The sequence below is a fragment of the Pinus tabuliformis genome, chromosome 8, assembly GCF_031772625.1.
Source record: "Pinus tabuliformis cultivar Carrire ecotype Pingquan chromosome 8, CPIR1, whole genome shotgun sequence".
NCBI classification, from domain to species: Eukaryota; Viridiplantae; Streptophyta; class Pinopsida; order Pinales; family Pinaceae; genus Pinus; species Pinus tabuliformis.
The window spans coordinates 768130269-768202357 of record NC_142294.1 but is presented as its reverse complement, the minus strand read 5'-3'; the positions used below and the strand labels follow the sequence as shown (position 1 = coordinate 768202357).

The 72089-nt window shown below is 36.3% G+C and overlaps 1 long non-coding RNA gene across 1 annotated transcript; it reads left to right on the top strand.

The window, feature by feature from the left end:
- The first annotated feature begins 16065 nt into the window (after window positions 1-16065).
- Window positions 16066-62164, top strand: LOC149237847 (uncharacterized). The gene is made up of 4 exons (XR_016246353.1): window positions 16066-17302; window positions 20366-20418; window positions 53069-53157; window positions 61134-62164. It is a non-coding gene; the product is annotated as an uncharacterized LOC149237847 (long non-coding RNA).
- The last annotated feature ends 9925 nt before the right edge of the window (window positions 62165-72089 follow it).

The following is a 72089-nucleotide window of genomic DNA, read 5'->3' as shown; positions in this document are numbered from 1 at the left end:
ATCCCGTATAACAATTACATTATTTAAAGATTGCAAGATTTCTTTTTTTTAAGAAAAATGAATTTGCAAAAGGGCTTTTAGTGAGGGTAAATGATGCACATAAAATGGAAGGATGCAAGAGTTCTTGAGTTACATGTTCTTCATTAAGTCAACCCCAATTGGTGTTCCTAATGGAGCTCTCAAGAACAATAAAATGATGATATATAAAGAGAATCTTCTAATGACTATTGGAGTACAAGGAAATAGAGTATCGTTATGTATAATTACATTTTCATGTGTCACTATAAAAATTCAAATAGAGATATGAAACCATCGATTCAGATGAGCACCAAGCAACTTATGTGTTAGAAAATAAATTATTCAAAGACAAAAATATAAGTGCACATTGTTAGGATGGGAATTTAACCGGTGGTGGTTTGCTATTAAGAAATAGAAGTGAAGATCTCCACCTCAACTCTATCTACAAAATCACAATTCTCGTATTCACCCTTGACCTTGGCCTCTTGCCCCTCATCTCCATAACTTGCATAAATATAAACCCATAAATAACCAAATTGAGGCTTCAAACTTTTGATGCTTCTATTTGTTTTAAATGGGGATTCCTATCTCGCTAATAGTCACATGTGTGTTGTTTTTGTTGATGCTACTCCAATGGGTGGCTTTGTTGGTGATGTCTTCTTACTTCCAACTTACAAATTGCAATCCCCAACCATGTCAGGTAGGTTGTAGATAAATAGGTCACACTGAATCCACATTAACTATTTGGATAAACAAGTGTCTACGTAAAGCCCTTGATTTGTGAAATCTGATCCATCCATTTCTATTCAATGCTCCATGGTGTGCCAAACATAAAATGGCCATGACAATGAATGATTACTTCAACATGCAAATAAAGAGTAGACTAATGAAATAATATTCGCCATAGATGTTTCTCACTCTAGTAAATGATTATTGAACTACCAAAGATTCAAAAAGAGAGGTAGACAACTTCCTTGCTTACAAAGGCACACTATAGAGTGGTGCAAAGGCATTCATGGGGGAATTTGCAACATATATTCATCTTGAAAAAAGTGTGGATATGGTTTGGAATGTTTGATACAATAGAAGAAGTGGCTTTGGTTTATGACAAAACCACTCTAAAGATGAGGGGAGCCTTTATCTTTCTCAACTTTTTTTTGCACATGGTGGTGAAGACCCTCTCATAGGAACTCAAAACCATGTCAGCCTCCTTGCTTTCAACTTTCAAAACCCATTAACAGGTCAAACGATGGTACATCAATGTATAGGAAAAGGTCCAACAAATTGCTTTTAGAAACATTTTAGCTATCTCCAGAACAAATTAATTTGCAAAGGTGTGGATTAGATGAGTACATAATAAATGTGTGAACTTGTTTTACCCATGAATGGTAAGAAGATAGGTGGATGGTTTGATAAATGGTGGTTGGACAAAAAGTGGATTCCAATTAGTTATAGATAGATGACAAAGCTTTGAATAAAATTGTACCCCTTAGAAAATGCATCTAACATAATTAGTTTTGCTCATTTAATTTTGTTGATGTTCTTTAGAAGTAATAATAAAATTTCCAACATCCAAAGTACTTTTATATATTTTATTTACAATAAAAGAATTCATATAACTCCCATGTAACTTTTCTTAAATTTTATTTTCCAAAATTGAAATGGAAGTGGTCCACTAAAGACATAAACATAACTCACCATTTTAAATAGATTAATCATGACATGTCTTTGAAATATTTTCTTTATTTAACTAAAAATCCATTACTATATCAAATAAAAAAGGCATAATTATAGCAATCATTTCAATTACATATAACAAATGTATATATATAATTCCTTAACTTAAAATGTAATTTCTACATTTAATGATGGATGAAATGTTTAATCATGACATCTCAGTAAGTATTGTCTTTACTTTCTTTACTTAATTAAAGAAATGTTGGTGATATCAAATGGGAAAGGAAAAATGACACAATTCATTTCAAATGCATATACATGATCGGTAAAGCTAAAATCTAATTTGTACAATGATTAATTGATTAAATAAAGATTATTCCATTCCAAAATGAGTTTGAAGTCGAAATTCTTTCCATGTATTTCAGCTTGATATCCATTTATTATCATGGCACAACATAATACATATCTCACGAATTGTAAGAATACAAGTGCATGTTTAACAGATTGTGGAGACACGTGACAAATTCCAAGTGGATATGGACAAGCGACGAAGGCTCGAATGATCCAAGTGGATATTGGTGGCCACCCGCCAATTCCACTTGGACCCCCACCATTGCTTCTTTCAATTTTTCAATTTCCTTAATTGTAGCATAGTTTACTATTTTTAACAGTTTTTTGGGTCCTAAACTTCAAGAGTCGTTTTGAGGCCCTAAACAACGTTTTTTTGGAAATCTACCACCAGTGATTTAGTCCCTAAAGTTGTCTTTTGCATCGTAGTCCTCGGAGAGATCTTTCCAACCGGTTATCATGCACGTCAAACGGAGATAATATGACCAAGTCACGACCCCGAGAAGTTGGCTGTCCAACTCACCCCAACGGGGCCCATAAACTCTTGGTGTCACATCTCCTCGGGTTAGGATTTTAGTTGTTTAGGGTTTGCTCTTATTGTTCAATAATAAAAAGGCCCTTGAGCCTCATTGTAAGGCAGTTTAGAGGTGCCACATCTCTTCTCAGAGATAAGCTACAATCGCCCTAGCTAGTTTCTTTCCATTTCTGTTTGTAAGCATATTTTAGTATTTTACATTAATGAAATGAAGTATTATTTTTGTTGCATCTCTGTGTCTATGGTTATTTCTGTAACTCGTTGCATTCCTATTTAAATATAGATTAGTGGTATCAGAGTGGTTTTCTTTTTTGTTTCTCTATTTTTCTTTGCATGTCCCCAACGAGGTCGGGATATAAGGAGTTAGGGCTTGAACTGGTCGAACCATTGCAAGACCAGCCTCGCAAATCCCGACGGCCTCCCATGGCGGATGAAAAGAAAGACGAGGGGGCAGGAGATCCTATCAAAATCTTGCTAGAAGAAGCCCTCAAGCGACAAAGGAATGCGATGATGGACAACTTTGCCCAAATCCTTTAGCGGCTGCCCAGGGGCGACGCATCAACTTCCAACAGCTACTCTGGAAACGCCACACCGTTTAAGGTACAAGTTAATTTTGAAATCCCCATATTAGAGGGTCAAATAGACACAGATGTCGTCAATAAATGGTTAAATCTTCTAGAGGGTTATTTTTCTATTCATGAATTTTCAAGTCGGGAAAATATTATTTTCGCTCTTCTCAAAGTAACCCCCCACATCAAGGACTGGTGGGAAACCTACTGCGACCATAAGGATGAAAGTATAGACTAACTGTTTTCAGCCACATCCACTTGGAATTCATTCCAAGATTCCATCAAGGAGCAGTACTACCCTGTCGGAAGCTATGAAGATCAATACATAAAGTGGACCATGCTGTGGCAGGGAAGGGACTAAGATGTACCAAAGTTTACCAATATTTTCCATACCCTTCACACAAAGTTGGGTATCAAGGATTCAAAGCAGCATTTGGTACTCAAATACCGCGGCTGTCTGCACAAGTACATCCAGGAAGAAATAGAATTTCTGAACATCTCCTTGCTCGGCACAGCATACCGATATGCCGTCAAGGTCGAGCAAAAGTTTAAACAGAAGAAGCGAGACTTTGGATCTACGAATCCGAAGCAAGGGAAAGGTGCCCCCAAACCACAGAACAAAGGGCAAAGCCAAGGCGGGGCGGCCCAAGACAACCCGCCAAAGCTACAAGCAAAGAACAACGCCGCGAAGCTGAAAAAGGACACGGGAAAGTGGTGTGAGTTCCATAAGAGCTCCACTCACAACATAAGTGAGTGTCGGGCCAAGCAGTCACTGGTGGCTGAGCTAAAGGTTTTAGAATCAGATGCATGTTCCGACTCTAAGTCAGAACCCAACAAGGGGAATGACAAAGGGAAGCAGATTATCGATGCGGAGCCCAATGCCACCGTTGCCACCACGAAGATCCAGAAGGAGGAACCCAAAGATCCAGAGGAGGAGGAGCGTCTCTTCCACTCCTAGATGTGGGTAAAGGGCTCCCCGCTACAGTTCATTGTCGACAGTGGGAGCCAAAAGAACCTCATTTCAGCAGAGGTCGTGAAGCGGCTGGGCTTACCAACCACAACACATCCACAACCGTACACCATCGGGTGGCTTCACCAAGGATGGGATCTTCGCGTGAACCAGCAGTGTCACCTTCCATACAACATCAACCCCTTTGCGAATGAGGTATTGTGTGACATTGCTCCCCTTGAAGTTTGTGATGTATTATTAGGACAACCATACTTGTGGAAGTGACATGATGTGTATGAATCAAGGCCCCTTGCTGTTATTGTTATATTGGGAAATAAGTTGTATAGGATACTAGAGGTAGCACCACCTAACGACATCTCTTTGGTTACTGTAAAACAATGCAGAAAGCTCATTTCCAAAATTGGGAAATTTGTTTTCATGATGATACGCCCTCAAGGAAAGAAGAAGATGGTGGCCACGACCTCCAGACAGGGACCCTCCACACGAAAACTATAGATGGACAAGGTCATGGAGGAGTATGAGGACATCTTCACCTCCCCCATAGGGGTTCCTTTGCACTGTCAGGTCAGGCACTCCATCGATCTGACCCCAGGTGCGCCGCTGCCCAATGGACCAATATATCGGTGCTCCGTTCTGGAGAACGATGAAATCAAGAAGCAGATTCAGGAGCTGCTGCAGAAAGGTCACATCCGTCCAAGTTCATCACCCTGTGGGAGACCGTTCATGTTGGTACAGAAGAAGGATGGGACTTGGAGACTCTGTATTGACTATCGGGCACTGAATAAGATCACTATTTGTAATAGTACCTAATCCCACGGATTGATGACCTCCTGGACCAACTAAAGGGGGCAAAATATTCTAGTAATATCAATTTGAAGTCAGGATATCACCAGGTACCAATTCAACCCTCTGATGTGTGGAAGACTGCCTTCAAAGCCAAAGAGGGCCTTTACGAATGGTTGGTTATGCATTTCGGATTGATGAATGCTCCCGCAACCTTCATGGGGCTAATGGATGACATCTTGCAGCCATTCACCAACTCATTTGTAGTGGTATACTTGGATGACATCTTGATCTTCAGCCAGAGTTGGGAAGAGCACCTCCACCACATCCGACAGGTTCTCCAAACATTGCGGCAACACAAGTTATGTGCCAATTTGGAGAAATGCACTTTTGGCATGACCCAGGTTCAGTATCTGGGATACATTATTGATGAACAGGGGGTGCATGTGGATCCAGCCAAGATCCAAGTCATTCGGGATTGGCCATCTCCAACCACTCTGATAGAGCTCCGCAACTTTCTAGGTCTTGCCAACTTCTACTGCAGGTTCGTGTTGGGATTTTCTCATATCAATTGGCCCTTGAGTCAAGTCACCAAGGGAGGAATGAAAGCAAAATTCTTTTAGTCTGGATCTCAACAAAAGGCATTCATAGAGTTTAAATATCGCCTCTACTCAGCACCAGTGCTCGCATTACCAGACTTGCAACAACCATTTAAGGTCGAGACAGATGTCTTTGACTATGCTATTGGGGAAATCCTTACTCAACACGGGCATCCAGTGGCATATCACAGTGAGACACTTTCAAACACAGTCCGGAAGTATCCTACTTATGACAAAGAGATGTATTCCATTGTCCAAGCCTGACGATAATGGAAGCATTACATTTTGGGGAAGGAAACGGTCATCAACACAAACCACCGACCCCTGAAGTTCATACATCGACCCCTGCAGTTCATACATCGACCCCTGCAGTTCATACAGACCCAAGGGAAATTGCATAATGATCGGCATCAGAAGTGGTCCACACACCTGCAACAGTTCCATTTGAATATCAAGTATAAGAAGGGCAGCATCAATAATGTTGCAGATTGCCTCAATCGACCATCGATCATGGCGTTAACCACTGTGCTCAACTCTTGTGGGCACGGGACTTCTAATTGGCCACTTCTCTACAAAAGTGACCTAGAATTCGGCCACACATACCAGCCACTCTTGGAGCGTCAGCATGTTCCAAATTTTCACCTCCAGGATGCCCTATTATGCCACTTGGGTCACCTTTGTGTTCCTTCAAGCAAGCGTGCCAAGATGATTTGGAAAGCACACTACTGTCGGGCTGCTGGGCATTTTGGGGTCGAGAAAATGGTGGCAATACTGCAGAAGTATTTATATTGGCCAAATCTTTGACAAGATGTCGGGAATTTCATCAGATCATTCACTGCCTGCACCATTGCCAAACCAACCATCAAGAAGCAAGGCCTCTATACGCTGCTACCTACCCCTAGTCGACCTTGGGAATCCATTTCCATGGTTTACATGTCAGGCCTTCCTTCCACTAAGCATGGAAACGACCATGTTTTTGTGGTCGTCAACAGGTTCTCAAAGATGGCCATTATGGCAGCCTGCAAAAAGAATATCACAGCCGAAGTCACTGTTAAACTCTTCTTTGAACGAGTGTGGGTACACTTTGGGATTCCACAATCTATCATCTCAGATCGGGACAACAAGTTCCTTAGTACATTTTGGTCCAGTCTCTGGTCGATGCTGGACACCAAACTCACTAAGTCCACAACCTTCCATCCTCAAACTGATGGACAGACAGAGGTTGTCAACATGATGATCGTACACATTCTGCACATGTACAACTCAAAGCATCCACGCACATGGGATGAGAGCCTCCCTTATGTTCATCACAACTACAACCGGGCTTTCCACAGCTCGACTAGCCACATCCCTTTTCAGGGTAGGCTTGAGATTCTAGCCACTATGTCCCATTGATGTGGCCATGCCATTTGTAGCTACTCACGCAGATTCGGCTCATGTCCAGTCTGAAACAGATAAGGAAAACGACTTCATTGAGCACATCCAATATATTTGCCAGTAGGTCCATGACATTCTGGAGAAATCAAATACCAAGTACAAGCAGCGACATGATCAACATCGAGTGCCACACAAGTTTTAGGTGGGCGACAAAGTCTGGTTGCATTTGCAAAAGGAACGCCTTACCGGAGCCTATTGGAAACTCAAACCACTCCGATATGGTCCTTACACCATTACCAAGGCTGTGAAAGACAATGCGTTTGAGCTCAACATTCCCCCATTCCTTGGCCTGCACCCAATGTTCAATGTGGACCGCCTTCGGCCATACTTTCCACCATTACTAGACACATCCGACATTGCAGAACAACTCACACCCACAGAGTTAAATCCAGATTGCATGGAACAAGCTGCAACTGATCGGGTCATGGACACACAGATCAAGAACACTCGCCAACAGAATATACAACTATATCGAGTTGTCAAAGTAGGCCAACTCCTTCACCAAGACAAGTGGCTCACCAGGGACCAAGTTCAGCAGAAGTTTCTTCATCTCATGGAGGAACTCAACGCAATGGGGATCATTGCTTCCTAAGGGGGGAGGAATGATCCAGGTGGATATCAGTGGCCATCCACCAATTCCACTTGGACCCCCACCATTGCTTCTTTCAGTTTTTCAATTTCCTTAATTGTAGCACCGTTTACTATTTTTAGCAGTTTTTTGGGTCCTAAACTTCTAGAGTCGTTTTGAGTCCCTAAACAACGTTTTTTTGGAAATCTACCGCCAGTGATGTTTTATCTAAAATTGTATTTTCTGTTGTAGTCCTCAGAGAGATCTTTCCAACGGGTTATCATGCACGTCAAATAGAGATAATATGACCAAGTCACGACCTCGGGAAGTTGGTTGTCCAACTCACCCCAACGGGGCCCATAAACTCTTGGTGTTACATCTCCTCGAGTTAGGGTTTTGGTTGTTTAGGGTTTGCTCTTATTGTTCAATAATAAAAAGGCCCTTGAGCCTCATTGTAAGACAGTTCAGAGGCATGTAGCCGCCACATCTCTTCTTAGAGATAAGCTACCATCGCCCTAGCTGGTTTCTTTCCATTTCTGTTTGTAAGCATATTTCAGTATTTTACATTAATGAAATGAAGTATTATTTTCGCTGCATCTCTGTGTTTATGGTTATCTCTGTAATTTGTTGCGTTCCTGTTTAAATCCAGATCACCGAATAAAACTACTCCCTTAAAAAATCTAACATGTTTAGAATTGTTTGTTGCAATTTGGTACAATCTCCAACATACACATTCTACAACGACATACAATGTTGGATGCATTCCACCTCTTCTAACTCAGAACACCCACTAACAGATAGTCGTTGAAGTTGTGACACCTGCCCCAATCCCTGTATTCTCTTCAACCTCACACACCCACTTGTATTCAAATGCTTGAAAGATAACAATGATTCCATACGTGGAAACTCCTCCAATTTATTGCAGCGAACAGTTGCCAACTTTTGAAGTTTTGGAAGATGGTGTATCATATGTAATTTCGTCAAATTATCATAAACCATAAATCACAAATCTAGAGTGTAGTTGGAAATGTTCCAACCTCCTCCACATTATTACAATAAGGCACTATAAGAATGTGAAGGTTGAAGAAAGCGCCTCTATCAAATGATACTTTTGATAACCTTGTCCCTACAACCTCTAACAGTTGGAGCCGTGGAAGTATTCAATTGTGAACGGAAGAGTCCAAATCCTTCAATATTTCTCTTTCTCCTTTCATCTCCCCAAATGGCAGTATGTGTATCAATGGACAATCAATTACCCTCAACTCAATCAATTGGGCCAACAATGCAAGAGAAGGTGATGAACATTTCAATTCTGTACATTAATGAAGCTGCAATTCCTTTAATTTCTTTAAGTCAATTAGTGAAGCTGACAAACATTTCAATTCCTTACATACATAGAGCTTCAATTTCTTCAAGTTCTATAAGTTACATATGGCATTGTGTCCAACAAAGGGCCCACATCCAAAACTTCCAAATTGCTTAACTTTCCAATTGTACTTGGCAGTTCCTTTAAATTTGTACCTCATATATATAATGTGACCTCTAATGTGCTACCAACGAAGGGAAAACTTCAATTTTCCTACAATAAGAGAGATTTACATACTCAAGTATGCTTATATTTCATAATGTTTCGCTTGACACGGTTAAATTAGTGGAAGAATCCAAATCAAGATGTTGGATTTTTATTAATTTACAAAAGGAATCTTGCAACCTTTCCAAAGCGGGGCACTAAGACAACTTGATCCGTAGGAGGTTGGTTAAATGACAAAATATTTTGGAAGTCTCTTCAAAGTTGGGAAATTAGATAACTGAATCTATTGGAGTTCAGTTAAATTGTAAAAGGAATCTAGAAAGCTCTCAAAAGCTTGGCACAAAATCAATTGAATCTGTTGGAGGTTGTTTAACTTACCAAACGAATTTGTTGGAGATTGTTTAAATAACCGAAAGAATCTGGAGACATATCTAATTTATTGCACTTTTTCAAGACGATGTGTGGAGATTGGTTGACTTACCAAAGCACTCATGCAATGACTTAATTTTTAAGCATTTTCTCAAGTCCAATGCTCCTAACATCAGTATAAGGCAAAATTATTATGGCATTTATGTTAGATTGACCTTGTCCTCCAATGAATATTCAGTAGCAGGGCCAATCACAATCAATTGTAAGTGCTTTAAATTCTCTATAGACTTTGGAATGCTCAAGAGGGGAGCCTAAATCTTGAATTCCTGCAACTTTGAAGGTTCCTACAAAATGTTCGATGAGATTACACTATAAGAGGTCACTCTTTGGAATAGTCTTCTTTCAAGACATACATATTTGAATAGTCATTGAATAGTCTTCTTTGGAAATGTGTAAGGAGTTGTCATATCCTTTTTCATTTCAAGATTTTTTTGTTCTTACACGTTAGTAGTTTACTGATATGGAATAAAGGACACTGACCCAATCCAAAGGCCAAACTATATGCTAATTAAATATTCAACCTGGGTGGCTTTATTTATAAGCTTTAGCATTTATTAAAAATTCAATTTGGTGTAATAATTTCCGAGTAACATGGGTATGCAAGTGAGAGTAAATGAGGTATAATTTATTGTCTCAAATTACGTGAAATAAAAATCTAGTATTATGTTGGAAGAGGCAAATCCTCATTTATATAGATCTCGTCCTTAAAATTCATTGTAATTTATCTTGTGAGGCATGACATTGTTGACCATCATGGGCTGCCACATTTTACAATGGGAGGGAGTATACTTTTAAAACATTCAAATATAATTCTAATAATAATATCCTATATATGGGTATATTGTTATTCAATCACAACATATATATATATATATATATATATATATATATATCTATATATATATCTATATATACTTGACACAATTTTAATAATAATATTCCATATATATATATATAGGATATTATTATTAAAATTGTGCCAGGATTGTTCTCGCTCCTTTGCCTCCTTATGTTGTTTCTCCTTTAACATGTGAATGGAAGATTCAATACTGGTTGGAAATTTGAAATTGAACCCTTGCTCCACTAAAAAATCCTGATGGTGATGGTGATGGTTGTTTAAATATCTCCATAATCACTTATGATGACTACAATACCTCCTCCTTCCTTCTTCAAAAACTAAGAAATGGAAATGAGCAATCAAGAAGCTAAAACTGGTTAAGATCCCATAGGTTCACTGTCATGGCAATTCTTAGGGTTGTGGCACAAAATTTTGGGAAACATCGCAATGTTTTGGAAAAGTGTACATTTTGTTGAAGGAAAAATAATAATATATAACCTTCACCTCGATGTATATAAATCTATGTGAATATCCATGTTGGATTCTCTTACTTGCTTCCTTGCCAAAGTAGGATGAAACCAAGTGAGGTTGACTCCATCCTCAGGTGTATTAACAAAAACTCAGTTGTCCACTCTATTAATGATGTTTCGTGGAGTAGATACCACGTTGCATTTGTTGATATGTTTTCAACAGACGACGAAGGGCACAAGAGAAACCTCTCGTTAAATTTTTATTTCATCATTTAAGATATTAACAATCTCTATCATCTCAAAAAATTGAGGTAATTGAGCAAATTTAAAATTAAAATGACCATATTAATCTTATACATATTTAGAATATTTAATATGATCAGGGGAAGAGAGAAAGCAGATCAAAGACTGAATGGAGAAAGGGAACACCAAAAGGAGGAAAGGAATGGAGAACATGTGTAAATATGTAAGGCAAAGTATGATTAATAATTAATTTGTAATATGTGTTGGTCCAAAATAATATATAAAATAAATAATAGAATAGAATTCAAATTTTAATCACAACACTAATTATTATTAAATATAGAATAATAGACCAAGACAAGCATTCCATGTATACAATTATAATTACAACATAGGAGAATTTAGTATTTTGTGTCCAGGTCTATGGCAACAAGAAATGGTAGGGATGAGCTTGGGTGTTGTAATTATGAGAGCGGCAAAGCATGTTAGCATGCCCATTCTTTCTTTGGTAGTGAGACAAAGGTAGTAAGGCTTCTTTTTTTTCATATTCGAAGGAGAATGATGGTGCTATTTGCATTCCTCGTAGAGTAGTAGTGCATGACATTGCTATGAAGGTAAAGCCTTGATGTTTAGTGTTATCAATGTCAATGGTAGACATTGTTAAGGTCATTCCTTGAGATTTATGTATAATCAATGCCCAACCCATCTTAAGGGGGATTTGTTTCTTGTTAGTTTGTTGTATGAGTGGAATTGGTACATGCTTTGGTTGGGTTTGGTTCCATGGGGGGCCAATGTATTTATCTAATGCCACAACAACATATTTTGGTAAACTTTGAGGGTTATGTCCTAGTGCATATACAATTTTCATGAGTACTCAAAGAGCACCACTGATTAATCTTGCTTGGACCCATAAATTACAAGATGGCATAACTCGTTGGCCTACAAATAACAATATTTGTTTTTCTAGCTAGGCATCATTCTGTTGGTGTGCTTCTAAACCATTTTTTAACTATGCAATACTTCGTGCAATTGGAAAATGCAAGGATTTGAGCATGGACTTGTTATGGTTATAAAAAAGAATGTTTGTTCCAAAGAAGTGGACTGAAGTGTCAAATCTTTGGTGCCCTTCGATGAACAGAAATGTGTTTGTCCTAGAATGAAGGAGGTTCCAGTCATCTATTATTGGTGTAGCATTTTGAATGTTTTTCAATAGCTGTAGAAGCGTGCCTTAGTGCTGAGAATGTCTTGTTGTCGAAACATTGTTTGCAAATTGATTAGGGTGGTAAAGGTTATCCATAAATCCCTCCTTGTAGTTGCACCTACATAAAGAGGTTTTTCCATTATTAGTGGAAGGTGGCCCAAATCCTCTACAAGAATTATTGATTGTTGAACGAATGAGCAATGATTTATTTATGGAAATGCCTCAAGAAAAAGACTCAATATGAATAAACAATTTTGATCCTATAAAACTCATCTCATCGATTAGAATAGACTAAATATGTTTCATCTCTTCTTGAAACACTGTAAGGTATTGACCATTTAAAGGCTTCATGTCTTTGATAGGAATCATAAGCCCTAAATGTATAGTGGTTGCATGTATGTTAAGTGTTGCAACACTAGTAAGGGCAACAACAAGTATTGGGTCGTTGGCCAATGGTTGCTTGAGAAGATAGTGCCTCTTTGATGCAACTTATTAGGTAGGCTTTTCTGGTGCTTGCAGTTCCTTGAATGATAAGCCTCAATGGCTCTTTTGGTTCTATTGCTTGTGAGTGTTGTAGGATTATGTCCAATTCATGCTGTTGGTTTGTAGATAATATATTTTTGGAAGGACATAGGATATTGAGTTCTTGTATGACTTCTCCATTCCTTCGATTGTATTTGATGAAGTTTAGTGCAACTTCTAATACATATTTTGATATTTGCAGTTGATCCCATGGGTGGGAAGTGTTGATTCCTTGGAGGCCCAACATGTCAAGAGAAGTGAATTGGACATTACCTATAGGGACCAATCTTGATAAACATTTCCATGCATTTAACTACATGTATGATTGCATGTTAATATGTGGAGGCTCATCTTTAGATGCTTGGTCATTACACGGTCATTAGTAGTGGGAACAATGATGCAATTAACATGCCATGCATGGTATTTATTTCTTATGCTCTCCCAATTAGCTAAAATGCCTTTTTTTTGAAAGAGATATGTCTTTAGAGAAAGAGAATAAGGGTTTATATATGAGTAGCTCACTCCAACATAACTCAACAAAAGCATTGGAATATTTATTTGGTATTGTAATAAAAAGTGGCCATACATGGACAATTGTGGGGATGTGTCGTATTTTCCACTTTTTCATATTTTTGTGCTTGGTTATGTGTTCAATCTTTTGCAAGGTCAAGAAAATACATAACATCCAAGAAAATAGAACGAGTCAAATACGCATAAATGAAAGTAGATCTAGAAGTAGTCAGACAATTCATGAGAAATTTGGTGAAATATTTGGTGGCCAACATTTAGTTTGGTGAAGGTGTGTCTACATGTGACAAGGAGAAACTTTTAGAGCATATGGAAAGTTTCCTGGGCGCTAATGTCACGATCTACAACTGATTATGAGTGTAACCACCGATAAGCAATTGAGGCAGGGTCATCTGGATGTGATGTTGTTATATTTATAGTTAACATATAGTGATAGGTATCAGATCTCCCCTTTACTTTGGAAATATAGTTGGTAATCTATTTCAAAACTACATGATGAAAGAGCATAGGAGGAAATTTACATTTACTCACCATGTTTAGAGTATGTTAGAATTATGGATGTTCAAGCACTCATCATTGCATGTTGGATGATATGTCTTTTGGGTCGTTTCATCAATGTAGAGTGATGATACCGTTTGCATCTTCCAAGGGATCTTATACCTATATTCAAAGATAGCCCCTTTTTCATAGACATGTTTTCTCAGTGCACTTTAGATGTCTTTGAACATGCTTTATGAGGTACTCATAGTCTTCAAGTGGGTTGGATGTAAATACCTGGATTGATGCACGGATTGATGCACAACCATGTGTGTGTCTTGATAGTAAACTTAAAATTAGTTTAATAATAATAATAATAAAAATATATTAAAAATCTTAATTTTAAATATTTAAATGGAAATTATATAATAGAGATATAATATAAAATAAATAAAATTTAACTTTTTCACTTGCTTATATATGGAATTTATATTTATTAAATAGAAATAAGAATTTTATATATAAAGAGAGCTAATTTTGTAATAAATATATCTTTTTTTTTTTCTTTCTTTCTAATTATAAGTCTCATTAGAGTTATGTACAAATTTTAAATATAAGTAAAGTTTCCTATGATATTACTTCTTACCTAAAGTTGCATAATTTAATATACATATAAACAATATACATGTAGGGTTTAAGATTCTTAGCAAGGACTATGTCTTACAGTTTGGATTTAAGATTCTTAACAATGTTTGTGTCTTACAATTTTCTAAGAAGAAATGATACATATTTACTACATTCTAATTGATGAGAAAAGTTTTATAAAATATAAACCTTTTATGCGTATTGAAAACCATGAAGTATTTTTAAAGAATAACCATTGCTCATTTGCCATCAATCCAAATCTAAACCTTGATAAACATATATATTCAGTAAAAGAAATCTATTATGATTTCTTGGACGTTTCTTGCTTGCATACATACATACTACACAGAGATAGTGAAAAGGTATTGAATTATGATTTTTTGGACGTTTATAGCTTGCATACATACATATTACATGGTGAAAGCGAAAAGGTATTGAAGATGTTATGCATATATATATCTATATCAACTGTTGTGCGTTATTTGATATCGTTTACCCATTATATTTATTGATGCATATATCTATATACATGTATAAATAGGTGGAATTATAGATGCATCACACTTCTGCATGACTACATTGCACATTGTTTGGTGGGGCTCAAGCCAATTGTGGCACGAGTGAGTTTGTTCTAAGGTGTAGGTTTTGAAGATTTGCAACCTTGAAGGCAAGTCACTAGAGAGATTGTTCCGCGAGAGATCAAAGAGCTCTAGATACTTGCATTGCCCAATTTGTGGGGGTATTCTTCCCTAAAATATGTTCACGCCTAAGCTTTGAGATTATTGAGCGTGCCACTGATCTCAGTAACTGATCTAGACAACTTGTTATCAGAGAGATACAAATATGTGAGGCTCTGGTTCATTTGTTGGAATTCCATGGTAACGTTGCCATGTAATCTATTAACGTTTAGATCGAGAACTTGTAGATCAAGGAGGTTTGTGATGGAATAAGGAATGACAACCATGAAGGAATTTCTACCCATGTATAATGTTGTCACGGAAGAGAGATTGCCAATTTCTTGGGGTATGGAGCCATTAATGGCATTTTTCTTTATATTAAGTAATGTTAAAGTATGAGAAAGTTGGCCAATGGCAGGAGGCAAGGTACCTGTAAGGTGGTTGTCAGACAAATCCAATACCTTTAATTTGATGCAATTGGAAAGGGCTCCCAATATAGAGATTTTCCCAGTGACGGAGCTGCTAATGGACATTATGAGGATCCTGAGCTAAACCAACTTGCCCAATTCTCCGTTACACAAACATGTAAGAAGGCTTGAATGTTCGAAACCATGCGTGGAAGCTGAAACTAGGACACCGTCCAGCCACGCCATGTCATAGGAGATGAGGGCCTGCCACAACGGACAGACGACTAACAGTGAAAGATTAGCTAGATTAAAAGACACATAATTAATCATGAATGACGTCGACAAACACAAAAGTCTTTAAACATTCCTCCCCTAAAATAACACTTTTAACGTAAACATATAAAATGTTTAATTATTTCACATCAAAATGACAAAACATTACTGAATAAAAACATGTCCACACAAATGAGAAATATATTTAACCAAAACATATTTGATAGCAAAAGAGAAACGATCGAGTAATTAAATTGCTCCCAACGATGCTACGTTTGGAAGGCTCAACGGTACGAAAGAAAAGCACAAAAGCACGCTACGTTTTTGAAAGAAAGCACAAAAACAAATAAAACAGAAAGTTTTGGTAGATATAGGTATTTTCTGGAAGCCTTTGAAACTTTTTGGCAATGGCACCAGAGTTTGATATTTCAAGTGCGGCAAACAACGAATGCATGTTACAGACAATTGACCGGTGCTTGGCACAGTGGAAGACACAGCATCGAGGCTTGATTGTCAAGCAGTAAACCCTAGCTTTCAACCATAAATTTGGATGTCACATGCATACGAAGAAGAGACTACGCAGGGTTTGATTCCCATGCCGACACAAAGTTTGAGGGAGGGAGGGTACCATTGACATTACTCGTTTTAACAAGCCAGAAAACTACTTTCTGTTCATTTCAAGATGTGGAAATAAAATAGAAATGATCAGAATTAGAGCTTTATGCCCTAGGGCAATGATCTATACGCATATATGGATGCGAGTATCGTGCATCTATTGGATTAAGGGTCGGGGCTCCTTTCCGCCCAGAATAATGGGCAATAACCACTTGGGTAGTTCATCACTGAATCATTATGGCGGGTTTAGGAGAAATTTGGGGTACCACATGTTGTTGTGGAGAAATAAATATGAGCACAGTTCCCGTACCCTTCCTCCAAATGCATATAACGTAAAAAGTAAGCCCAAAATCCTGGTTCTGGCCATTGACTTAGGCAGCCTTACTGGTTTTGCAGGTGCTGGGGTTGTAGCATGTGTTATGATGGCTGCTGTGATATATATCAACACGATGCTTCTGATAAAGGAGTCCAATTCAATTTGATTCTAGGATCGATTCCAAGATGCTATCATATTTAGGGCAAGAGGGTGGCCTAGATGAAGCAGACCTTGCCAGGGTCGGATCGAGTGGAAGGGATTATAAGACCAGACTTGATAATGGAATGATTGTTTCGGCGGAATCCCATGAAATGACGAGTACTTCTATCATGAGACAGATTCAGGATGAGTTTTAGGTTATAGGCACAGTCAGGCATATAAATCTTGAGGTATTGCAAGGTTATATTTTCACAGCACAATGCCCATCTACTAAAATATGATTTCATGACCAATGTGAGTATTGATGGTGCTTTGAAGAAAATCAAGGATACGCAGTTGTAGCGGAGCTCGCCGATGTGGCATAAAGTTGCAGTTGGCACAATCGTCGATCTCGACTATCTTCATTTTCAATGCAATGCCCATGTTGTACTACAGGCAATTGGTTTTGGAATAGCCATTGCTTAGAGGTAAACATGGTCTTCGCCGCCAGCTTTTTCTTTATCAATGAATATTCCTTCGTTGCTTGATTCAAAAGATTCTACAGTCATATAAGTGCGAACGTGTTATGCAAAATTTTGATACAGGAATATCTGTTGTATTAAAATGCATGCTAACGTGGCATTACTCTTGTAAACAAGCGGGCACTCTTTTGCAGCAGCTCTCACACATATTGCTAAGGCTTCTGTCAAACCTTTGCTCTGAAACTGTGATAAAATTAGAAAAAAGCACGATAACAATTTTAATGAGAGTAGCATTTTCATATGAATTTCCCATTATTTCTCATTGAAATAGTTTCCATATCAAAATTGAAATACAGTAAAATACTCCAATCTTCTTTTATATATACAGAAAGAGAGAGAGAATGCTTCCCTCAACCATTAATATATGTTGTACAAGTAATGCTTTAAATTTCTTAATAAAATGTCATCTGCAATAGAAGAACTTGTTACATATTTATTGCCCCAGCTATATGCCTGAAGGGAAATACACAATTAGTCAAAACTAAGAAAAACAAGTATCTTAGTATGCCATACCTTGTCTCAGTTCCCTTGAAAACTCAATGTCATTTGTTTTTTGAAAATCTCCTTTTAATAGTTGTCCAATGATTTTACTTTCTTGGTTGCATTGCTGCTCATCTCTACAGGGTCCAAACTTTTTGATCCCAATGTGAGGATTGTTTATGTCTTATCTGATCTCAATTCCTTTGAAACCACATATCTTTGATATTCTGAATATCTCCTTTTTGGATTTTTCCAATGGTTTACCTTTATTGGTTTCACTACTGATGGATTCTATGGGATCCAAACCCCCTGATCCAAATGGGAAGATTGTTCCATTGGGTGTGAAGCCCTTTTCCCTTTCACTTCTTGACTTGTATTCACCCCCATTCGTGTTCTTTCCTAGGGAATATTAGGTGGGGGGCTAGCATAATCTGCTTCAAGCTAGCAACTTCCGGTTCAGATTTATTTTTGTTGCCAGGGATTCTTTTTCTACTTCTATTTTCTCATTCATGGAGGAGCCATCCACTCCTATAAGTGTTGGTGTTCAACACTTGTCTACCAGGTGGGATTTCTATTCCACTTTCCTATTTTTTTCCTAAGGGATCCTTGGAAGATTTTTCAGCATCCATTCTTTGTGTTGGACATGAAGCCACCATACTCAAAGCATAAGTTTTTTCTTCTAGACCTTGCCAACTATTTCAATCAAGCTATCTTCATCCAAGTATTTAGAGACTGCTAATTTTTAGGACAACATGTTCTTTGCAGAAGACAGAAGTTTCAATTCTCCCATTAGCCCAATTATTAAATCATTAGCAATCACGTGAATCATTATCATGATGACAGTAACCGAGAAAAGAACATGTACAATAAATAACGAAGACAAGCCAAGACAAGAGGACACAATAAATTGGCTCAAGCCAGGGAAAAACCCCAAAATGGCGAAAATCCTTGATCAAATCTTCTTATTATTAATCTCGAAAGTTCAGCAGAGAGAGAAAGTACAATAACTTAAAGTCAAAATGACTTGACAACAATAAGATCCAACCTTAGACAAGAAGATGGCTCAGAAGGCTGTCTTTCCAGCACTTTGTTATCTGTAGATACCCATGGTCTGGTTAAGGCTTCTTACAATACACAGCTGTCTTGCTTAACTGATTCAAAACACCTCCTTCAAGTGCGGTTTATCCAGGCATACTAGGAGCTCCCCTTCGCTGGTTTCTAGGGCTGATCTGAGATAGATTAAGCCCTCAAAACCCTCCTGAAGATAGTGACATATCTGAGCAGTCTTTTGACCTCAGAACAAGCTCATTTAGGCCTGCGTCTTAACCGAACCAAACCTCAGGAGCTGCGGCCTTCCTGCACAAGATCAACCTCATACAAGACAGCCATAAACTGTCTTCCAAACAATCCTCTAATCCACGGCTATCTTCATGACAGATTTTGGTCAGCAAAAGATAGTGAGAACTGCCCAGAATTTCCTTTATCTCCTGCGGCTTACTTGACAGAAGCATCTCGACCTTGATGTAGAAGAGAGAAACCCAAAAACAACTAGCCCTTTATCCTCCAAAATCTCGGCTATTTCAGACAAAAATGAAGTCCTTTCGATGTATGAAATGAGGGAGACGGCACTCCAATATATACAATTCGTTGTGGTCAAGAGATTTGACTATTGGGCTTATTGAGCCAACATATAGGTGAGGCCGACCTTGCTAATTTTACATGGGAGAAACATAAATTCAAAATCATACTTCTCCTTAGCCGAATTTGATGATCTTTATATCGATTTGGTCCTCTCGAAAAGAGGAATTCAATGGAACGATTATCTCTATCAACTGAGCTGGCCAAAGTGGAATTTGGCCCTAGTTGCCAAATTTAACAGAGACATCCACCTTTGCACACAACTTGGCAGAGGTTGTGAATCGTGATATATCTACCGCTAGTTTATGGGAAGAAAAAATGAAATTTGGAATCCTCACAGTAGAGCTCCAATTTCACCTTGATATCACAGATTTTGGGGTCTGTTGGTAGCAGTTTGCTTGTAATAACTAGAAGCCCAAAATTTTGACTTGGTATGGAGTTATAGCCTAATATGACCTCAAACCACTGTTTTTAGATTATTTGTTGCCAGTGGTTCATATTTAGTTGATTTTATGAATTTCTCCAGGCAAGAAGGAATTGGATTTCAAGTATCCCTCTCTAATATGCTTTCACATTCACTCTAGGAAGTGTTTATAGTTACCATATAATTGGGAATTGTTTTAATTTCTTAACTTCTAGTTGCTTTTTTCTATCAAATTTTCTTGTGGGAATTGGAATGTTTGAATCAGTACTAGAAAAGCAAAATGTAGATGCTGTGATTTCATCTATATCATGGAGGATAATGTGCTCATGTGAAGAAAGTGCAGGGCTTTAATATCTAAATTATATTTGATTCAGTATTGAATTGGAAATGGTTTTATGTGCTTCAAAAACCCATCTTTGAATCTTCACAGTGGAGCTCCAATTTCACCTTGATATTGTGGAATACAGGGTTTGGTCACAATTTCGCCTGTGGTAACTAGAATCTCAATCTTTTTGCCCTGGTATGGAGTTATCACCTCCTCGAACTCCTGTTTTTAAAATATTGAATTGATATTTGTGGCCTGTGGTTCATATTTGATTAATTTTATGATTGTTTTTAGGCCAGAAGTTTTTGTATTCAAGTATCCTTCTGTAATATGCTTTATGTTGAGTCTTGACTGTAGGGAATGCTTATAGTTACTATATCGTTGGGAGTTGTTTGAGTGTCTTAAGTTCTGATGACTTTCTTCTGTAATTTTTTTTGTGGTACTGGGTTTGTTGAATCAGAACCAGAAAAACAAAATTTAAGTCTTATGCTTTTATCTATTTCATGGAGAATAAGGTGTTTATGTGAAGAGAGTGTAGGGCTGAGTTGCATGATACAGTGAAATAAGTACGAGTTTCTGAAATGAAAATATGCTGGAAATGTGCCTTCCCAAAAATTTGGAAACAAGGAAATGCTATATACATGTATGTATATATGTGTATGTATATAAAGAGCACATTATATTGAAATCTTGAAAGAAAGAATTATGGATAGATGAGCAAGACCATCCAAATGACAAACATAAAAATGATAAGTAATGTTCCACCATCGTTTATTTTGGGATTTTTATCATTAGTATCACACTTTGCCTCTTGTCTAGCCATTGCATTTACCTCGATCCTCTAGGGAAATCAGTGAACTCTACCCAGCTTTGATGAAACTACCTAATCAAAGCCTTAAAATATGGTATGAAAAGCTTAAGTTTCCTAACCAATGATTTTGATATAAGTGACTGATACCCATGACAGAGGAATTCAACAATCCACAACACCAACATTGGGGAACATAAAGGGCTTGATTCTCTTGATTGAATGCAAATCCCATACCTTCATACATGATAGAATTCAATGAAAATGTTGCAATCCTACCAATCCTGAAATCCTGACAGCTGCTGATTTTTGAATGGGATATGAAATTCTATGTTCTTCATATGAAGTCTGATGAGGTCATAGCCACTAGCAAACATCTTAAAATAATCAATGGTAATGTTAAAAATTCAAGTAAAAAGATAAAGAGAAATGCTAAAAATAATTAATGATAATGTTAAAAATTCTTAAAGGATAAAAAGAAAAGATAAAGGAAATCTCAAAAGAAAGATAAAGAAAATGGAAAGATAAAGGAAGTGCCAACTTTTACTTCAAGAATTTAACATTACCATTAATTGGCAATATTTTATTGCCAAACGTTGTTAAATCAATTCAAGATAGGTTATTTAGTGTTTGAAATGCATCTCATGGATGCTGTATGGCTCGAAAATGTGTTTCCTTCCTTGCATACTACAAAGCATATTTCACACAAGTGGGACATATTCATATGGTCGGAAACATGTTTCAAGGCTGTACCACATTGATTTCTATAAATAAATGCACTTGGTTTTGCACCTCAAGTGGTGTTTACTGCGACATACCTGCAGGGTTTTCATATCAGCAATACTTTTAATATGAATATTGAATTGGAAACATTTTTATGTGCCTTAAAAACCCATATGCCAGGTGTTCAACACCCATCTACGAGGTGGGATTTCTATTCCACTTTCCTATCTTTTTTCCTAAAAGATTCTCGGAAGATTTTAGCATCCATTCTTTGTGTTGGACATGAAGCCACCATACTCCATGCATCTTCTATATTTCAAGGCTACTTGTTCATAATTAAGTTTTTTCTTCTATACCTTGCCGACTATTTCAATCAATATATCTTCACCCGAGTCTTTAGATACATCCACTTTTACACTCTACCGGAGATAGGTTATGATATATCTATCAATAGTTTATGGGAAGAAAAAATGATGCTTCCCCATAGTACTTTGAATCCTCACAGTAGAGTTTTGATTTTGCCTTGATATGATGGATTTCAAGGTTTATTGGTCGTAGTTTTTCCTGTAATAATTAGAAGCCCATAATTTTTACTTGGTATGGAATTACAACCTAATATGAACTCAAACCACTTTTTAGATTATCTGTGGCCAACGGTTCATATATAGTTGATTTTATGGATTTCTTTAGGCAAGAAGGTTTTGTTTTGTCAATATCCCTCTCTAATATGCTGATGTTCACTTTAGAAAGTGTTCACAGTAACTAGATAATTGGGAATTGTTTTACTTTCTTAACTTTTGTTGACATTCTACAAGGTTTGCAGTAGAGTACAATTTTCTGCCAGATAATTATTTCCTAATGATTTTTCACAGTGTATTTTATGCCACTGCTATCATTGAATATTTACACTCAGGAAATCTCAACAGTAAATGCAGCAAAAACAATAAAGATTTTATAGAAAGACAACCATGCACAATAGAGACAATATTTTTATCCCGGGAAACCCAAACTTGGGAGAAAGCCTGACATCATTTCTTAGGAGAAATTATTCTTCAGCAAAGTTTACAAATCAACATTTTGTCTAGACATTTGTGCCAATAATCGAATTCAAATACTAGTCAAACCTGGTCAAATTATCTGTTGGTAAATGTTGGTCAAACCAGCCAAAATACACAGAAGTCAAAGCTAGGGAATCACATGGCCAAAACTAGATTGCAGTGAACTTTGGCCCCGTGGTCAAACTTTAGTACTGCGGTCAAATCCTATGGTCAACATTTAGCACGTGTGGCCAATCTGCAGCCAAATTCAGATAATGCCATGCGGTCAAATCTAGTCTAATCTCTGAGATCAAGTGTGGTCAATTCTGGTCAACTCGGTCCAAAAACAGCTAAGTCAATTTTGGTCAAACAGAAAAAACTCGTTGGTCAAACTTGTCCTTACACGTCGGTCTCAAGAGGAGAAATAGAAATGATGAAGAGAGAGAGAAGACTTGCTCTTGCTTGTTCTTCAAATGAGACATCACAATGTCTTATTTATACATGTCAAAGGGGTGTGACAACCCAAGGGACATGTCCCTTCACTAGTTGTCCGACTTGACTTTTTCTTGGGCTGACTTGTCTTAGTAAAATAAAAATTTACGTAATTTATCTAGGGCTGACTTGAAGACCCTTTAGCCATGCAGGAATACCTCCCAATGCTGCACAAAAAATCGACACTCCCTCTTAACGAGGGAGGTATTCTTCTTAGTTGAAAACATATTTCTCCTTACTTGAAATTTCCCCTACACAAGAAAAGTTCATGAACTTGCTATGTTGATGTAATGTCTTCTCACATGCACGTCTATTTATATAGATCACTCCATCCTAGAGTAGGCAATGTGAGTATCATGGGCCATTTTACCCCTAGCCATATTAGCATGGCTCCATGGGTAAATGTATCTCCCCTGGTTAAATTAGCATGACCTAGCCAAATCAACATGGCTTCTTAGGAGAAGGTTTGCCCCTAGGCCCTAGTTTGTATACTATGTATTCTAGCTGTACTAGTGATCGAGGGCCATGATCCTTGGTATGAGAGCCCCTTGATTCTTTTATTGTTGGATTAATAAAATAATCGAGTTTTGGGCTCAAATATATGTGTACTTAATTTGGTTTCACTGCTGAAGATATTTGGTGTGCAAAGTGCTAGAAAGTTGAGGGTTCCTAGTGTGTTTGTGTGCATGATTAACCTCAGACCAGATCTAGGGCTCAAGGAAATTTCAACATGGCATCAGAGCTTCTTTGAAGAGCACGTGGGTCAGAGTGTGCGCAAAAGGTAGAGTGAGTTAGTGGAGGTTATGTAGGCTCAGAGGGAGTCTAGCTTGAGAGGGAGACTGCGAAGGATTGTTAATTGCCTTATGGAAGTCTGAATCTTCAGGTTCTAATGAGATAGAGAGGTTTTCAGCCCATGCAAGGTTGACCACAAACCATGAGAGAACATTCATGGCGGTGCAAGGAAAGTCGTAGATCCTGAGCACAGACATGGATCACACTGGAAAATTCATGTTGCATGCGAGAATATTCATTCACCATGCAAGACAAATCTTGGCCAAGTACAAAGAAGTCGTGACACATACGAGCATGGATATGGTTATGCAAGGAAAGTCATGACTCATGTGAGGATGGTCATGACAATGCAAGGAAAGTCATGGAGTTTGAAGCATGAAGGAAATATCTTCCTCACTAATAGGGAGTGTTAGATTTTGGGTAGCTCGGAAGGTATTTTCGAGGAAGGATAACCCGCTAAAAAGAAGTTTGTTGGGTGATCTAACCAAAGTAGTGGGTTTAGGACTAAAAGAGAAATAATAAGTTATTCTAAAGGGTCCAGAGGCTAAAACCCTAGATCTAGAGGTTTCCTAAGTGACCCAAGGAAAATGATAAATAGAGGAGGCTTAAGATGAGGTCTCACGCATTATGTGCGAGAGAGATGTGATCTCTCTTTTACTAAGAGTGTCTTAGGAAGGCCAAGTTTTGTTGAAGGAGGCCAAGATACCACTATTCTAAGAAGGCCGTCAAGGGAGCAAGGGCAGCGGGGGCTGAAGAGTAAGGTTGAGGATTTGAAGGCCTGATCTAAGGCCAACGTGGAAGTTTATCCCATGTTCTTGCTAGTTGTTGTGAAGAAAATTTGGAGGAAGGGTTGAGGGTTGAGCCAAAACACCATAGTAACTCATCTGAAACAAGCAAATCGAGTTGAAGAAGAAGATAAAGAACCTTAGAGAGTTGCAGTAGGAAATTGTGCAAGTTTATGGTCTATTTTGTGTTGGAAGGAAGGCCGAGTTTGCTCAAGAAAAGGTCGAGATTCATTTGTGTTTTCTATGCCTTAATAGGGCTTTGTCCAAACCAAGTTTAGGAGGAAATATCACCAAGATTATGGGTATAATTTGTGCCCTAATTAGAGTCTGTTCAAGCTGAGTTAAGCCATCTAAATTTCGTGGGAGGTCTTTGTATTGTTCTATGTATAAGGAAGAGGATTGAGCCATTGGAAGAGGTCTTACAAGCCACAAATTAGACTGTTGTGGAGGGATGAAAGGCCACAAGTGTTGCACTGTGTTTTTGTGGTAGGCCAAGCCCCCTAGGGAGGCCGAAACTAGTATTAGAGCCTTGGAACAAGAGTTGCGAGTTAGCTTAGTTGCAGAGAGATGGCTGTAGGGTAGCGAAGGGACTAGCCCCCTAGGGAGGCCGAAACTAGTATTAGAGCCTTGGAACAAGAGTTGCGAGTTAGCTTAGTTGCAGAGAGATGGCTGTAGGGTAGCGAAAGGACTAATGCGTTGGAGTTTTGAATTGCTAAGTATTGTATCTCAGTTTGTTCATAAACGAAGTTATGAACAACGTACTATAAGGGAAAAATGCATAGTGGCTTTGAATGGAAATTCTACTGTGAGTAGTAGACCTACTTGGAAGTTGATATATGCAAGTATTTGGGGCGGCCAATACTCAATGAGAAGCTGGTGGCTAGAGAAGTACAAGGAGGTGCTTCTCTGTAGTCAAAGGAGGCGAAGGACTTGCCAGGTGTTAAGTAAAATGTGGATTGAAAGGGCTGAAGGAGAAGGGCTTCTCCAACAAGTAAGTTGTGTATTTGTTCTTGTATTGTCATTGGGTAGATTGCAGATTTGAAGTAGCAGATTGCAGGCCCTAGTTTGTATACTATGTATACTAGCCGTATTAGTGATCGAGGGCCATGTTCCTTGGTATGGGAGCCCCATGATTTTTTATATTGATGGATTAGTAAAATAATCGAGCTTTGGGCTAAAATATTTGTGTACTTAATTGATTTCAGTGCTGAATATTTCCGCTGTGCTAAAAAGTTGAGGGTTCCTAGTGTGTTTGCATGGGTGACTAGCCTTAGACAAGATCTAAGGCCTAAGGAAAATTCAACACCCTAGTCGTGACATCAAAAGACTATAAGAAAATCTTTTGTACAGACTGAGCCCTAAAAGTTATCTGAAGCAAGCTTGGAGTATTGGCTATCTTATATAGAAATTGTTGTGAAGCTGCCTTATTGACAATTTTGGTAAGATTTCTTAAGCTTATTTCTACCTTCTGTTTGAAGCATTGCTAAACAAATTTTTTGCGGCCTACATTTGAAGAAAAATTATGAACCTGTTCTGTAGCTCTATACGAATTTGACTGAGCCCAAATTCATCCTTGGTTAGGGCAAACTTGAAGCCACTTTCAGAGGTCATCTTGAGATCACTCTATGGGTTATTTTGACCTTGTATGCATAGGACAAATTTAAAGCAGATCTTAAAGTTGTTCATATAGACCTTGACATTATTCTTGTAAAAGATTGGAACAAGATTTTGAAGTTATCTTTATAGAAGTCTTGGGGTAGTCCAAATCACTACAAAAGGAGCACTCGACATGCTCCATTCAATCATCAATTTGGAGGATCATCATCTATTAATATCTTTGTTCACTCAAGTGAAAAGAAAGATTTTTGAGTTAAGAAGGCCAAAATTCTTGTGTCTATCGGAGGGATGAAGCCCTAAAGGAGGTCGAGAGCCTCAATTTGTAAGAAGAAGGGACCTTAACCTAAATTCTGGGCATTCGAGATAAGCAAGAGGAAGATAACAACTTGTTTTGAGGCCGAGCCTCAGGTCTAGAGGGGACCGAGATGCTTCAAACATTTAAGGAGAGAAGATTGAGTTGGCTCAGGTATTTGTAGAGACCAACAAGGTAGAAAAGGAAACTGCTGTTTATGGGAGAAGGGCTTGTCTAGCCCTAGGAGTTTTCAGGTTGTCTTATGAAATTTAGATTGTACTTCTGTTGAATTGAAAAATTTCCCTAAGAAAACATTGTTGGGTTTTTGCCTAGTTAGGGTTTTCCCAGGGTAAAATTGTGTCTCTTGTGTTTGGTTGTCTCTTTGTGATCCTACTTTCATGATTGTTTAACTGTTGAAATTTTTCATTTTTAATTGCTTAATGATGAATGTAACTTGAGATGGATTAATGAAGAAATCATTGGAAAGTAATTATCATATTAGAAGATCATGAAAAATCAACACATTCACTCCTAGCCAAATCAACATGGCTCCATGGGTGAATATATCATTCCCCCACTAATCAAATCAACATGATCCCATGGGAGAATGTCTTCTCGATGCTGTAAAAATACCAACACTCCCTCTTTGGGAGGGAGACATCCCAAATCATGCCAACCTTGTTTTTGAAGTATACAAACTTTGTTCTAGACAGAGGCTTGGTGAGATTGTCCGCAATTTGCTTGTTTGTGGGTATGTACTGGAGCTTCATTGCTCTCTTCTGCACTATGTATCGAATGAAGTGATATTTGATCTCAATGTGCTTCAACTTGTCATGAAAATATGGGGCCTCACGACATATTATACCCCAAGTGGTTGAATAAATGTGGGCCCCACAAGAAAAGCTTACAACTGGAAAATATATGAATTGCCTTGAACTTTGGATTAAAGTTCTTTGTGTCAATGTTGGCAGTCTTGGTTTCTCGCCTCTTTCTTATTGGATGATTCAGATCGTAATTCAAGTTACTCGTCTGGTGCTTATTGCACACTATGCTCTTTTGATGCTACGAATGTACCAAAATGTTAAACACACTTGGTTTGTAATTTTAGTTATTAATTAGTTAGGAGTGAGTCACATACTTGTAACTGAAATAGTTTTTCAAAGGAATGCATAAAAACAATGAATAACCAAGGAAAAGGGGTTTGGAAGATAGGGTCGGGAATGATTTTTGTATCGAGAAGTCTGTGAGACATTTTCACAGCCAATAAAGATTTCAATTCTTGGATGCATTTACAATTTTTTTCTTGCCTTTGTTATTTTCTTTAGCTTTACATCATCTTGTTCCTTCTTATTAGTATTTTTGTGATCTGAATGAGTTTTATTTCTTGAAATACGTAAAGCCGTCTTTGAGTAGGTTTTTATCTGTGTAAGGTAGATAGATTTATGCAAGTCACACCTACACCTAAGTAGTTAAGGAGTTCAAACTTCAGATATCTGACGAGCAATCCAAATATCAAATCTATCCTCCATTAATAACCCAAAAATTTTCATCACAACTTTGTTAATAGTTTTGGTCATGTTACTATCCTTAGATCCCACATTCACTGTGATAGAATGCCTTACATTTCATAGTAGATACAGTGTCATAGTAAACTGTTAAAATTGTCAACTAGGGCCAAACTCCATGTGGGTCATCTTATTTATGGCAGCTGATATTTTTCTTGGATCCCTTTCATTGAGAGATGTAGGATTGATCTAAAGATCATTCGATTCCGATAAGTATTCATGGAGATATGAATTTATTTGTGTTATGGGACAATTCGTGAAGGTCGGCCAACAACCAAATAAACACCTCATGTGCTCAACGTTTTAGTATAAATAGAGGTGACTTGAAAGTCATTTGGACACACTCACAACTCTCTTGTGATCTATTCCTCTCCATTCGTTTGGGTTTTAATGGAAGGAAGAATCCCTAAGAGAATAAGCTAATCTAGGAGGTTTTCCCTAGCCCTAGACGAAGAGATCTATCTTCTTAGAGATGATCTATGCTCTTATCTAGATAAGTGAAAGTGTTGACTTTTGTTGTAAATGTACTATCTCTCTCTCCCTTTGCTGAACTATTGAAGAACATATAAGAAGAATTGATCAAGGGTTTCCCCACATTGGGGTTTGTCCTTGGCTACCGCCACATCTTGTGTCCTCTTGTCTTCTACAATTTATACTTATGTTCTATCTGTAGTTTACTTTAATGCTGATGTGATTGCTAATCTGGAAAATATATTGAGCTAACTGTGAAAATTGAAATAAATCTGTGAACATACCTAAAATTAAAATAATCTCAACTAAACCAAAAGTATGATGCTTGGTTGTGACAGACAAGTGCTCCCACCGTAAGTTTAGATGCCACAGAAGAATGTCAGAGATTCAAACTCTTCTTAGTATTCCTTCATATGGTCTTCTTTTAGTCATTCTTCACTAGGTTTAGAAATCACTCCATAGGAGTACACAAAACTTGTTACTTGGATTTGTCACAATGAATTGGATGTCTTTTGGTCTTCTTTGCACACCAGACTTGATCTTGATTAGGGCTTCTTTAAAGATGCTCTTGCCTTCACCGAAGCTTTGATACCATGTTGAAAAACCAAATATAGTGTATATTAAAGCTTGATTCCTCTTTTTGATAATTACTTGTGAATGTTATCTGCTTTCTTATTATTTATTATGTTCTCTTCATCAAGCAATTATACAAATGTTCAAAACAAAAGGATCACAAATAAACAGAGAACAACAATAATTAGGCTCCAATTTAGGGCAAAACCCCACAAGGGGAAAACCCAACCAATCCTTTTCTTATAGAATCACATCAAAATGAGATATCCAAGACCTAAGACCAAGACCAAAAGTTTCCACAAAGATCCAAGTCAACCCTCCTCCAAGTCTCCTCCAATCAAGTCAAAGTCAGCGCTGGTCAAATCTCTGAAATATGGTCAACTTTTGAAATTTCAGCCCCTGAAATTTCATGCTTACAGTACCTCAGAAAAAATTGCACGTGTGAGCAGAACTAGGGGAGAAAACTCGTCTTCCCTTTCTCCTTTGACTTTACTCTCTCTTCTTTGACTTCGATCGTCTTCTTCTTGTTTGACACAAAAAGTGACGTGACGATGAATGAGTGAATAATCTCCAAAGTGGTCAAGTTGAATTCTATATATACATGTCCAGGAGGGTTGAATAGCTGCCCCTAAGGCCGACTTGTCCAGTGAGGGTTGACCTGGTCTTGTGGTGGACAATTTGACTTTTTGATTCAAGACACCTTTTTTCTTTTCTTTTTGTTTCAAAAGTCCAATGGGACTTGACTCAAGTACATAATTTTCGACTTGAAATAAGTTTTTTTTGACTCTTTTTGACTCTATAACCATGAAGAACATGCTTTGACTAAAATAAATAATAATGATGAATGTAATAAATGAATATTATAGATATATCAATGGTACATTTGAATTACATTATGAAGACTGACACTAGCTACATTTCCAACATTTTCGCCTGGAAGGGTTTCCACCTAAAAATTCTTGTGTACTATTTGATGTCGTGCATCACTGAATGGTGTTGTTTACTGTTCATGTGATGTGATGTTGATTCACATTTGATCTAATGCTAATGTGAATTTAATGCTTTGAAGATTAAAAATTAACTAATTGGAAGGAAACACTGATTCAACCCCTTCAGTATTTCCAATAGAAGTTGGGATTAAATGAATTGAATCCAAACTCTCCACAACCTTCTATTGAAAATTTAGTGGATATTAGTTTGGAATCAACAAGATGATCTACTCATGCTAATGAAAGTTGAAATGAAACCAGGTAACTTTCAGGAGAATGCAAGGTAGAGGGGTAGTTTGGTAACTTACAAGTTGTAGGTGTTTAGCTAAGTAGTAAATCTTCTAAGAGAAAGTAAGGAACTAAGGATCAATCCAATTATGATTGCTTCTGTAGAAAGAGATTCCCAAAATGAAAAGGGCTTGGAAGTTGCTGGGGTTGAAGATGAAGAAAACCTTCATGAGTCTGATGTTGTGGGTCCCAAAGGAGAATAAAGGGCTTAAGGCTACGAAGGATCCCAATAGGCCAAAGAAAACTTGCTCAAAATTGTAAAGGTCATAAATGGTCACACAACTGAAGAGGGAAGATGGGTATATGTTTCATTCTTTAGGAGCCAAGGGAGACAAAATGGACAAGAGAAATGCCTGGTTGCAAATTTGAGCATGAAGCACATGACACAATTGTGAGTAGACAAATGTTACTATAGAGTACAGTTGCTAGGGTTTGAGGCTATGTAGGAGAGAAATGGGTGTGAGATTGGATGGGGCACCTAACGCAGTCATTTCCTGCGCATGCATAGAAAACAATTGACAAGCTTGTTGGTGAATGGTTATTGGCAGAGTGTGAGCAAAAATGATGGGAAAAGAGACAAGCCAAACATCAGATTGACAAAAAGGAGTTACAACGAGATAGGCAACGTTGATGTAATACCATGTCAGTGGTAGTTCACAAAGGGATTGATTTTATATTAGATCTCAATCAAATTTATACAAATCATTTGACTCATTAGTTTACTATCCAAGAGTCTATTCATCTTCATCTTCTTTAATATTTACAACTTTTATTATTTACATGGACACAAGTCTCGAAGGATTATGTCCAACAAGTACAACACTATTATAAATGTGTTGGATTGCTGGTGGGTGTCCTCAACCAATTTTCTATGTTGATTTAGTTGCTTGTACCTTGCATGGAACCATCACTATGGTGGTTGTCACCGCAAAATTTCGCAGCTTAGTGCAAAGCCTCACTAAGTACTCTAGGTCTAGGGCAATATTGAGATTAGATATGACTATCACACATCCTTTGTAAAAGTGGTTTAAGGTGCATGAAAACAACACAACTTTCCATATGTTATGCTCATTTCAATCAACAGGTTGGAGTTCTAAGACATTTTGGAGTGCCATCGAGGGTTATTGTCCATTGTTAAAGGGATTCAGAGTGCTAGGCAACTAGATTTTTCCACTAGTCTTAAAGTGTTTTTCTACATCAATTTATCTTCTTCCTCTTCCCACAAAAATCATGGCTCAATCATCAAGGGAAGTTGGAAAAGGACAAAGAAAGTAAGGAATGAACCCACTAATGTTATTCCCTCTCCTCCATTTGCTTTGGGCTTTGCTAGTGTTCCGTATGCTAGAAGTGGGGTTGCAACAACAATCTCAAATGCTAAAGACACTCTGTTTTAGCAAGGCAATAGGCTCAAGAGAACAAGTGTCCCTTGTGGAAGCATGTTAATGTAAATGAAGGGCTTGGTGCCAAGTTAGATGGGGGAGGGAATATTCTTTGGACATGTGGTTTTTGCCATAATCAATTTAAGAGCACTTACTTTCAAGTTAAGGGCCATTTGTTGGGAACACCTTGTGGGCTTGGAGCATGTTCAAGAGTGAGTGCACTGAAACAAAGACAATTGGAAAGAGAGGCCAATGCTAGCTCAATGATGATGGCAACAACATGTAGGAAAGCAAAGAAAGAGGATTCTCATCCATTCTTAAGAAAATCATTTAGTAATTATTCATCTGGGAGTGCGAGTGTAGTTCAAGCAACAAAAAGGGGGCATTTGGTCCAATGGAAAAGATATTTCAACAAGAGGGTCCAAATGAGATTGATCTTACCATTGTGCATCTCTTCTTTCTCAACTCCATCTCGTTTAATGTTGCATAATCACCATTGTTTATTGAGATATGTTGAGCTCTAGTTCAAGGGGTTACAATAGGATATGTGCCTCTTGGTTTAGACTCTAGAGAGGCTTAGAATTACATTGTTGGTTAAGTTAAAGGAGGTGGATAAAATGCTAGAGTCTATTGAGCCGTCATGGCCTTCATCTAGATTAATTATTGTTTTTAATGGATGACTAGATGCAACACGCCATCCTCCACTTCGTGGTGTTTTCCTTGAATGGACTAGTGTTGTTGAAAGAAGTGGATTCTATTGGAAAATACAAGTATGCACAATATATTTGAGAGTTGTTTATTAAATTTACTGATGATGTAGGTGTTGATTCTTGTGTGTAAATTATTACAAATAATACACTTCCTTGGAAGGATGTTAGCATGATTGTGGAAGCTAAATATCCACAAATATTTTGGACACCTTTCATTGTTCATTCTTTGCATTTAGCACTTAATTCTATTGCTTCAGATGTTACATGGATCAAAACTCTTATTGAGGATGCATGCCATATTCACAAATTTGTATAAAACTATACAAATGCCCTTGAAATCCTATAAAGAGTACACACTTCTATCATGGTTGAAGATTGCAAATAAGCGGTTTGCTTCCTCATTCATCATGCTTAAGAGGTTGAGGGAGGTTAAGACTGCTCTTGGGTCCACAATTATTTCAAAGTTTTGGTCTTTTTGGAGAAAGAAAGATCAAATTTACTCCAAAAAGGTTAGGGATGCACTGTTAAATGATGGTTGGAGGGGGTAGATCTTACCATTAAGATCATGGACCCTATCATCTCTTTGTTTTAGTTTGCAGTCAATGACCAACCCATTCTAGGAGGAATTTATGAGGGATGGCATTTCATGATTGAGCCCATGAAGACCTTTATTTTACAAAGTTAATGCCCTAAGAAAAGGACATCAACAAAGAGTCAAAGACCTTTTTCACCAACATACATGATATTCTTGACACTTGTCAGTAGGTGGGATAAGAATTCTAGACCTTTGCATTGCTTGGTTCAGTCATTGGATCACAAATACTTAAACAATGATTGGCTCAACGATGGGCCTTTATGTAGATTCCCTCCACACATGGATAGTGAGATTTCATAAGGGAGGAAGGATGTGTTTAGATGGTTACCTTAGGATAGAACATCCCTTGATGATGTTGGTTTTCTAAAGAGAAATTGATTTTCTAATCTGATAATTAATTTCTATTGATTTCTTAACCAATTCATCTTATGTCACACATATCATTAATCAATTATACATAGAAATTCAATAATGATAGTAGGATCATGATGAGACAACCAAACACGAGAGACACAAATTTTACCCTAGGAAAACCCTAACCAGGGAAAAACCCAACAATCTTAAGAGAAATTATTCAATTCAACAAAAGTACAAATTGAGATGTATAGGACAACCTAAAAACTCCTAGGGCTAGACCAACCCTTCTTCCATGAATAGTAGACCCTAAACCATCTTTCCTAGCCTCATACAAGGTCTAAGACACCTCGAAATTGTTCTTCAAGCTTTTGAGGCCTCTTGGCCTCCTTGCTCCCATCCTACAACCCTCATGCAACTCGGCCAAAGGCCCTCCAACTCAGCCTTATCTGTGTTAGATTGAGATTTCGACCCTCTTCTAGGGTTGCGACTTCCTATTCTTAGAACATAATAGAACTCTTCTTCTGACTCGTTTTCTTTGATGATCTGCAACTTACTTGGGTTTGTTCTTCTTCTCAAGAGATGATCTGAATTGGTGTCTAAGAGAGGAGGTTGAGTGCCAATATATAGTGATCTTATGGTGCCCAAGGGGCATGTCCCTTTGGTTGGGCCGACCTGAACTTTTTGGGCTGATTTGAGGACTTTTAATTCAAATTTAAAATTGTAATTTTCCTTCTTTTAATTGGGCCGACGTTTAGTTGGGGAATACCTCCCGCAAAAATCAACAGATGAGTTGGAGCAGGTCTTTGTAGATTTTTCCACTAGCACTGGGAGATTTAGAGGCTACGATTTGCTTAGAGACAGGGGGAATCCTTATGCTTGGTGGAAAACTCATGGGGCAACATGCCCTCTTTTACAAAAGTTAGCCATGAGGATCCTCTCTTAGGTTACTCTCCTCTTATTACAAGAGGAATTGGAGCACATATGGGAATTTGTACAGTTTGAAGGAGAGGAGGCTTTAATAGTCCAAGGTAGAGACAATAGTGTGTGTGCACACCAACTTCTGTCCTATTTACAAGCAGAGGGAGGAGTGCTTCTTGATGATATGGGTTTCGACAATTGTGTTGAGTTGGCATTAGCCAACTTGGATGTTAATGAACTAGAGCTAGGGCTGGTCAATTTTGATGATGGTGATCCTCTTGAGGGGTTATCGTCCACATCAATCAATGTAGAGATTGGATTGGATGTAGAGGAGATGGAGGAGAGAGTAATGGTAGTGATTCTAATTTCGATGATGGTGACATGGAGGACTATTGATAGTCATAAGCTATGGGATTCCTCCATCTATGATTCTATTATCTATTGTATTGTGTGTTTCCCATTGGCATTCCTGCCTATAGTAACAGTGACTTGGTATCTATGTAATGCATTTTGATTTTGGTAACTTAGTGGGAAAACTACAATTTAAGGTTCTAATTTCTTGTGAGTTTGTCCTTTTATCATCATCATTGATGTAGTACTAGTTGTATGAGTGAATTTGTATCATCTTGTAAATGTTTTAGTTTCTAAATTAAAAAAATATATTGATTCGTTGTCTTTATTTCATTTTTATATGTGTAATTCACTAATTTGTTGTGTGTGTGTATATATATATATATATAACGTGTCCTCCATGTCCTGTTTCTAGGGTTGTTGTGTCTCGTGTTTGACACTTGTATTTCCATTTCCTCCATGTCTTTTGTCATCATGACAGGTGACTAGTCATTGGATGGCATCAATTCCCTTTTATTAATTTGTTGATGATGAATTGGGTGATTCTTTGTTCAAATGTCACCCCTTATAACTTACATTCCTCTTGATCAAGCTATGGGTGGAATCCACAATCCAATGAGCCTCTTGTTTGATTGTTGGCATTGGAAATGCAATGGTGCTTTGTATAAATCAAAGAGTAATATACACCTACGACTGTTCCTTGGATTTTGTGACAGCTAATAAACATCAATAGACATTGTTTGGGATTATTACCTATAGCCATACACCTCAACCTATGTGACGATCAAAAACTTTGTGTTTTGTGTTTCCCATTGGCATTCCTGCCTATAGTAACAGTGACTTAGTATCTATGTAATGCATTTTGATTTTGGTAACTTAGTGGGAAAATTATAGTTTAAGGTTCTAATTTCTTGTGAGTTTGTCCTTTTATCATCATCATTGATGTAGTACTAGTTGTATGAGTGAATTTGTATCATCTTATAAATGTTTTAGTTTCTAAATTAAAAAAAATATATTGATTCGTTGTCTTTATTTCATTTTTATATGTGTAATTCACTAATTTGTTGTGTGTGTGTGTATATATATATATATAATGTGTCCTCCATGTCCTGTTTCTAGGGTTGTTGTGTCTCGTGTTTGACACTTGTATTTCCATTTCCTCCATGTCTTTTGTCATCATGACAGATGACTAGTCATTGGATGGCATCAATTCCCTTTTATTAATTTGTTGATGATGAATTGGGTGATTCTTTGTTCAAACGTCACCCCTTATAACTTAAATTCCTCTTGATCAAGCTATGTGTGGAACCCACAATCCAATGAGCCTCTTGTTTGATTGTTGGCATTGGAAATGCAATGGTGCTTTGTATAAAACAAATAGTAATATACACCTACGACTGTTCCTTGGATTTTGTGACAGCTAATAAACATCAATAGACATTGTTTGGGATTATTACCTATAGCCATACACTTCAACCTATGTGATGATCAACAACTTTAGTTGTCATTTTGCAAACATAGGTTTAGACCAATGTTATTAGAATTGAATTGGTTTCTACAAAACTAGTTGGTCTGACTGGTTCATTGGCCATGCCAATGTGATTGAAGGTTTCAAATTAGAAAAGATTGGTTCCATACAAAATTGGCTAGTCTGATTGGTTTTGGGGCCATACTAGACTCTAGTGTGCTTGAATTTTTAGGGTTGGAAAAGGTTGATTCATACAAAACCGAGTACAAATGTCAAAATTGCCTAATTTTATATAGAACCATATTGCTGTTGATGGGGACCACTTGAACTTAATTTTTATTTTTTAAATATTAAAAAAATATAAAAGGTGAAACACTAAACCTAAACATAGGTTCCCTGTAATGCTATTTAAAGAGGTCCTCATCCTCCATTTTATGCACACATCTCATTTGAGCAATTTGGACCTTTCGAGTTGAGATTCCTAGTTTGATTTGGAGAATTGAGGGCTGATTTAAAGGATCTGTTGGGATGATTTAGAGAGTTTGTGAGCCAAGTTTCTTGGGCTGATTAGCCATTGATTCAAGGATTTGAACATTGTCGTTGGATGGATATCTTTACGCCCAGGGGAATCAAGCTAGAATCATATCTTTGAGTCTAGTTATGTTAAGGATGTAGATGATGAGAATTTGGATGATTCTCTCATATGATTAGCATAGTTTTAAAACTATGACTCAGATTCGGAACTGGCCGAGGGTCGACGTTGACTCCGACTTTGAATCGGTATTGACTCGGCCTAGTTGATTTCAGTGACTCGGTCGTTGTAAAAAATACATTAAATATTTTTTTTTTATGAAAAAAACATATTTTTAAAGATTTTCATTCATGTTTCCAAACTCAAAGCATTAGAATATAGAGGGAAGACAACATATGATCAAAGTATGCTCATGAATATATCTATTATATCAAAATGACACTAAGTGCACTGTCCAATACATGTAATATATACAGATCAGAACAAAAACACATTACCAAGGAGGCTCTAAATGGCCTCTATAACAAAATATCACTAGTCACTACTGCTAAACAAGGTAAGATCATCTCGCTTAGACTTTGAATCAAAGTTAGATGGCGAAACCCAAGGATCCTCCTCACTACTGCTCCAAAAACCAACTCCAAGTCTTCACAAACTCCTCACAAATGCTCACACAAATGCAATGAGATAGATGTGTGTAAATCATTGTTTTAAGAATCGGCCGGCTAGGAACTGATTCGTCCGAGTTGGTACGAGTCAAGCCCTCACCCGGTCGACTCGGCCATCGAACCGGTTCGGCCAGCCGAGTTATTACCGAGCTGACCGAGTTGTCTAACAACTCGACCGGCTCAGTGACAGTGGCCCGAAAACTAAAAAAAACAATGATTTTTTTTTTTTTTTACTTTCTTTTTGGTGAAGAGATTTGTGTTAAAAGCTGGTGGACACATGAGTTGACTGTTTTCATAGGTTGTTTACTTGTTCACACGGTTTCCTGTGGCATGAATCGTTTAGTGCTTGAAAATAGAAAGTGATGAGTTTGGCGCTAACAATTTGATAGGATCTAATGTTGTGAACTTTTTGCCAAGAACATGAAATCTCCGGTAAGAATGGAGCAAGACATTTGTTGCCTTCATTGTATAAAATTCCTCAAGGAACAATGTGAATTTCTAATTAAACAATGATACTATCTGAGAACCATGTAATAAAGAGGGCACATGAAACTGAAATGCTGATCAGACATGTGATCCTAGTTAGAATGTTTATAGGTGCAATTCTCTCTTGGAAGATGGCAGTTTATCTTTATACATATTACAAAGTTGATAGGAACAAACTTGAAGTTGCCCCAAGGGATCCTAAAACTAGAGAATAGCCACAAAATATTCTATGGGGTGTAGATGGGTTTGTCATGACTGCATGTAGATGTGAATGTAGAAGTTTTGGCGTTAGGGATCCTATATCTTGATCTGTGTCACATACAAATTGCTTTTGTAGTTCTTCTCATGAATACATCTATTAACATCCATCTTGGTGAGATGGTCTAAGATGATTGATGAGGGTACATGATTAAAAATGAGTTACAAACTATGAAGCATGTAGATATGCTACCAGTGGTTGATCTAGATGATCTTGGCTCCTCTAGCAGTAGCCACTAGCCAGTAGTACTGGTCACAGTTTACTTTTGTTGTAGAGGCCATTTCTAGCCTCCTTGGTTATGTGTTTTTGTTTTGATCTCTATATCATCATCATGTATGTATTGGATAGTGCACTGGGTGCCATTTTGATTTAATGGATATATTCATGAGCCTACTTTGATCATATGTTGTCCTCTATCTATATTCTAATGCTGTGTGTTTGGAAACATGAATGAAAATCTTCAAAATTATGTTTTTTATAAAAAAAAAAAATATTTAATGTGTTTTTTACAACGACCGAGTCATTGAAATCAAGCTCGACCGAGTCGATACCGAGTCGGAGTTGGAGTTTTAAAACATTGGTGTAAATGTGAGGGGGTTGGGTCACTTTTATAGGCTTGGGAGAGGGGTAGAGGCATTAAGGAAAAAAATAAAACCAAAAGAAATTGAGTTTGAAGTCCGAGTTGCCGCCTTTTTCCCCCGGTGACTAGCTTAGCCAGCATAAGACGAGCTTAGCAGAACCAGTTTTTCTACCTAGCCGACCTAGGTAGGGGTCTGGCTCAGTCTACCAGGTCGAATCCGATACGGACCGGCCTAGTTTTAAAACACTGTTGATTAGATTGTATAGTCCAACGTTTAGACTATAGTTATTAATCAACACTATCTTAGTTTTGGACACTAGAGGCCATTTAGAGCCTCTTCGATGATGTATTTTGGTTTAGATATGAATTGCAATTTGCATTATTTTGGTTATTGCACCCTTGCTTGTTATATTTTTTAAACAGTTTTGAATACATTGCACTAGGCACAATCAGTTACTTCGTAGAAATGTCTGCCACTATTTGTAAAGTTTTGTAGATGTTCTATGCTAAGAGCAATTTCACTTTTCTCACAGCAATCATACAAGTAGTTAAGCAAAATGCAGATAGAACATATAAGCAGATTTTACAGAAGACAAATCAGAAACAAGAAAAATGTGTGTGTTCGTTTCGGCGGTCAACAGGATGCTTCAACCAGCAAAGTCTCCTTTGGTCAGCCAGCCCAGATGTGTCACAAGATCCCTCCAACTAGTAGATGAGTCAACCCAAGTCAATTCTACAAAAAGTCAATGCTGTCCTGAAAAGTCAACGCAGGGGCAGCAAGCTAAAAGTCAACGCAGCAGCAAAACGGTCAACCCTTTGACCTCGATTTTTGTGCCAGATAGTACGGCCTTCAAAAATTGAACTTTCCACCAATTTTCAGCTTGATTGGACCAAGCGTTGACCAAAGTCAACACTGGTCAAACTTTCTGCGAAACCCTAGCAGCAGAAAATCCGTACGGTCTGTCCTCTTCGTCCTTCCCACGTGAGGCTGAAATTCGTCCTCCAGGTAGCGTACCCTCTAAGATGAGAGAGGAAGATGTGAGTTGAGTTGTGTTAAAATTCTCTCCAACTTTTCCTGTATATATATCCATCAATGAGGGTGTGTGACACATCTGTTGGGCATGTGAGCCTACATTACAAAACTGGCTGACCTTGCACATATAATTTATTAAGAATAATAAATTCACAATATAAGTTCTGCTCATCGGATTAAGACTATTTTTATATGGATTTTACACCTCTCAGAAAGAGGAATCCAACAAAAATATTAGCCTCTTAATCTGAGCATCAGAACATGGAGTTTGGACCTAGTTGTCCAAATTTAACACTCCCTCTCAACTAGGGAGAACTCCATTTATTAGTGCAATCAACATCGTGAGTCATCCCGCCGAAACTTGCTTTGCTGGCTTCTTTATTTCAGAACAGAAGTGGGTCAGTCACAAAGACATCATTCCCCGACTGACATAATCAGTCCAGAGGTCCCAGACCTCACAAATCTTGATCCCAGATCAAGAGGTTGGACCATGCCATCCTAGATAGAGAGTACGGCAATCTCTGATGCGTCCATCAGTCTTTGCTAATAGTCTCTAGCTTTTCCACACCTCATTGGCCAAATGAGAGGTACTTCCCATGAGCCCTGAACTCAATGGGTAGGATGCATACGGGGCACAGATTAAATGAGTGGCGAACCAGCTCAATAATCACAAGGGTGGGGCAGAAGCATTATGAGTGCTTATAGCTTCGAGAAGCTATCCCCAAAGCCCCCCAGAGCTCCCAGAGCTCATCGTCCAACAGGACCCACATCATAGGGTCTTTCCACGACACCAAGACTCTCACGGAAGGTTAGGAACTTGACCTTCCCCAGGGGCTTAGTGAGAATATCCGCGACCTGCTCATCAGTTCCTATATGATCGAGCCTTACGGCGCCTCGCTGTACCATATCCCAGATAAAGTGGTACCTGATATCAATATGCTTGGATCGGTCGTGGAACACAGGATTCTCAGTCATACGAATCCCACTCTGATTATCACAGAGTATTACAGTGGTATCTAGCACATGTTGGAACAGCTCACTAAAGAGCTTCCTCAACCAAACTGCTTCACAACAGGCCATACTAGCAGCAATGTATTCGGCCTCCGCGGTGCTCAAAGCCACCGACTTCTGCTTCCTGCTCATCCATGAGATTGAAGCAGAACCAAGATTGAAACAGCATCCAGATGTGCTCTTACGATCCACCACACTGCCAGCCCAATCGGCATCAGTATATCCCGGAGTATCACACTCTCGGCAGTGTATCTCAGCCCATGGTTCATCGTGCCCTGAAGATATCTCAAAAGATTCTTGGCACCAACCCAGTGAAAATGATGAGGCTCAACCATCTGTTGGCTCAAAGTATTCACTGCAAAACATATGTCCGGACGGGTGTTCACTAAGAACATCAAAGCTCCTATGAGTTGACGATACTCAGTAGGATTGGCCAAGATAGGCCCTGCAGTACTGCCACTCAACTTCTTAAAGTTGAGTTCCATTGGTGTCGACACGGACTTACAGTCCACCATCCCAAATCTTTCCAGAAGCTTCACAATATACTTTCCTTGAGAAAGGAAAATCTCTCCAGGTCTCTGCCAGACCTCTAGGCCTAGGAAATAGTGCATCAGTCCTAGGTCTTTCATCTCGAACTCAGCAGCAAGCTCCCTCTTACATTGATGAATGAGAGGGTCACCACCTGTCAGGAAGAGGTCGTCCACATACAACACTAGAATGAGAGGCTTTCCTTCCACAACCTTAAAGTAAAGGTTTGGATCAGCATTGCTTCGAGTGAAGCCCAGCTTCATCAAGTAACAATCCATCCTCTCATACCAAGCTCTGGGTGCTTGCTTTAACCCATAGAGGGCTTTCTTTAACCTGCAGACATAAGTGTCTCGATCTTGAACTTCAAATCCCAGAGGTTGTTCTACATACACCTCTTCCTTTATAGCACCAAGCAGAAAAGCGGTCTTGACATCCATCTGATGAAGACTCCATCCTTGCGTAACAGCAAGGGTTATGATGGATCGGATGGTGGTATATCGAGCCACAGGTGCAAATATATCGTCATAGTCAATTCTCAATCATCATGGATCTGCACCTCAATGACTGTAATGTTGCTCTCATTATACAGCATCACATTGCTACCCCAAATCAACAAGAATGACAGATCTGGTCTTTTCATTGTAATATACTCCTAGTGGAGATTCATATCTTCTTTGCTGTCTATGCATCATCACGCTGCATGCTACCCATGCTGCCTTTGCATCATCACGTTGTAACACTACAACACAGTCAGATCTGCACTAATTGAGGCTTACGATCACCCAATCAAGCCTCCAAATTAGCTCCCACAGGTTGCCCAACCATCTGATCCAAAACTGATCAAATTCCTTGACCCAACACAAGGCATAAATTGTCGTTCCAATCTGTTTTCGCTGCTGCTCCTAATTGTGACTGGTTAGGGCATCCATATGCTGTAACAGCCCTTAACCAAGTCACCAAACAGTCTTCAAAAACTACGTGCTACCCTTGTATAAGTCCTCTGCATCCACGCTGTTGATTAGGGCTCAATCTAGCCCCAAAACAGTCCCACGCAATGCCTTTTCAGTGGGGTAAGGGCCTGCGGCCTACCACAGGTTGCTTCCTGTACCCACGGCCTGCTGAAGAGTTTCCAGTCCGCACATAATATTCAAATCAACCCAGAATTTTGTCTCCTTTATTGAGGCCTTTCTGCTGGTTAATTTTCACTCCAAAACAGTCATAGGAGTGACCTAAACGTCCCCTCTTCCTTCACTGGAAATGCCCTTACCTGCACCCAATAAAACAGAGATTTAGGGCCCAATATACTGCAGATTTAGGGCTCCTATTCTTAGCGTGTAAGGGCCTATTGGGACAGCGTATGAGGGCTCTTTAGAACTGCGGATTCTCCTCTAGATCTCTCTGTCCACAAAACCCAAACACGTGGAGAGAGTGCAGTGGTAGTCTCCCTCTTAATGCCAGCTTCTCTGCAGAAGTCTTTGAACTCATTTGACTCATATTCAGTGCCATTGTCAGTCCTCAAAATCTTGATCTTCTTTCCGGTCATATTTTCCACCAAGGCTTTGAAGGTACGGAACCACATGAAGGCCTCATCCTTCTTTTTCAAGAAGTATATCCAGGTTTTGCGAGAGAAGTCATCAGTAAATGTCATATAGTAAGAACATCCCCCCAGGGATGTTACAGGCAACATACCAGAAAGATCAGAATGGACCAGTTGCAATATCTCAGATGTCTTTGTGACACTTGAGGGGAAAGGTCCCCTTGTATGTTTTCCTTCAGCCCTTACATACACCTTTATGATTATTTCCAAAATCAGGCAGCCCTTCATGTTCATGATCTTATAATGCTGCCTATGCATCATCATCATGCTGTCCTATATATCATTGTCACATCACAGCCATATAAATCACTGTCATACAAGAATCACTTCCATACATCAAGAAACATTGTCCAAATATCACTAAAGTCGCTGTCCAAACATTATTGTCATAGGAACAAATATCTCTTCCATATATCATCTCCATTTGTCAAGAAAACAATATCACTGCTATGCATAACTGTTGTAAGAGTAAGTGACACTACAATGAGTGCAGAAGATCACTGTCAAAAACTCTGTCATATTGTCATATTTCACTGTCATACGTACAGAAGATGGGGTCTGATAATAAGCCCACTTGACTACCCTTAAGCTCTTCCATATATCCATTTTTAAGACTCTAAATCATCTACCTTCTAACAGCCCTTGTTGTCCTTCTCAAGGGACTATACTTGGAGCTTTACCAAGCATCTTCTTACAGCCCATTATACCAGAATTGCAAACTGTCTAATCTGGACCATAGTATCTGGCAAATTCATCATTATAAAAGACAAGCACATACCTGTGATAGACGTCATATTTCTGTCCACAACTACATTTTGACCAATGCACAGGACCCTGAAATTTCGGCCCTGGTTAGGGCTTTCTGTGGCTTCTACGACAGCCCACTATACAACCTTCAAACCTCTTTAATTCCTACGTTGATGGTCAAGGGTACTGCGGCCTTCTTCCTGCTCCTTGCTGGGCCTCTCGGCCCTCTCAAAACAGACTTTTGTCCCATTGTAAAACTCAAAATCACTCAACGGCCTGTGCATAGAGAATAACCCTTGCATTTATGCTCAGAACTCCTCTTTACAAGCTCAGCTAGCCTCCTTCCTTACTTGGCCAATCAGATCATAAACAAAAGACACAGAAATACTCCTCTTCGCACTTTGGCCAGAGCCTTAAGCCTGCAGATACCTCTTCATCACTACGACTTGACTCTTCATGACTGCAGCCTCATGTCCTTATGACTGCGGCTTCCTTTACTGCCTAAACATATCCTCTACAGCTGCGCTGTATATCTTTCCGTTACAACGTATATCATTGATAGCGTATATAATCCTCTATGTACAGTGACACAAAGGCCTCCATTGACTTCGATTAGGGCATGATTATTTCGATGATGATTGCTATAGATAGAGTTTGTCTTCACCTCAGCTCTGATGCCATGTAAAGTTTTGTAGATGTTCTATGCTAAGAGCAATTTCACTTTTCTCACAGCAATCATACAAGTAGTTAAGCAAAATGCAGATAGAACATATAAGCAGATCTTACAGAAGACAAATCAGAAACAAGAAAAATGTGTGTGTTCGTTTCGGCGGTCAACAGGATGCTTCAACCAGCAAAGTCTCCTTTGGTCAGCCAGCCCAGATGTGTCACAAGATCCCTCCAACTAGTAGATGAGTCAACCCAAGTCAATTCTACAAAAAGTCAACGCTGTCCTGAAAAGTCAACGCAGGGGCAGCAAGCTAAAAGTCAACGCAGCAGCAAAACGGTCAACCCTTTGACCTCGATTTTTGTGCCAGATAGTACGGCCTTCAAAAATCGAACTTTCCACCAATTTTCAGCGTGATTGGACCAAGCGTTGACCAAAGTCAACGCTGGTCAAACTTTCTGCGAAACCCTAGCAGCAGAAAATCCGTACGGTCTGTCCTCTTCGTCCTTCCCACGTGAGGCTGAAATTCGTCCTCCAGGTAGCGTACCCTCTAAGATGAGAGAGGAAGATGTGAGTTGAGTTGTGTTAAAATTCTCTCCAACTTTTCCTGTATATATATCCATCAATGAGGGTGTGTGACACATCTGTTGGGCATGTGAGCCTACATTACAAAACTGGCTGACCTTGCACATATAATTTATTAAGAATAATAAATTCACAATATAAGTTCTGCTCATCGGATTAAGACTATTTTTATATGGATTTTACACCTCTCAGAAAGAGGAATCCAACAAAAATATTAGCCTCTTAATCTGAGCATCAGAACATGGAGTTTGGACCTAGTTGTCCAAATTTAACACTATTCCACCTGGTAGAACCAATATTTCATAAATGCCACAAGGGCCAACATGTCTCCGAAGACTTGAACCTACACTACTTGGGACACAAATCGTGAACCATACCACTTGAGCTAAGTTCCTTTGACCCTTGCTTGCTATATAAATGAGAGAATTTGCATATTTTTGTATAATGGTTTGGATTCACATAGATGCACATGAATATATATAAATATTTTTCAGAACTTGAATATTTTATTTATTTATTTTTTTTCTGCTTTCGTTTATTGTTTTTGTGTGGTTTTGGTCTGGGTTCTAGTGTTTGTGGTCAACAGGTCCAATTCTAATAACATTGGCTTAGACTAAGCTATCAAATCCCTGTGTGGTTTGGGTCCCTTGTTCCACAAACAAGGGTGTCTCATACACCAATTTGATGTCTAGCTAACTTGTTACCTTAAAATTAGACAATTAAATATTATTAGGTAATGGCTCGGTGTTGTGGTGAACATTGACAATAAGAGAGTAAGAATAAATCACTTTGCTTATTGCTTGCCAATAACAAACATGGAGTTTGGTGAATCTATTCATTAATTGTTTACCATGTGAATCGGTAGATTTACAATTTGTTTAAGTGTTTTGTAGGCACAATCAAATAGCAGATTATAGAGTCAGCTAGTAAATAGGTTTGGAGTGATTAGTTGAAACTTGAATTTATATAAACAGAGTTATGTTTATTTAATTGGCTTTGCAAACCAGTAAACCAAGCATTGAACCAAATCAGAAGCATATTCTTTCTTTTGTGTCTACGAATTCACATTATGAAGTTTGAAGCCTTGATTGTAGAGACAAAAAAATATTTTAATTCCACAGAAGATCTCTGTTGTCTAGATAGAAGAGCCATAGGCCTACCATTTATGTATCAAAAATTCCCTCAGAGGCATGCTTGTCTTAGTGCACGAGGGAATAGGGTTTTATGATTGTGTATGACACACAAGAAGAGATACATGAGTTATTGAAATATCTTCGCTCTACACTGAAGCATGATGTGGACGACATTTTAATAGGTTGTCAAATGAGCTTGGAGGTGAGGAAAGCCAATAGGGCTAAAAGAAAAGGGCAGCAGGGAAGGTGATGAAAGAGGTAAACAATTATATTTTACAAGCAATAAAATATTTAATTTCTTTTTTAAAAGACTTTGCTACATTCTTGCCATAATAATTGATTTGCAACCTCAGTTGTTGAGTGATGATAGTAATGGATGAGGTAATTACATTTATTCTCTTGGTAGTTATATAATAAATTGCCCCATATTTAATATTAGTTGAGGGAATTGGATTTTCATTGTATGATGCACATATATATATATTTTCCTTTTCATTTCTTGGCTCCCAGGTTGGGTAAGATCTTGCTTCGAGACATGGGTTCCTTGGATATTCGACTATATCTATGAAGTCTAATAAATGGCTACTTGCATTAATTATATCATATGATGCCCGTAGATTATCTCAACACAGTACAATTGCCAACGTTTCTTGTAAGCATGCTTTGAAAGTTGGTGATCAATTTCTTAGTATTTCATAAAATAATCATGATATCTCTTATGTAGTCAAAGAATGTAGTACATTTATAAACGTCATGTTCCAGTGACTGTGTCCTATTATTGTTCTCAAGTTATATGTGATAAGTATCACACAGTAGGAAAGAGTGTATTGACATCAAGGTAATTAGAATATGATTGGTGTTGATTTTTCAAGTACAATAGATACTAGCGCTTATTTTCAAAACTGATAATTACTTCCAATGATATGGTGATTATCTTTGGCACTTCTAGTTAATCATTAAGCAATTATACTTGAGAAACTCAACCATAAAACCAGTGGGATAGTAGAGATACAATGAAACAATAATAGACAGACAACACAAGATTTACCCTGGGAAAACCCACTTGGGGGAAAAACCCAAGAACCTTTTCCTTAGAGAAATTATTGATTTCAACAAGAGACACAACTGATCTTTTCCAATCAAACTAAAGTCAAACGGACCAGCAAGAGCACCCTGGTCAAACCTGTTCAAACTATTTTCTTATTAACTCAATAGACTTGACCTGGTCTTCTCTGCTAGGGCTGAATTTTGGCCTCCTGCACCTAGAAAAAACTCAGACTTGCTAACCAGATATGTCCAAAAACTCAGTCACACGTGCGAGGTCAACAGAGAGGTAAAGTCCACACGCGCGAGGTCAATTTGAGAGAGAAGATGCTGGATTAGTCTTCGCCTTTCTTGTCCTTTTCTTATTTGCTCTGGTCAAATTATGTTATGTCTTGTAAGGTCGAAGGGTGCCAAAAGGAGGAGGTTGAATGTCATATATATAGACTTCTTGGGAGGCCGAATGGGTGCCACAACAAGTTGGGCCAACTTGATCATGTGGAGGGCCGATTTGACTTTCTTGGTGCCAAAATATTCAAATTTAAAATTTTTGAAAATGACATGAAGAACATGTCTTGTATTTATTATTGCATTTATATTTGAAGGGATAAATTATTAAATATGAAGACCGACCATAGCTACAAAAATCCAACTCTCGCTCTTAGCGAGGGAGGTATTCATAATGACTTCATGTGTTCTTCTTGTTGAAAAATATCTCTAAGGATAGGTTGAATGAGTTGGCTATATTGATGTGTCAATCCATTATCCGTGGAAAGCATCTTGCATCAACATCATTCTCAACAAGTCGTCACTTGGAGCAATTCACTAATTATCCAAGTCGTCACTTGGAAATTGGTCAACACTTGTGACCTATGGAGAAACCTTGGGCTATTGCCATTCTTGCATGCTGATTGAATCGTAACTCTCTCGTTCGATATTAAAGGCACTCACTCGACCACTTGGGGAGCACTCTAGGCCTTGATGCTCCCTAGACCATTTCAGCACTCCAACCACTAGCCAAGTACCTCTTGGCAATATGGAGCACGCTAGGCCTTGATGATCTCGGGACCATTCTCCCTTAACCACATTACAATGCAACTTGGCCAATACCTTTGACCCAAGGAGATGTTTGTCCTTGATGCAACAATATCAACACTCCCTCTAACTAAGGGAAGCATTCTCAACTACTCTAAGCTTGTCCCTAAATTCACCCTAGGACAGAAGATTTGTGAGAATGTCAACATCGTACTCATCTATAAAAATGCATTGGAGCCTTACTGCTCCTTTTTGTACTATATCTAAGATATAGTGGTACTAGATCTCAGTGTGCTTCAACTTGTCATCATGGTCATCTCCTACACCTGTTCAAGCAATCCTGTGAGTAGCTTCTGAAGCCACACTGCTTCAGAACTTGCTAAACTAGCCGCAACATACTTGGCCTCTGCGATGTTGAGTGCATTAGCTGTCCGCTTCCTGCTCATCATGAAACAACATCTTGATGTGCTCTTCTTGTCTTCTGCACTCTCTGCCCAATCTATATATTCCTGCATTTGTACTTAATCAATTGTGACATATCCTAATCCATAACTGTCCGTGCCATGCAGATATCTCAATACATGCTTGAGCCATGTGCCTTGGCTCAATCAAACTAACTGTCTTCCTTCACTGGATTTCTTACCACGACTGCTTTCTGGTCACCTTGTTTGGGTGCTCCCTTTGACACTGGAATAGGGCTTGAATTCTCACTCTATCACGAAGGGAAATCCTTCTGCCACTACTGTCCCCTCTGTCACTGGAGTCTTGTTCCTATCAGAAACAAGTCATATAATAACAAGATTAACCTTGATCCATTAATCTAAGAATACCAAGTCTTGTACAAAGCATTCTAGAACAAACTATTTTTCATAATCCTTTCCCTCTTCTGAATCCGTGCTTTGTATTTCTCTATGTTGCCATCTGTTGCATGCTAGATCTTGTAGATCCACTTGGAAGTCACCATTGACTTCTCTTTGACACAATTTCCTTTATCATTACATCCTTCAAGCTTGCTGGATTTCGTGCTCCCTCTGAACTAGGAGCTCTTCCAGTCATTAGGTACGATTATAGATGTTAGTACAATTTTCTTCCTCTAAATTATTGATCTCGGAGAATCCTCTTGCCACAAACTTTGCTTCATTCTTCCCAATGCTTTCATCTGCCGCCAGAGTCTTGGCAGTCTTTATGATGTACTAGCAAACATCATTAGGAAGCCATGGAAGAATGATTATAACCCAGCAAAAGAAACAAGAGCAAGAGGCTATTTAATAGGAAAACAATAATAATCCAGGAAGAGATTTATAAAGTACTCATCTTTGAGGATTGAAGAGAATTTGTCGGCTCCCTCTTAATCCTTGCCTTCTTTGCATAAATCATAGAAATCCATCTGCAAACTTGTCATCTTTTTCCTCGTCATCAGCCATGTTACCTTTCCTTCATTACATGAGCTAGGGATTCTTCATTCAGTGGAATCATCGTCTTTTAATACTTTGGGTCTAGGGTTTTGTCCACAAACCTTGTGGCTTTTTTAATCATATCTTTCAAGATTTACTTAGGGTTTACAAACCCTAGGACAATTAGATTTTCCAAGGTCTCAGAGCACAAGTGTTATGACTCTTCTTCTCAGCTCCCTTTTATTCTGGAGCAACTTTCTTTAACCAAATCAAATTGATCATTTATCAAATACTTTGAAGGAAAATCTCTGCCGTATACTAATCTGTTCTAATGACAGCTAGAATCAAGCAGTGACTTCAGCAGCATATTACAAGAGCCCTTAGTCATACAGGATATTTCCATAAGGTATATTAGAGTCTGCAACTTCCAAAAACAATACTTCTGCTGATGAACACATATCTTACAGTATGATGCAACTCAGGTTCGTACAACAACTTCAATAAAATATTCTAGGCACATTTTGTCCATCTCACTCAGTTCCTTCTCTTGCTATAATCCAAATGATGTTTTTTCTTCTTGACATATCAAAATGGCTTATATGCTACAGATCAGCAGATGTTCATTCATTGGTTGTAAGTCAATGATCTTACAACATCTTCCAGGATAACAACATGCAGAAACTTTTATTCAGGACAAACTTTTCAGGTCTTTTACAAACCCTAAGACAGATGTGATTATTAAATCCTGTCATATGCAACTAAGTCAATAGGTCTTGTTCAAGGATTTTATATATCCTTAGGATTCAATACAAGTTGTAACTTCCGATTTCTCTTCTAGATCTTCTTTGCCTCACTTTACTGCCTTGCTTTCCATGCTGTCCATCTGAGAGTCTTTTTCAGCTTCAGATAGTCCTGGTCCAGCTCCCTCTATTTCTGAGGTCCTCTGCTTTGTTTAATTTGCAATTTGGACAGCTATACTTAGACCTCAACTGTTTCTGCAAATCAGAACATGTATCTCATATCATCAACGAGTTCAATTTATTCATACATGAATTAGATTGATTACAGGTCACATCAGTCTTCAATTTTATCCAAAGCCCTATGTAGTGGACTATTTAGTGTGTCTAATGTTCTTTTGTTGCAGCCACTCCTTGCATACAAATTTCGTAGACAGATACACCCTTTTGAAGAAAAAATTATTCCTTTCTGGGCTTGTTCAACTTTATACACCAATCAAACTTATCATGCTAGTCAATTAACGTTTCAAGTTACCCAACTACTAACATCCTATAGTATTCAATCTCATAACGGACTCCAATTCTTTTACAAAGATCCCTTCTTTACTCATAAAGTGTAGTTCTGAAATTTTGACACTGTCCTTTCAACTTGGTTTGCAGCTGACAATCTTTATATTATAAAGATTGCAATTCAAGGAGACATCAAAATCATGCTTATTTAGCCTTTTTTACAAACAGACTTTAGCATACTTCTTATACCGAAGACAAGTTTTATGGCCCTTTTACTGGACTGAGATATTTCAGGTTTGATTTTCCAGGCCTCTCGGACTCTTTTGATCACTCTCTGAGATCTCTTGGTCTCATTCTTCCTGCAGCCTTCCTCAGACAGGCTGCGGCCTAGTCCTGAGGTTTATTGCCGGCCTATGGAATTCGGTCCTGACCTAGGGCTTCAGCCCTTCTCCAGTCCTGGTCAAATTTTCGTTTTTAAGCAGAGCTCGGATCTCGCATCATTTGTTCCTGGATGAAGATAAGGACTCTGATCCTTTGAGGTAAGGGCTGTCCATAATTCTTCCTTAATCTTTAGACAACCCATCTTTCAATAGAATTCTATCTTGCAGTGTTGAAAATATCGGTATCGGCAAAATATCAGCAAGTGTCCAGAAAATATCTTATCGGCAATATCGGCAAAATATCGGCAAGCATAAAAAATAATTTTTTTCAAATTTTTAAATATAGCCGATATTTTGCCGATATTTTCAAAATATCGCGATATTTTGCCGATATTTTCCGATATTTGCCGATATTTTGAAAATATCGCGTCTTGGGCTTTTTCACATACCTCATTTTGTTCTCCTTCTAGGGTTTTGACCAAAACTTCAATGTTGAACAGACTCGGCCCTTCTTCTTTTTTTCCAGGTTAAGGTTTTAATTGAAGAATAGGGATTTCAAGTAGTGATCTCATTGGTCTTTCTTCACCGCTCTGATACTATGTTGATTTTTCAAGTACAATAGATGCCAGTGCTTATTTTTGAAACTGATAATTACTTCCAATGATATGGTGATTATCTTTAGTACTTCCAGTTAATCATTAAGCAATTATACTTAAGAAATTCAACCATAAAAGCAGTAGGATAGTAGAGAACACAATGAAACAATAATACACAAAGACAACACAAGATTTACCATGGGAAAAACCACTTGGGGGGAAACACAACAAACTTTTCCTTAGAGAAATGATTCAATTCAGCAAGAGATACAACTGAGATTTTCTAGTCAAAATAAAGTCAAATAGACCAACAAGAGAACCCTGGTCAAACTGTCTTCTTATCAAGTCAAAATACTGCTCAATAGACTCGGCCTGGTCTACTCTGCTATGGCCGAATTTCGGCCTCCTGCACCCAGAAAAACAAGGACCTGCTGCCCAGAAACTCAGCTACACGTGCAAGGTCAACAAAGAGGTAAAGTCCACATGTGCAAGGTCAATTTGAGAGAGAAGATTCTGGATTAGTCTTCGTCCTTCTTGTCCTTTTCTCCTTCGCTCAGAACATAAGATATTATGTCTTGTGTGTAAGGTCAAATGTTGCCAAGAGGAGGAGGTCGAATGCCATATATAAAAACTTCTTGGGAGGGCTGACTTGACTTTCTTGGTGCCAAAATGTTCAAATTCAAAAATTCAAATTCTTTCTTTTGAAAATGACATGAAGAACATGTCTTGTATTTATTATTACATATATATCTGAAGGGCTAATTTATTAAATATGAGGACCAACCATAGCTACAAAAATTCAACAACTGGAACTGATCGACATGTGTCTTATATGATGTACATTGTAACTCTTTTAATTTATTATTTGTGCCTGTGGCAAGAGACTCTTGTGATCAAATTTTGATTCTCGTGCTCATATGTTGATTCTCATGTGCTTATATATTATAACATCTTCCGTCATTGCAGAGCACAAACTTTTTTGTATTTGTAATAATTATAAAAAGACAACTGGTGCAGTGTACAATCTCATGGAAGTTTGGGAATTTATAGCAGCCTTTCTTGTCTTCAGAGAATTCATGGAAGACTGACAAATTATGACAACTTGTCCTGTCTTAGGGAATTTATTGAAGTCTAACAAACATGGCAGTTTCTCGTCTTCGAGAATTCAGGGTGGTAGAATCACATATATAAGTTGGTTATATAAGGTACACATGTATTCTTCCTTCCTTTACATGTCTTCTTCTCGATTTGTGCCTGAATTTGAGGGCTTAATATTTGAGGCTAAAAACACTTGATTTCTGTGCACTATTTCTCTTGTGTGTATAATCCATTCATATATTGAGTTTTCAAATTTCTCTTTTAGCTTCATTGTCAGCCTATTTATTTGAGCTCAAGGAATATGGATATATCTACCCGATTTCTTGTTTAACATTTGATCTCCCAAATGAATTTCAGTTTGAACATGATATTTTTGAGGTTGCTGTTGAGATTTTAAAAACCCTATGAATTTCCACTTTTGAAATCATCTGGTGTCATTAAACCCTGTCAAGACGCATTACTCTCTGCCTCCATGCCCATAAAGATTTGAACCTGTGTCATTTGCATGGTGATGCGCTCTCTGAAACCCTAGATACCATCCTGACAGAACATAGTCTCCATCCTCTTGATTGGATGGCTAAACTCCAAATTTTGGGGGCCACCTTCTTAGGTTTAGGTGTTGGTAATCCTATGCTTTTGGGTTTGGTCACTTGTCAAATTTAGAAAGCAGGAAGTTGTGGTTTTAGCCAATCTTCTCTAGGCAGTACTGCACATTGCAGGTTTCAAATTTATTGACACTCTTTGTGCAATATTTAAATTTTAAGAGAGCTGGAGTATTTGGTCAGTATCGTGGTGCTTTTTAAAATTTTTAGTATGTTTAACTTTAAACTGCTTAGGAGTTTTTTGTAAAATATCCCTAAATAAGTTTCTGTGAACATTTGCAACTATCCATATTAGGGATTTGATCTCATTATCTTTTGGTAGTTTGTAGACTACCAAACCTTTCTTTTGGCTTTACCTCCAAACATGGTATTGGAATTGAAGTTTATTTGTAGTTTTTTAGGGATAGGGAGGGAAAAGATGTGTCTATCTTGTTTGAATTGCTTTCATTGCAATTTTTTTCGACTTCATGATACCCTTTTTGGAATAGGCTATGTTTGTTTTGTATCATTAGTTGCCAGTGTGCAGACATTTTGGGAGGATATTGACTGGAAACTCGAAAGAGTTGGTTGGGATATTGACTGGAAAGACTATGACTCCGAAGTTAGGGAGTGCTGACACAATTGAAAATGTGAAAGCCACAATTCAAGAGAAGGAAGACATTCCTCCTCATCAGGAAAGACTGACATTTGCTGGAAATTAGTTGAAGGATGGACAAGCCCTCGCTGGTTATCCAAAGGGAATCTATGCCTCACTTGCTGCTTGTTCTAAGAGGTGGAATGCAAATCTTTGTTAGGACTTTGAATGTCAAAAACCATTACTCTCGAGGTGGCAAGCTCATACACTATTGATAATATCAAGGCAAATATACAAGATAAGGAGGGCTTACCTCCTAAATGGCAATGGTTAATCTTTGTTGGCAAGCAACTGGAGGACGGTTGTATCTGACTGATTATAATATTCATGGGGAATCACTTTCAATTGGTTTTGTGTTTGAGAGGTGAGTGTAGATCTCAAAACTCTATTTGGGAAGACAATTACTTTGACGTTGAGAACTCAGATACTATCAACAATGTAGGTCTATTCAAAAGTGAAATGAGGGCGGGGAAGGTGGTCCTATCTCTTCTTTCCCCACCACCCCATTTATGATGGGGCTAAAATTCAAGAAAAGTAAGGAATTCCTCTAGATCATCAAAAATGTTTCTTTGCTGGAATAAGTTTTGATTATGATAGGACTTTGGGTGATTATAATATTCAGAAGTATCTACCTTGCTTCTTGTCCTTCATCTCCAACGGGATATACATATCTCCATGAAGATGTAAACTTGTAAGACTATTACTCTTGATTTTGTGAGCTTTGATAGAATTGACAATGTGAAAACCAAGATTCAAGATAAGAGAGAATTCCTACAAATCAGCAGATGTGGATATTTGGTGGGAAGCAACTTTAAGATGGAAGGACTTTTGCTGATTTATTATGAAAGAACCGACCCTCTGCCTTGTTCTTTGTCTGGATGGAGGTATGCAGATTTTTGTCAAGACTTGAATGTAATATTATCCCTTAGGAGAATTTACCCTTGGGGTTAAAAGAGCATATGACAATTTTGTACCACTATCACAACATCCCTTTTCAATTCACAGAGATGCCATTGATTGCACAACGATGTAAACAATTAGACGATTATTCAACAATACCAACAGTACATAGGAAGTTACAATTTCATAGTCTCACTCATAGGGTTGTTACACCAGCAGAATTTGCGGTACAACGCTCAACAATTTAGAAACAGTAGCACTATTTTACAAAGATTACAATATCAATTATCCTATCAGCGACAACTAACCAGCTTACAAGATCTTTCTGTCACTTCTCCATTTGCCTTCGCAACTCTGCTGCCTTGTTAGCCCTAACAAGCCTCGTTGTTGCCCTAATAGGCCTTGCTGCTGCTCAGAGATGCCCTAAGTCCTTCGCTGTTGCCTAGATTGGGACACCACTGCTCCATCTCACCTTTCTGAGCTCCTTGCTGCCCAGACTCCACTGCATTGCATCAGATGTTGCCTTAGATACGAGCTGCTGCCATAAGAAAGTCTTCAGATGTGGTCGTAGCCACAGGAGGGCTAAGCCGTAGAATTAAGCCTATGCTGCCATAGGAAATGCCCTAAAGATGGGTCGTAGCCTTAGATCGAGATTCAGGGGTATTTGCTTTGCTTGCTTAGATAAGTGCCTCAGAACTAGCACATGGAACTTTGCTTTTTCAGAACTGTTGCGCTGTCACTAGACGTGCCTTAAGATGGCCGCTATCTCAAGTAGGCCTCCAAGCTTAACTTTGCTGTGCAGATTGCTTTGGGGAAAGTTACAGGGGTAATCCCCTTCCCAGGTCAAGCCATAAAGTTAACACACTGCCACAGAACACTCCTTAGTGAGTGTCACAGAGTGAGATGTTATTCCAACAAAACCTTGGACTGGCCTATGCTGTTCGAACAAACCTTCACTCAAACAATGGCACAGAACTTCGCTGCCACATATTTACTTACTTAGAAACAATTGCTTGCCACAAACAGATGAGTGATGTTTCAGAAATTATGCTAAACAGAATAGAAAGAAGGGATTGGCTAGGGTGGAATCTTTTACCACCGAAACCAATCACATTGTGTGCCCTCAAGCAATTGCAAATTCGGGTGCTGCAAGATCATATTTGTTGCAATACCATGCATGGGAACAACAAAGCTACTTCTTTCAACCATGGCAGTAGCAATGGCATTTGCAGAAACCTGGGGTTCGGACCCAACATGATTGCTGTAATAACCGGGAGAATGATGTGTATGTGGACCCAAATGATGATTTCCACCTTCTGCCCAGGGGTCAACCCTTCCCATATTATGCATTCTATGAGAAGGTTCGACAATTTTGCCCCTGGTTGGTTTCCTTGAAGCAAAACTCAATCTTGTGGAAAGGCTTCCATATTCCTCCTTTTAAAAGGGCGTGATAATAAAATCTGGCTCAAAGAGAGACATATTCTCTTGTCCCAAGGCAGCTACATCAAGCAATACATTCAACCTGTTCTGCTGTGTCAGAGACATTGTGAAGAATACTTAACTCTAGCCACCCTAGACTGGATAGGGAACACAAAGGGTCCTTTTGCAGAAATCCCTTTTCCGTTTTTTCTTATGCTTAAGCTGCTTTCTAAGCCCTGCACCACACAACTGAAGTGTTGACTACTTGCACCAAGCACTTTGTATTTTGGCACCCTTTTCTCTTGCAGTCTTGAGTCATCCGATTAAGAAATTAAGAAATTCACTTGCATCAACAAATATTGTTAACAACCTTTGATTTTGGTGAATTGGGTATGCCTCTGTGAGAAATGGTCTCAATAACTACTTCACACTAACAGAGGGGGCATGAATACCAATATCTGTGATGCCCCCTTCCACATGACTGTTGTCCCTTGGTGGTTTGATCTCACTGTCTTTTGGTGTTCCTGAATTATATATAATTTATCCCTTGAAAACGCTGCAAACAGAACCAAGAAGAAAAGCCTACAAGATTGAAACATGCATCATAGAATAAACCTGAAACCCCAATGGCACCAAGAAGATTTTCATTAAACTCTCGGGAGAGGAATTCTTCCTTTATCCAACCATGCTTACAAATGAGGAACACCATCCTTTATATAGATGAGGAAAGGAATTTCCTATGAAACAAAATAATATTATTTAGGGAGGACCTTGAACCTAGTCTAAAAAGATTAGATCTAGTTTAACTAAAAATAATGATAATGTTAGTGGACAATGGCGCATGTACAATGTGCAAATGATAATTCCCTTGGAGGGGTTTGATCCACCCAATTATAGCAGAAGGGATTTATACAGAATTAATTTTGGAAAGCAAGCTCAACATCTATTGAAGGGTCTGGTCCCACTCTTTAAATTAAAAATGCAACTTCCAACTTTAATCGCATCAATGTGTCCATGTGTCTGAGCTTTGTGGTCCAACTAGCTGGAGGAATTTCTTTGTGACTGATTGCAGCGGGATCAACCAATAGACACCTATAACTCATATGCTCATGATTGTTTTTAACAAGAAGGCTTCCAGATAAAAGACAGTGTTGTCAGTCAGTGATACTAGATTTGTCAGGGCCCGCGGCCAACTTAGTTTGAATTTCCAGCGAGATATATGAACATTTAATTGTGGGGGAAGTGATGGATCCTGTCAATTTCCTTTTTGTTCTCTCTCCAGTTTTTATCCCATTATTTAGTTGCAGCAATAGTATGCTCATGGTCTCAAATGAATTTATTTTGTCCTCTTGCTTTTCTAGTGTGACCAGGGCTGTCCCTTTCAACTTCTCACTAAAGCATCCACACCAAACTTCCTTCTTTACTCCCATCACTTACTCTTTGTAACCTTAGATCCGATGCATGGGCATTGCCATCCAGTTTCCATATGGCAAAAATCAGAAGAGTTTTGGGATAGTGATCGGAACCTGCCATGTATGTACTCACATTTATTCTGGCCCATTTCATCCTGATCCTCTCTTCTGCCACTCAATAATTCATTTTTGTCAGCTCCACTCTATGCAGCTCTCTAATCCCTGATTTGATTCTCAAACCCCTAAATTCTTCAACAATTCACGACGGAAAACCCTTTAACAGTTGACTGACAGTCTCAGAAATCTCGTCCATTTGGGGAGTTGCAACCTTTCTAACCCAACAACTAACCCTTTTTCTCGTTGGAAATTGAAGCTGGGAAGTCAAAATAATTTGAAACAACAGCTTCAGAAGAAGAAATATTTGGAACAACAACCTCTCCTTATCAGAATCAGAAGCTTGTGCTTGAATGTCGGTAATGTTGTTCACGCATCCTTAGTTTCTGCTTCTTTTTTACTATGTGTAAGACTCCCTGTATATTGAACCCTAGAGACTTCAACAGTACAGATAAAAGTTGGCAGATGTATCTTTCCTGACCTTTGACAGAGATAACTAGAAAGTGGCAGGCTCATTTTTTGTGGATACTCTTGAAGGAGAATTAACACATAGGCGAAATCTCACATCATTAATAATAGCAGGATTTGCATTAAATAGGTGAAACTTCACATCATTAATAATAGAAGGATTGGCATTAAATATGGTATACCAGAGAGTTGGGAATTCACTTGCACCTCACCAAAAAGTTCACACTTCAAAAGAAATCCATCCTTATTGATAATGGCATCAGAAAATTCATTGTTCGAGTGTTTTAGGTCACTTGCATGCCATGGAACATGAGATGCAATGGCGTGTGGAAGAGTATTGCTCACACTTAAACATTCTACTAACAATATTTGGTGGTGCAATTATATCATTCAAAATATTAGTTTGTATAGTTAAAGGAAATCCACTATCCATCTTCTCATCCAAAAGATGATATACAATAACAAAGTTATCTTTTATGAGATCCTCATTTAAATCTCCCACTTGGGCTTCTAGAGCAGCATGTGTTGCAACAGTAGCTTCAGCCAATGATTTTGCTTTGATAGGAGCTAGCTCCTCTGAGACAAGTTCTGTTGCCTCTTCAGTCGCAACAGCAACAACAGCCTGTGCTTTTGTGACTTGTTTATCAGGTTGAGACAACCTAGTATAACCAAAGACAACAACAATGCTCTGTTCTCCTGGTGACAGATCTGCTAACAAAGCAAGCCAAGCATCTTGGTGCTTTTTGTCAATATCAGTGGATCCAGATTTTTGCCATGACATTTTCCTAGTGACTTCTTAATACTCTTTCCTTACCAAAGCAATCTTCCAACACATATAATTTACCATTGGAATCTGTGAAGAATTCTCGAATTGAAGAAATGTTTGTCATAAATTGTGCTATTACCTCTTTCCCTAGATTGTCATCAACTGGAAATGGTCTAACCAGGAAATCCACTTCAGTAGCCTATGCATTCTTATACAGGCTAAGTACCTTTTGTTTAAAATGCTTGTAACAGAGGGAATGAAAACCAAATTAGTGCTATGATAAACATGGTACCTGTAATAGAGTCTATATTTAGACCAAGTGGAGTACCAAAGAAAGAAAATTGGAAATTGAATAATGTTAATCCCAATTGGGCAATATTTGAAATTTCAATTGTGGGTGACATAAGCACTTTTCCATGGGGAATCAAGTTAGTCCCAGTTCAAGGGGAGGATATGCTCCTGCAATATTGTGGGTGAGGTGGATCTTGCTTAGGATCTACCTCACCTACCTGGGTAAAGTTGGTCTCAAGGGGTAGTCTATGTATAGGGGGGAAATCTACAAGCGTCAGGAAGCCAAACACAGTGGAGATAAGCCAGAAGTCAATATGCATATTTTCCTGCTCAAGGTCTTAATAGTTATGAAGAAAGTACCCTGCAAAATATTGTATCAATGAAGTTGAACAACGAAGCTTGATAGGAAGAAACCAAGAAAATTGATGTAGAACCTAGGGTTCACTTTTATTTATGGAGAATAGAGGTCGCTTTAGCATAGACTTAGAAAAGAAACTAAGGGCAAGGCATATTGGGCCTGACAATGGTCAAGAACCTACAATTAATGAGATTGGCACTAGTCTCACAGACAGTACAAGCAACAATGTTCCAGAGAAACTTAATGATTTATACCAAAAAAAAAAATTATTGTTGATGATGTGGAGACTGTAATGATGGTTACAGGGAATCTTACGGGAGATTACAAGACTTACTCATGCATGTGATAGAGAGGTTGGTCCAGTTTCTTGCCATTTCTATTTTGTACTTATTTGAAAAGGTCAAGAGTTATAAGTGCTACTATTTGGTTTGGTTTATTGATGCTTTGCCTTGTATATTTAATATCTTATATGAATCAGGTTTGTGGTCTGCTTGTATGATTAGATTCTGCTTCACATATAATGTTGTATGAAGTTGTTTATATCTTACAGTGCTCTGTAGTTTTCTTTGTAGTTTTATTTATCCAGGAAAGAAAGTTCTCCAATGCTTTTATTTATAAATGTCATTTAATACTGTTTATAATGGGATTGGAGATTTAGTGGCATAGTAGAAATTTTGGTGGATGAATTTTTTTCAATTAATTTGTGTCAGCTACAAATCTATAGATTTTGTATGAATTGTTATTTCTGAACTGACACTGCTCTTCTACTTGTATGGTTTAGCTAAATGAGAAACAATTGTTATTTTCCTGAACCACTGATAAGATGTGCATGCTGTTAAAGACGAACAAATTTTGATTCGACAAGCTGTTTGTTTTTTCTCTCTCTTGCATGTAGCTAGTTTTCTCAATGTTTGAATTTGACATGGCTTCTTGAAACTTACGATGTTAATGTTTCCTACTTGTGTTTGCATTTGGTATTATGCATGTATTAAGTAGTTTTTTTTTGAATATGTACTATACCATCAACATTACAAGGGCTTAAATAAAGAGCATGTTGAATTAGCTTTCTTGAATATTTCTATTTAATATTCATGTAAACTACTCTGATACTTACTGCAGAATCTAGAAATTGATGTTACAAAAGTGAGCGCAGTTGGTTATGGGAAGATCATTACTATGGATCTTAGGCTGATTTTGATAATGGCAGGTCTTGTGAATAGGTAGAGATGTTGGATAATGGTGAAGATCATTGATTGCCTGTAACAAAAGCTTCCATGCTTGGCGTATCTTGGAAATATACTAGGGTCTTGCATTGAAGCAAATTGATAAAATGATTCTTAGTTATGCCTTGACAAGAGTTACTTGGTAGATCCTTTTCAATTTATTGTCTCAACGTTTCACCTTTCAATTTGATATTAAATTGAAAAGAATCTGTCCTAATTTGTCACAACTACTTTTTCTTACAATGAATGATAATCTTGTATGTTTTTTTGTGTTGACTTCACAGTTGGTCCTTGGCATCGTTAGATTCATCCTTTGCTTCTTTAAGGTTTCTTTTCTTTTTTGAGTGTTCTTTTGCAGTTTTCCATGGAAATCTACCCCATTCTTTTCAAAATAGGAGCAAAACTGTTTTTTCTTTGAAATTAGAAGAAATGGTCACATATTTAGCACTTCAGCGATTATGCCAGATAGGAAATTCAAAATTGACAAAACTAAGAAATTTATGTATCTTGTCTCAACAGTTGGTACTAATTTTAAATTTCAGCGTGTTTGAATTAGCCCAAAAGAGTAGGGTTTTTTTGGTAAAATATCCCCTCAATCATTTCCCATGGAAATTTTACATACCATAAATGGTTACATATTTAACACTTAGCTATGCTATGGGAAATTCAAAGCTAAACAAAATTAAGAAAAAGAGGTATATTAATGTTTTACCCGTTGGTACCGAATTTAATTTTCAGTGTTGAAATAGCCTCAAAGGGGATTTTTCAGTTTCTTTTAATTCAATGTATTTTCGTAGTTTGTAGATTGCCACACCTTTGTTTTTTGGCTTTACCTTTGAACCTTTTTGGAAATGAAGTTTATTTGCAGTTTCAAGGATAGAGAAGGGAATGCTATTTCTTACTCGTTTGAATTGTTTTATTGCAAAATTTGATTGACCTTATCATACAATTTTTTGATATATGTTGAAGTTTATTTGCATTTTTAAGGATAAAGAGGGAAAGCTATTTTCTTTTTTCTTTTTTCTTTTTTCTTTTTTGAATTGTTTTATTATAAAAGTTGATTGAATTTTATCATACACTATTTTGGTATGGTTTAGGTTTGTTTTGTATCAGTGGTTGCCAATAAGCAGGTATTTGTGAACTTAAAAGAGCTAGTGAAGGTATTCATTGGAAAAACTATATCTAGAGGTAGAGAGTTCTTACAATTTTGACAATGTGAACGCGAAGATTCAAGAATGGAACACACTGGAAAGCAATTGAAAGATGGATGTACCCTTGTTGAATAATTATCCAAAATGATTCTAAAATTAATTTGCCGCTTTTCCTTAATGGTGGGATGAAAATGTTTATTTAGCTTTGAGTGGCAAAACCATTCTTTTGAGGTGTGGATCTTGGACACCATCTAAGGAGGGTATACAAGTAAGCTAGGCAAAGATACAAGTTGAGGAGGGCGTACATTACTAACAGTGAATCTTGCTAGAAAGCAATTGGAGGATGGTTTTACTTTAAGTGATTATAAACATTCATAAGGAATCATCTCTTTACTTGGTTTTGTGTTTGAGAGGTGGAATGCATATTTTTGTCGAAACTCTAATTGGGAAGACAATTACTCTTGAGGTTGAGATTTCAGATACCATGAACAAGTCAAGGCCAAAATTCAAGGCAAGGATGGAATTCCTTGAGATCATCAAATATTGTTCTTTGTTGGGAAAGCAATGTGAAGATGATAGAACTCTAGCTGATTATGACATTTAGAGGAATCTATAATGCTTATTTTCCTTCATTTTTGAGCGGTTATGCGGATTTTTGTGAATACATTCATTGATAAGAGTATTACAATTGACACTAAGAGCTTCCCCATAATTGATAAAGTGGAGGCCGAAATTCAAGATGAAAAGGGAATTCCTCTAGATCAACAAAGGTTGATCCTTTGTTAGGAAGCATTTTGGAAGGATGCATTTGGTCCTGCGTGGTGGGTTTTAAAAGTTGTATGGTAAGCCACGTTGGGAACCATAAATTTTTTAGTCGAGGTTGCAATTTGTTAAGAATTATGGTTTTTTTTTTTTTAGCTATTTTTCAAATGTAAATTTGGTTTAATACTTATCTGACTTTGTAATATAAGTTTGGTTTTAAATTTTAAAGGTCGTTACTATTATATAGTGATCTGTTGAAATCAATTATTTCGCCTTCTCATGTAAAACACATGCGATTTTCCTTTAGGAAAATTCACGAAAAACTTGGTTTATGCTTTTAATGATGTCTAATGTATTTTTTAATTTATCTAAATAGATAACATGCTTCTCATTTGTGGACTTGTTTTCTAATTTATCTAAATAGATAATATGCTTCTCAATGTGTTCATGTGGTATGCTATATTTTTAGGAGGCTAAATTTCAAGATAAACAGGGAATTCCTTTAGGTCAACAAAGGTTGTTCCTTTTTGGGAAGCAATTTGAACATCAAAGGAGTTGTTAAATTATTCACAAGAAATCTTTGGTTGCATTGTGGTATGCAAATAATCTAAGGTGTCTATCAAATCAGTTGATTGTTTGACTTATACCATTGTCTTTAGTTACTCGGTTGATGATATCCGTGTTGATGGATTTATGTAAATGATTAAGCCCTTTGTAAGATTTAGTGGTTTGATTTTAATGTAAAAAAATATTGTCCAAGAAACATTTCTAAAAATATACTAGAATGTTAGTGTGACTTAATGTGATTGTAAGTATGTTTTTAATTATTAACAAATTTGCTTTTGTGACATTTTTCCACTATTATCAGAGTACGTGTCTTTGATAGGCATATCCATTTCATGTAGTTTGCATATCTTTTAAAGGCATTTTGCGTGAACTCAAAGTCTTGAAGTGTCGGAATTTAGCTTGGCGATGTGCGATGCTAGAGAAGAATGGGCTTCGGTTTTGTTTTGTTGTTGAAGGCACTCATTATTGATTGTGGAAAACCTAGGTCTTATACCAAAGTTGGCTTTATTGGAGGATGGGCCATTCCACAACCTTTGGGATCATTTGGAGGATGGGCCATTCTATTACCCTATAAAAAAATCCATGGAGCTCTTTTTATGGTTTCTTTCCTTTTATGGTACTTACCTCTTTTACCTTGTGGGAAAAACTAAGGGATGCTTCCTCATCTTAGTAAGTTGGATGTTTATATATAACAATTTCAAGCTTAGATTGACTAAATTATATAACTATAATATTTATGTAGGGAAACTCAATATTTGAAGGTAAGTCAAATCTCCACTATATAGATTGATCACAATACAAAATATGACAAAGTATTTTTGTATATGCCTAATAATAATAATAATAATAATCTAATTTTAAAGTCATGGTCAAGCCCAAACACCAAATTGATGTATGAGATCACCTTGTTTGTGTAACAAAGGATTTGTCTTCACATAGCAATTTGGTTGCTAAAGTCTTCGAAAGTTTACATACTTTACTTCCACTTTAGATTTAAACATGTGGCCTCATATGAGGAAGCGCATGTTCATAATCATTAGGTCAAATCATATACACCTACCCCTTTGATAGAAATCTTGCAATTGGGTAGGTTAGCGAGGCTTTAATGAATGTGATATGACTACAAAAATACTATACAACAACCGCAACGATTGCAAGGTTTCAAGTCAAACTTGTAACTCACTTCCCCACATTTTTGTAGATGACATCATCCATCATAGTAAGACAGATGTTTATATATAACAATTTCAAGTTTGTCTTGACTAAATTACATAGAGAAATTCAATATTTGAAGGAAAGTCAAATTTCCACTATCTAGATTGATAAGAGTACGAAATATGATACTGTATTTTTGGGAAAGGCCATATGAATATTAATAATAATATAATTTTAACGTCATGGTTAGACACCAAATTGATGTATGAGATTTCCTTGTTTGTGTAGGACCTGTCTTCACGTAGTAATTTGACTACTAAAGTCCACAAAAGTGTACATACTCTACCCCAACTCTAGATTTGAACATGTGGCCTCATATGAGGAAGCACATGTTCATAACCATTAGGTCGACTCATATACACCTACCCTTTTGATAGAAAGCTTGCAATTGGGTAGGTTATTGAGACTTACAACTATACAACAATGACAAGGATCACAAGGTTCGAAGTCAAAGTTGTAATGTGCATTTTTTATAACCATGTATTATGGATATTGTTGTTCAAAGTGCTAAATATTTGATAAATAACACTTGTTATGTTGCATAACTATTGTAAGGACTTGACAAACACCTATATGAAAGCTAAATTATAGTATGTAAATGAATTATATCTTTTTTTACTAGCCACACATGACTTGAAAGTTGAATAGAAAAACAATTTTCCCACTAATGGGCTTCTATAAATAGTAGTCAATTTAATAAGAGGCAAAACTTGACTTTGTTGTGAGCCTAGATGCTAGGTGAAAACATTCCTTTGTAATTTCAAATTTCCTCCTTTTTATTATGTAGTCAATTTAATAAGAGAGAAACTTTATTATAATAAGGAGTACTTACAATTTTCAAATTATAGTTTTCCCTTTTTTCCTATGTCTACTTAATTTAATATGGTGTATATATATATATATATATATATATATATTTATTTATTTTTTTCTCTTTTTTTTAATCGATTGATTGGACATGTGAAAAATAAAATGTCATAATACTTTATTTATTTATTTATTGGACACTTGAAAATTAATTATGTCTTCCCTTTCTACTATATTGACTTAATTTAATATGGTGTTTTGTTTGTTTGTTTGTTTGTTTTTTTTCTTGTTTTTTTGTTTTGTGTAATTGATTGGATATGTGGGAAAATAATTATGACTTCCCTTTCTACTATATTGACTTAAATTTAATATGATGTATGTATCATTTTACAAACTATGTTGACAAAATGTAGTAATTCTTGTTTTTTTTTAATGGATATATGAAGAAAACCATCTTTTATGTTTATTATATTTTTAATTTAATAAAAGGCAAATACCTATTTTAATATAATTTATGTACCTTATTTTACAAATTATATTGTTTGTAAAGGACATAATGTCCTTATAAGATATTGATTGCTAAACTCTTTAAGTGTAAATATATTGATTGCTAAGATTTCCTCAAGGGTAAAGATGCTAAAAATGATGAAATCACCACTCTTTTTATTATCTTACAATATGAGTCAATTTATTTATAAAAAGGTTTAGTTGGATTAGTATTTTCTTATCAAGTAAATGTAGGTTTAATTATTTTAATTATTATATTTTAATTCGGTTAAATTTTTTATATGATATAAATGTTTATTGTTGGTAAATCTCTTTATTAGGTTTATTTTTATTTTATTTGTTATAATATTTAATATTTTATTTATTAGGTTTATTTTAATTTATTATCAAATATTTAATTACTATAATAGTCTATATGATTTCTAATTTTTATATTTAAGCATTTATTATTATTCATAATTATTTATTTATTTAATGAATAATTATAATTATTATAATAATTTATTTATTGTTTATAATTTATAATTATTATTTGCAATTATTTACTATAATACTAATTTTAATATATATTAGGCTTAAATATTGATTATAATAATTCACATTAATAATTTAAAAACTTTTCATTGTTTTGAGTTTGTAACCTTTATCAACATTAATGTACCCGAAACTTAAACATTGTTGATATGAAGTTCTTATTGAGGAAGATGGTGTTTGATTCATGTTCATTTGTTTGAAATGTTATATTTTAAATGAGTAAAATTTTATTATTGAGAAATTCATTTATTTTTTATATTTTTATATTTATGATTTATTATGATAAGTATAATAATAATTTATTATGTTTATTTTAAATATTTATTATAATAATTTAATATTTATTAGGTTTATTTTTAAATATTTATTATAATATAGGTTTGTTTTTAAATGTTTACTATAATATTTATTTATTTATTTACCATTTATTATGATAATTATAATAATTGATTAGGTTTATTTTTGAATATTTATTATAATAATTTAATATTTATTAGGTTTATTTTTAAATATTTATTATAATTTTATTATAATAATTATAATTATTTATAATTTATTATGATAATTACAATAATTTATTAAGTTTATTTTAAAATATTTATTATAATAATTTAATAAATTATTTTAAAATATTTATTATAATAATTTAATATTTATTAGGTTTATTTTTAAATATTTACTATAATATTTATTTATTTATAATTTATTATAATGATTTATTTATTTTATGTATAATATAAAGTTTATTGTTGGGATATGTTTATTTTTATTTATTATAATATTTAAAATTTTATTATTAAATAATAATTAAAATAATTATTTATAATTTATTATAATAATTTATTTATGGTTTATTATAATTAAAAAGCTCCTCCTTGCTTCGAGATCATAATCTCTACTAATAGGGTCAACCACGTGAAGGTGTAAACTTAAATGCCCCAAAAACTTTGCATTGTTGTTGGTATGAGGTTTTTAACATATCAACATGCACAATTGCTTTAAGTTAAATGATTAATAATATTATGATTTGTTTTTAAAATATATTGATTTAATATGTTAAATATATTAATAAAATTAATGTATTTTTTAGAAATATATTAATTTTACAAGTATGAATGGAAATAAATTATGATAAAAATCTATAATTAATCATATTATTATTGTAATGTTTATAAAAATAGTTATTAATAATATTTTTGTTTTTTCTCAAGAATAAGTTAAAATTATATGTAATAAAATTATATGTATGTATTTTATTGTAAGTGTTAAAGTTAAATGGTTAGCTTTTAAATGACAAATGCAAAAAATTGCAAGAAAAATCATTTAAAAAAGAATAGAAAAAAAAAGTTTCAAAATATTTAAAAGTAAGAAAATTTAAAAATAATAAATATTATTTTATAATAGTGAGAAATCAATACACCAAGCACATTACAGGTTCAAATTTTATACAAACATACATCAACAAACATAACATTGATAAAACCTTTCTAACATACACATGCAATATCAACACAAAGAAGATAAACATTACAAATCCATATACATGTTCAAATCAAAATACACAACCAAACATTGACCAAACACTTCATATACATACATAAACAATTTCAAGTAAACAAACATACATATACAAATTTAAAAACAATGGACTTAACAAACCTACATTAAATACACAGAATAAAATTAATCACAATTACAAATCAATACACCAAGCACATTACAATTTCAAATCACATACAAACATACATCAAGAGACACATTACAATTTCTATTTTGTGTTTAATTCCAAATCACATACAAATATCCATACAATCACTTTGGCATAAACATACAAACTCAAATAAGCAAACACACACCTACATTATATATACACATTCAATTTTACAAAATAAAATTTATTGCAATCACAATTCAATATAAAAAACACACATTACAATTTCTATTTCATGTTTAATTCCAAATCACATTCAAATATCCATAAAACCACTTTGGCGTAAACATACAAAATACAAACTCAAATAAGCAAACACACACCTACATTATATATACACATTCAATTCTACAAAACAAAATTCATTGCAATCAAAATTCAATCACAAAACAATATATACATACATAAACAAATTCAAATAAGCAAACATACATATAGAAATTCAAAAGAGTAAGCAAATCTACATTAAATACACACAATAAGACTCATCATAACTACAAATCAATAAACCAAGCATATTACAATTTCAAGTCAATACAAAACCAAACACTCAAATATTCTTATGCAATTTTAAATAAGTAAAACCCACAATACATTAATTCAAACCTAGATTATATATACACATTCAATTCTACAAAACAAAATTCATTGCAATCACAATTCAATACAAAAAGCGCACATTTGCAATCACAATTCAATACAAATATCCATACAACCATTTTGGCATACACATACAAAATATAAATTCAAATAAGCAAACACACACCTACATTATATATACACATTCAATTCTACAAAACAAAATTCATTGCAATGACAATTCAATACAAAAAACACACATTAAAATTTCTATTTCGTGTTTAATTCCAAATCACATACAAATATCCATACAACCACTTTTGCATAAACATACAAAATACAAATTCAAATAAGCAAACACACACCTACATTATATATACACATTCAATTTTTCAAAAAAAAAATCATTGCAATCACAATTCAATACAAACAAACACACATTTGCAATCACAATTCAATACAAAAAGCACCCATTACAATTTCTATTTCATCTTTAATTCCAATCACATACAAATATCCATACAACCACTTTGGCATAAACATACAAAATAAAAATTCAAATAAACAAACACACACCTATATTATATATACACATTCAATTCTACAAAACAAAATTCATTGCAATCACAATTCAATACAAAAAGCACACATTACAATTTCTATTTCGTGTTTAATTCCAAATCACATACAAATATCTATACAACCACTTTGGCATATACATACAAAATACAAATTCAAATAAGCAAACACACACCTACATTATATATGCATTCAAATTTACACAACAAAATTCATTGCAATCACAGTTCAATACAACAAACACATTACAATTTCAATTTGTGTCCAATTTCAAATCACATACAAATATTTATACAACCACTTTGGCATAAACATACAGAATACAAATTCAAAAAAACAAACACACAACATAGAATTTAGATTGAAAATATTGAAATAAAACATTTTCAAAATCACAAATATCCATACAACCACTTTGGCATAAACATACAAAATACAAATTCAAATAAGCAAACACACGCCTACATTATATATGCATTCAAATTTACACAACAAAATTCATTGCAATCACAGTTCAATACAACAAACACATTACAATTTCAATTTGTGTCCAATTTCAAATCACATACAAATATTTATACAACCACTTTGGCATAAACATACAGAATACAAATTCAAAAAACAAACACACAACATAGAATTTAGATTGAAAATATTGAAATAAAACATTTTCAAAATCACAAATATCCATACAACCACTTTGGCATAAACATACAAAATACAAATTCAAATAAGCAAACACACACCTACATTATATATGCATTCAAATTTACACAACAAAATTCATTGCAATCACAGTTCAATACAACAAACACATTACAATTTCAATTTGTGTCTAATTTCAAATCACATACAAATATTTATACAACCACTTTATACAAATTCAAAAAAACAAACACACAACATAGAATTTAGATTGAAAATATTGAAATAAAACATTTTCAAAATCACAAATATCCATACAACCACTTTGGCATAAACATACAAAATACAAATTCAAATAAGCAAACACACACCTACATTATATATGCATTCAAATTTACACAACAAAATTCATTGCAATCACAATTGAATACAACAAACATATTACAATTTCAATTTATGTCCGATTTCAAATCACATATAGATATTTATACAACCACTTTGGCACAAACATATAGAGTACAAATTCACAAAAACAAACACACAATATAGAATTTAGATTCAAAATATTAAAATAAAACATTTTCAAAATCACACATAGACATACAATTTTAAATGAATAAATACATATTACACAATTCAGAATTTTATCAATTATATATATATAATCTTATTTAACTATACAAAATATAAAATAATACACACGCAACCAAAAAAAAATTCAAAAAATCAATAAAAATACAAAATAATATAAAAATGAAAATAATATGAAATATAAAATAATACATCAAGGGAGAAAAAAAAACTTTCAAAAAAACAGTAAAAAACAAAATAATATAAAAATGAAAATTAAATTGAATAATTTGATTAGTATAGAGATATTTAGTGTGTTTTTTTTTATGTATTTGTGTAAAATTGTATAATTTATATGTGTGCAATTATTATTATTTATTTATTTATTAATTTTAAAATATAAAATTCATATAATTGAAATGTAGAATTGCATGTTTTAAATATAAATGCTATAAAGTAAATGTATTGTGATATGTATGAGTTTAAGGAAAAATAATCAACCCACAAAAAACTCTACACTACTCTAAGAAGAATGGGGCCCCATCCTCCTCGAGCATTTGGAAGGAGTTAAAACTCCTTCCATTAAAAAAATCACTTTATTAATAAGTGTATGTACATAATTTTCTCACAATATTGAGAAAAGAAAATAATTACATCAATATTTCCATTGATCAAAACCATAATGAGAACACAACCATTGCTGTGAATAAATCTGCAATACAACATATAAATATTACTTTGAGTAGAACCCTAAAGAAAAGCCATTCATGTAAATAAATCTGCTACACACAACCTACAAATATTATGCAAAAAAAACACAAAAGGCAAATTTTATATTTTTTCTGATATACGTTCATTGGTACTTTTCAGAAAGTATAAGTAAACCCTTATTTAGGAGCAACTCTTGTAAGCAAACCTGGAATTAAAAAAGAAATATAAAAAAACAAAAAAACAGTTAATTAAAATATAATATAAATATTCTATCTCAATATAAAAATGATAAATATAATTTATATAAAATATATATTATAAATTATAATTCCTTTTAATAATATAATTAATATGTTTTCTATTAAAAAAAAATCAGAGCTGACATTGACCATCTGCCCTGGAAATCAGTACATGCTTTCATATATACACGGGCGTGATGGGGGCGTTGAATTAGACGAAGAGGTTTGTAATACAGAATTCCCCACTGAAGCGAAAGAGCTAGAAGAAGAGGTTT